This window comes from Rutidosis leptorrhynchoides, chromosome 4 (assembly GCF_046630445.1).
Source record: "Rutidosis leptorrhynchoides isolate AG116_Rl617_1_P2 chromosome 4, CSIRO_AGI_Rlap_v1, whole genome shotgun sequence".
Classification (NCBI taxonomy): Eukaryota; Viridiplantae; Streptophyta; class Magnoliopsida; order Asterales; family Asteraceae; genus Rutidosis; species Rutidosis leptorrhynchoides.
Window position 1 is genome coordinate 560,365,111 of NC_092336.1, and position 72,089 is coordinate 560,437,199.

The 72,089-nt window shown below is 34.6% G+C and overlaps 4 protein-coding genes across 4 annotated transcripts; all 4 read left to right on the forward strand.

Moving 5' to 3' along the window:
- The first annotated feature begins 1,409 nt into the window (after positions 1–1,409).
- LOC139845292 (KH domain-containing protein HEN4-like) lies at positions 1,410–6,211 on the forward strand. Its single transcript, XM_071835551.1, has 7 exons — positions 1,410–2,090; positions 2,802–3,176; positions 3,317–3,562; positions 3,914–4,144; positions 4,233–4,312; positions 5,489–5,600; positions 5,727–6,211. Exons 1-7 carry the CDS (start codon positions 1,482–1,484, stop codon positions 5,862–5,864), a joined length of 1,791 nt encoding a protein of 596 aa, XP_071691652.1. The 5' UTR covers positions 1,410–1,481; the 3' UTR covers positions 5,865–6,211.
- Positions 6,212–7,650: 1,439 nt separating this feature from the next.
- LOC139845293 (GATA transcription factor 28-like) lies at positions 7,651–11,652 on the forward strand. Its single transcript, XM_071835552.1, has 7 exons — positions 7,651–8,347; positions 8,424–8,507; positions 8,600–8,733; positions 8,868–8,966; positions 9,242–9,347; positions 11,161–11,232; positions 11,310–11,652. Exons 1-7 carry the CDS (start codon positions 7,805–7,807, stop codon positions 11,388–11,390), a joined length of 1,119 nt encoding a protein of 372 aa, XP_071691653.1. The 5' UTR covers positions 7,651–7,804; the 3' UTR covers positions 11,391–11,652.
- A 3,197-nt stretch (positions 11,653–14,849) lies between these two features.
- On the forward strand, positions 14,850–46,935 carry LOC139842725 (uncharacterized). Its single transcript, XM_071832836.1, has 4 exons — positions 14,850–15,177; positions 44,095–44,695; positions 44,981–45,560; positions 46,912–46,935. The coding sequence occupies exons 1-4, from the start codon at positions 14,850–14,852 to the stop codon at positions 46,933–46,935; spliced, it is 1,533 nt and encodes a 510-aa protein (XP_071688937.1).
- A 1,626-nt stretch (positions 46,936–48,561) lies between these two features.
- LOC139845294 (uncharacterized) lies at positions 48,562–51,424 on the forward strand. The gene is made up of 5 exons (XM_071835553.1): positions 48,562–48,659; positions 50,016–50,069; positions 50,201–50,284; positions 50,401–50,567; positions 51,165–51,424. Exons 1-5 carry the CDS (start codon positions 48,638–48,640, stop codon positions 51,255–51,257), a joined length of 420 nt encoding a protein of 139 aa, XP_071691654.1. The 5' UTR covers positions 48,562–48,637; the 3' UTR covers positions 51,258–51,424.
- The last annotated feature ends 20,665 nt before the right edge of the window (positions 51,425–72,089 follow it).

A 72,089-nucleotide genomic window follows, 5' to 3' on the forward strand; every position in this document is an offset into this window, starting at 1 on the left:
AACTATGTTAACGTCTAAGCACCTTTAAACTAATCTTCAAACACATAGATATATAAGTGTATGTAATGTACAAGTCGTGTTAAGGAAGGATTTTCTCCTAATTGGGACTTGATGACCGTTCTTAAAATGTCCAAGTATATTTTAAGATTGTGAAAGTCATCAAACACTTATGTGTGTTTTGTGATATATGGTTGACTAGTGTGATAATTATGTTCAATTATGAAAGTAGTTGAACCTAATTAATTATCATTTGAAAACTCGTGTAATATGCATTAGATGAAGTTTCACCCATTAATAATGTCAAACCTTAGCTGATCATTGGATTTCAAAGTTGTAGTTCGATCAATCAAGACTATGATCGATCTGCGGCATGGTCGTGATGTCAACCGCATGTTTACAAAGCATAAATGGTATGTTCAATAGTCCAACCGTGATGTCTATCGTATGTATGATTTGATAAAGTTAATAAAGCATGTCTAGCAACATCATACATCCTTCTGTGGTTAAGTTGGAAATGGAGGAACAAGTTGATACATAGTCCGGAAGAAAAAAAGAGCTATATTCTAAATGAAGACGTAACATCAAGCCTTCGTGTATTATCCCATTTATGGCTTTCGAACTGCAGCCATTCAATCTATGGCGATATAGAAGAGCGGAGATCTAATCTTGCTAGTATTGTGGTGTAGTTCTAATTGGGCTAAAGTGCCCCATAAATCATTTTGTGGTGCTAGTATTGTGTTGTTGTTGTAATTGGGTTGAATCGTCCGTTTGAGGTTCATGTAATCGTTGTAAGTTGTACGCCCCCTGTATGCTTTGCTTTTAATATATCTTACACCTTTTAAAAAAGGGGGATGATTCTCACACACTATTTTTTGATCCTCACACACCCTTTTACCCTATTATTAGGGAGGAGTTCAAGTAAATTGGTGTGTGAGGATTAAAAAACAATGTGTGAGAATCATCCCCTTTTAAAAAAATTTCTTCGCAATATATTAATGAAAAAATCATGATCCGGTAATAAAATAATCCATAATTTATCATGGATATTTTATAGAATATACTCCATAATTTATTAATGAATATTTTATATTTTATAGAGTACAAGTATCGAATATTTTTAAATTACGAATATTTTATAGTTTTTTTTCTATGTTTAAACGTATAATATATGACTTAAGTAAGGAAATTTATAGTAAAAATAAATAAATATTTATATTAATTTAACCGAACTTTATAACTTAAAAAACATTAAATATAATTAAATAAATATAAATGTTAAATATATATCTAAAAAATAGCATCAATAAAATAAAGAAGAAAATAAATTAAATGTTTCAAGAAATAGGAAAAAGAAATTTATACAAGGCACTAATAAACACTAGATTTTGTATCATACTTTCTAAAAAAGATTTTTTATGGAGATAATAATAAATAATAACTAGACCGTAGTCACCGCCTGAAATCAAACCACCAGCACCACAATGTTCGAACCAGCCGCTAGTAACACCGCCGTCAACGGTGGTCCAAAACGTTACAAACCTAAACAACCACAACCACCGCTCACCGTCCCCATCGGCTGCACCTGCTTCCGTCTCCTCTGCCACGCTTCTCGCATTGGCGGCGTCATTGGTAAGTCCGGTGTAATAATCAAACAATTACAACACGAAACCCTAGCTAAAATCCGGGTCGAAGACCCCATACCCGGATCCGACGACCGTGTTATCACCGTCATCGCCAATTCGTCACTTAACAGAACGCTGTTGATGAATCAAAATAACAATAATTATTATTCTAATACTAATAAAGAAAACGGTGAAGAAGTAATTGAAGTATCAGCTGCACAAGAAGCATTAATTAGGGTTTTTGAGAGGATTTTAACGGTTGCTGCTGAAACTGACGGTCAAGGTCAATTTGGTCAACAGGGGTTGGTTTCATGTAGGTTGTTGACTGATAAAAGTCTTATAGGGTCAGTGATCGGAAAAGGAGGGAAGGTGATTGAGAAGTTAAGGAAGGATTTTGGGTGTAAAATTAGGGTTTTGGTTGAAGATAAATTGCCCTCTTGTGCATTGCCTAATGATGAAATGGTTGAGGTTAGGAGGGTCTTTTTTTTTCTTTCTGTTTATGATTTTTCAGAAATTGTTTGATTGAATTCGTCTCTGATTTAGTAGTAAGTTGTTGATGATGATTGAAGATGTTAAAAGAAACAATATAATCTGCAAAAAGTGATGTGACTGATGTCTTAACTTGCTTTATATTAGCAAAAAGTATTGATCTATATTAGCAATTATGGGAACTTTTTTATGTATTTGACAGAAAAAGAATGATTTTATGCAAAAAGAGAATGCAAGTTACTATCTTTTATGGTATTTGCATATGTAGCATTGTCCATAACTGGACTATTTCAAGGCCCAATGGTTTTATTTTCCACTTTTGTGAGCTTGTTTGCTTGATAGGTGAAGTGATCCTTTTTGGTGAAGTTAGTTACTGTGCTAGATATAATTTTTGTCTTGCTTTTTAGTGGCTATATTGGTTTTATGAACATACCCGTTTTTGATGAAGTATGATATACTGTATATGTTTATTAGGGTGAAGGCACTTTTCGTCTGTAGACATTAGTACAATGTGACTTTAATTCTAAATGTGCGCATGGCGAAATATTGGGTTCTCAAATATATTTTGTGCCTGTTTTTTGGATTATTTATCATAGGACGTGTTATGTTGTAGTAAATGTAAGTCTATCTTTGTGATAAATACGGTTTACATCATGAGTGTAAATATGTAATCCATATACTTTGTTGCAGATTGAGGGCGATGTTTTGGCCATTAAAAAGGCACTTGTAGCTGTTGCTCGTTGCCTTCAAGATTGCCCCCATGCTAATAAGACAAAGATGGTTATAGGTGGACCCCACCCCGGTCCTCTTGAGAACATACCTAACGGGCACATGGATTTCCCATCTGTATCTTCAGATGTTGACACCTGTCCTCCCATAAATTCTCAAGTTCCTCAACACGAAATAGTTTTCAGGATGCTTTGTCCCAATGACAGGGTCGGTAATCTGATAGGCAAGTCCGGAACTATCATTCAAGCTATTAAGAATGAATCTGGTGCTAATATAACCATTGGAGCTCCAGTTTCTGATTGTGACGAACGGTTAATCACTATTTCTGCTATGGAGGTTTGCTATACAAGTTTTATACAAAAAGTTCCTTATCTTATAATAGATCCTTCTAAATTGTAGTTTGCTAAACGAGTTGTATACAAAAAAATTCCTTACTTTATTATGGATCCTTCTAAATTGTCTTTGTTTTATTGTAGACGCTAGAGTCACGGAATTCACCTGCACAAAATGCAGTGATTCTCGTTTTCAATAGGACAGTGGATTCGTCAATGGGGACGCCAGTTTCTGCAAGAATCTTGATTTCACCCAACCAAGTTGGGTGTCTATTGGGTAAAGGTGGGTCTATAATTGCAGATATGAGAAAGGTGACTGGTGCTTATATGAAGATAGTTGGTGACAATGAAGTCCCAATGTGTGCTCTCGAGAGTGATCAAGTAATGCTGGTGAGCTTTACATACCTTCATTAAGTTGTGATGATTATACATATTTCGGAAAACAGATTGGTTAACGGGTCAAAACGTGTTGACTGAGTGGGCAATCTGCAAAGACTTATTTATCATTTTTTTTTTTTTTTCAAGTACTTTATGTTATAATTCTAAACATTGTTAAAAATAAACCAACTTATTTAGTCAAGTGAAAGGTTTCTATGCATTTTGATATATCTTTGACCTATATGACCTGTTACCGATGACATAAAACTAGAGTCAACTCATTTTTACCGTTTACAATAGTTTAAATGTCCATTATCTGTGCACCTGCTTGCTTCTATAATAATGGACCGTCATTTTATGAAGATGACAGGAGAGTTTGTAAATGTACGGGATGCTTTATACAGCATTACTGGCAGGCTACGAAACAACTTCTTTTCAAGTAAAATGTCAAATGGCCCTGGAATCAGGAACAAAAATGCTCGAGGGAACGGTAATTATTCTAATGGGCATACAAATATAATTCATGGTGTGGATAATCTCAAGTTGTCTAGTAGTGTAGATCGTCCTCCAGCATCTGCACAATGGCAATCTACGGTAAAGTTCTTTTTTTATTTTTTTATTTAATATTATAATTATATATTCGCATTTCAAGCTGTCTTCAATTGGTGTGCATTAATTGCAGATGGGAGCAAGTAATCCAGGAAATGGACGGGATGTTGGCACAAGATCTACTTCAGTTAAAGGCGGTGTTGAGCTAGGCAGGTTTGCATCAATACCACTTTTGCATTTGTTTACTTTATTTGAAAATTTGAAAATGTAATCCCAGTGATTATATTTAGTCTTAACTGAATAATGTCGAGTTTGACCGAGTTTGACCAAGTAATCCGAGTTATTGGACCGAGTAATCGGCAGACCATCCTTGCCGAGTACCCCTCGATTACTCCTGAGTCCTGCAACATTGCCTGGTGGTTAGTATGGGTAACAGTTCAAATCTGAACGGCAGGGTCGGGTGAGCACCCACGCCTTTTATCGAAAGATAATTTAAGTAGGGGTAAGTGATCACATAAAAGTATCCAACTTTTCCAAATTTCTTATTTCAGGCAATCACCTTTTTTTTTTTCTGGATCATTTTAAGAATATAAAACTATTTACCACTGCCAAGGATTGTTTTTAATCTTCTAAAGCATAATGACACGAAAAAGATGTTTTTTGGATGTTTGCGGGACTACCTTTTTTGACCTTCAAATTGGGACTTGTTTACCTGTTTTGAAGCAGGTCTGCACCAAAAAATCCTTTTTAACATCCACAAAATCGTAAGTACGATCAAATTGGTTCCATATTTGTGGGTAAACAAACGTTTCACAATACCTTAGTTGTCGATGGCAACAAAATTCGAGTACTCAAGATGAGGATTTTGATAATATTTGGTATTTTGCTCTATCTGCTTTTAATGTTACGATACATACATGCATTAAAGTATAATTTTAGAAACTGTATTGTTGCAATAATAAAGTACTTTTCAAACGATTTAGAAAGTTTTGAACTTTTATGAATATTTTAGACTGGTTCTGATCTCTTTATCTCTTCAGCCCATTTGACTCATTTTTAGCTTTCTACTCCACACATTTAACCGATTATTAATAACTTACAACCCTAATGAGGGTTTAGTTTATGTATGTGAAACAACTTCTAGAGTTCATATTTGTTGAGTTTATTCAACAAATGCAATTATAATTAACGTTACCTAAGAGAGCCTTATGTATTGATATAGCATTTCCCAAATTCTGTTACATGTATACTAACCAGTAGATATACACCACGTGGTCACTTTGGTGCCTTGACTGGGGTCAATGTCACCTTCTGCACAAAGTCTAACTTGAAATTATAAGTAAATTTTCTTGTCACCAGTTACCTGACTCTTGTTGATGATGTTTGCAGTGGAAGTAGATCTGCTATGGTGACTAATGTGAGTGTCGAAATCACGGTACCCCAAAATGTCATTGGTTCGGTTTATGGGGAGAATGGAAGTAACCTAACTCGCCTAAGACAGGTAACTACCAGTTACATGAGTACTTAGGTTATTTTAATGATGCACAAAAGTTTGCACTTACTTACCTTGTCTAATCTCGTACAATTGACTTATTGATTCTTCCGATTTTGTTTCGTGTGTAACCAGATATCTGGTGCAAAGGTTGTAGTGCATGAACCATGTTCAGGGACAACCGACCATGTTGTCATTATATCCGGTACTCCTGATGAAACTCAGTCCGCTCAGAGCCTACTTCAAGCATTCATACTTGCTGATAGTTCGTGACAAAGAATTGAACAAAACTTTACAAACGTAGCTCAAAATTCTTGATAGATCTGGTCAAGAATAACAGGATTTTTGGGTGATAGAGATATTAATTTCATTAACTTGCTAAATAGTTTGGTGCCATTTTTAATTAAGCCCTGGTGAATTCAACATAAGCGTGAAAGCATCAAACATGCAATGTACAAACACCTAGCGGTTAATAACATATTGTTACGTAAACACATACTAGAAAGTAACATGGTTTAACGCTAAATAATTAGATCTGTGTACCTGGTTATGGTTCATTATTCTGCTTATGGGGTTGATTTGATTATAATTTTAACATCCCTTTTTATATACATCTTGTAGCAGTCGTTCGCCATCATAATATCAGTGCTTCGAAAATGTTTGCTCACCTGTGATTACTGAACAAGACACAGGATGTCACCTTCATAATAACAATTAGGATTATATGTATATCAATATGATATCTTTTGGAATTGACAACGTTTTGATGATTTAATTTTTAGTTTACCGTCAAATATCAAATTGCTACAGGTTTGAATATACGGTTAGACAATCAAAATGACTGCTACAGGTTTGTATATATGGTCAGGCAATCAAAATGATATCTTTTAGGATCTTCGACTCGACCCGTGATCCATTAAAGGGGTCAAACTCATTTAGACTTGAACCATATTTTGAACCCAACCCGATTCAAACTAAATCCAACCTAACTCAATAGTGAGCATAGTAATTATGTACTTTACATGAATACGATAAAAAGGGGCGAGTAATCTGACCCATGCTCTACTGTAAGCAGCCCATACTCCCTGATTGTTCTAACTCTTCTCTGGCCACCCCAAGATTCGAACCCGATACCTCTTGCAAGGATGTCAGGTCCAATCACTGGGTTATATTGGGATGGTTTATTTTCAAATTCTTGATGTATTTTTATTATACACAAAAGCCAACTATATACGTAACGTTTTAATCATTAGTTTTGTTCTATTTTTATGTGTTTCGTGTTATTAGATATATACATGTAGGAAAGTTGGATGATTTACATGTAAAGTATGCTTATAAATTGGGCTTTGTTGTATCAGGAGCAATGTATTTTTACACAGATGTATGGTTCTTAATCGAGTTGTTTTGCGACCGTTTCTGATAGCTTTTTCAGGCACCATAAGATATTACGTCAACCTAATTTTCGAGGAATGTGTAATTGTTTCCCATGCTTTTCATGATATCTGCATCGATTACCTTTTCTAATTATTCCATGATTACTCTGGTCACTCCAAGTATACTACATCAGTACATCGATCTAATCATCAGTTTTATAATCGGTCTAATCGAATTATATGTGATTATTTATCACCTTTTTTTTTAACTATTTTTCTAACCACCTTATAATATGTCGTTAGTGAAAATTGAACTTGTAAGATCAAAACTTAAACTATCTTGAGATGGTTGTTAGATTTTAAATCTCAATCTTATAAACACAAAAGCCAAAATAAGAATAGCTAAAATCTACACGTTAAATACTCGGCTTTTTAACAAAAAAAAAAAAAAAAAAAAAAATTGAATTTTTCTAACAACAGCCTCTAGAATTGTCATTGGTATTTGGTGCTTAAAAAAACTTCACCATAATTTAACGACAACATTCCTTATAAAATTTAAAAAAAAAAAAATTATCAAGGTAAGTTGTGATAACAATGAAACGTAACACAAGGAATGCTACAGGTACAAGTCATTAAGCTTATTCTCATCCATATACTCGTAATCCCCATTCCTTCATCCCCAATATAATTAGGGCTCCAGATATCTACTACTATTTCCCCCTTTCTTACATCCTTTTGTAATTATCGTAATTAAATAATTAATTACTCTGTTTCGATTCATGTTATTATTAATCCAATACTTGCATCCTGTTTCTAGAGTTTAATTATCGCAATTTCAGAATGTCGGAAGCTGATATCAATAATCAACATCATCTTCATCATCATCATCCTAATCATCAACCATCGATTTACGAATCCGTTAGTTTACAACCAGTCAATTTGCATCATCAACAACAACAACAAGCAATGAATATAAATAATAACAATATTAATCAGCCACAGCAACTGCATCAGCATCAGCATCAGCATCAGCATCATATGGTTGTACAGGAAGATGATGATGAAGGTGATAATGAAGATGATGATGATGTTGCTGGTGGTGAAGAAGAATCAATTGATAACCCTAGCCATAACCAGATCCGTTATCATCATCATCAAAATCATAACAATTTACAGAATACTAGTGGTGGTTTAGAAACTGGAATGGAAGAAATGAGTGTTGTTCAGCAGCATGCTCTGTATGTACCTGAAACTGATATTCAACCTCTTAATGGTACTGGTGGTGCTGCTGTTGGTGGTGGTGGTGGTGGTAGTAGTGCTGATCAGCTTACTTTGTCGTTTCAAGGCGAAGTTTATGTCTTTGATGCCGTTTCACCTGAAAAGGTTTTGCATTTATATATATATATATATATTGTAATGTAATTGTATGTTTATAAGATATAGCCTAATGATTGTATAGGTGCAAGCTGTGTTATTGTTATTGGGTGGATATGAAGTACCAACTGGTGCTCCTGCTATGGGGATTCCACCTCAAAATCAAAGGGTATGATTACAAGATATTGTTTTGTGAAAGCTTTGTATTTCATGTATTTTTGTTTGTTTTGCTTTATTGTGGTTTTTGTGTTAAATGTGTAGAGTTTGACTGAATTTCTTGGAAGATCGAGTCAACCACAGAGGGCTGCTTCATTGAATCGATTTAGGGAGAAGAGAAAAGAAAGATGCTTTGATAAAAAAATTCGTTATAGCGTTCGGAAGGAAGTTGCTCTTAGGTATTTGAGTTAGTAGAGTCTAATTGTAGCGATCAGGGTGAATTAACGAAAACATTGTATAACCAGCAAACTAAATGAACAAACGGATGAATAAAGTTAAGTATCAATTATTTAATATCTGTCTATACTCCCAGAATGCAGCGTAAAAAAGGTCAATTCACATCATCCAAAATCTCGGATGAAACAGCTAAATCGGATTGGAATGGTAGTTCTAGCCAGGATGAAGAAACAATGTGAGTGACCCTTTTTCATAATTGTTTTGGTGCTTCTCTTGTCTATTTTATCAGCCTTTTCCTTATTTTTCGAGCCTGCTATGGCACATATAGAGGTGGCAAGATGGGGTAAAAGGTTAAGACGGGTTCTTTTTTTGCCTTTATGGTACAGGTCATGTTGGATTGACTTGATTTTTCCACCTGCAGTTGCTTTGAGCTGTAATATTGTCAAATGTTTACCTTTTTTGTGAAGCTGCAGCTCAACTCACTTTGCTTGTTTCTATTACTTTTTGCAGATGTCGACACTGTGGGATCAGCTCAAAGTCCACTCCAATGATGCGTCGTGGCCCTTCTGGCCCAAGAACCTTGTGCAATGCATGTGGACTCAAATGGGCCAACAAGGTTTGTAATCTTCCATTTTTTTTTAATGACATGTTGCGTTAATCTTTCATGGACATGATATTTTGACTTGGAAACATGACATCTACGTCTGAAGAGTTGTATGTATAGACTTTTATTTTATTCTCTTGATTTGTATCATGTCACCTCCTTTAATCTTTTCATACGTGTTTGGGACTGTGGTTCCAACATATTGAACGAGTTTGATCGGTGGTTCTTACTGGGTGCTTGGATGTGTGTGTTTAACATTAACCGTTAGTGGCAAGTCTGATCTTCATGGGAATAATATATAAAAAATGACCTAAAAGGAAGCTTTGTGAAAAGAAAATATTCCTTTTAAAATAATAAAATGGGAGTATAATTAGCCCAAACTATTGTAAGTAAATGGGTGAACATGTGATTTGGGCTTATCCCAGCTGGAATGAAATTGATTAATTAACCTCTAAATGATGAGGTGACCATTAATAGCTAAGGGGGTGTTTCTTTATGGATTAATGAGATTAATTGATGCAAAAATAATCATTAAGAAAAACTGTATAGTTGACTTTCTGGGTCACCCTTTTAGCTACCCTTTATTTTTCCTTTTTTTGTCTCTTCTATCCTTTTCTTTTCTTTTCTTTTCTCATCTTCTATGTTAGAATGGAAAATTTGAAAAGCAAACTAACAACTAACCCAAGTGTAAGATTTCTGGATCTGAGCAAAAACAAGTTGTAAGGTCACTTCAACAGTTTTAAGTGAGAGATACTTTTGTTATATGCTGACAAACATACACGGGCGACATGGCCGGAATCGATTGGTTGCGGGAAGACACTTTCTCTTTCCTTTCCAACTCGATTGACTTGACCGGAACATTGAAATTGAATTTAAGAACTATAGTGTTTTGGAAAGATGAAAGTTGAATGCTGAAGATGTGTTTGTATGGCTGAAGTTTTTGAAAGATGAAAGTTACTAGTATTGGCCCACGAATTGGAAAGTAAAGGTTACTCGTTTTTTCTGAAAGACGAACCAAAAGCTATGTTATAAAATTAAATTTTAATTTGATATATGATATATAACATAAATATAATCATTAATCATATTAGTCATAGATGTAAAGTCGTGTAATTGTTGTAGTAATAGGCTGTATCGTATAACTTTCATGGACGGATAGTGTAATTACATGATTAAATATAATGATAATTATGGATAAGTTTATTTAAAAAATAATTTTAGGTGAGGGGTAAACTAGTCAATTTTATCATTCAGATATTCGATTCAGTAAATAAAGTTAACATGTATTTTTCATTTGTAGATTACTGCATATAGTCATTTATATCCATATTGCCATCCTTATCCATATTATGACTTAAAGAGAAAAAAGTAAACAACGCCTTAGTGTTGCATGTTCAAGACTTGGATACTCAGTTTCAAAATGCGACTATGAACACTGTCCTGTGTGATTTCTATTGCTGTGCACAGCATATGAGTATGGACTCCTTGTCCTCGTATGGAGAAATAAATCAATTAGTTATGCGGTTCATTTTTCTTAATCTTTTAGCTGGTGTACCTTTTAGATGCCTTTTTTCTTACTGCATAATTACTATATTTCGCATGGAACAATCACAAGCTGTGTATTCTAAGGATGTAATTTTTGTGGTTTCTTGCATCTTATATACGGAGTAATTGATTAGTTAAGACTTAACCTAAGTAATAAGATGCACCAAGAAAATGCTCATGGCATGCCATGGATTATTTTGTCAAACTGTTAATCTCAACTCTTTTATTGTCTTTATGATGTGATGGTTGACTTTCTCATTCTGGGCATTGACTTGTGCAGGGAGTTCTGCGAGACCTTAACAAGGTATCAGCATCAGGGGCTCCAGACCTGACTGGAAAGACCATTGAGCAGGTACATACTCCTTTTAATTTCAAATTTCCATATTTCCTCGTCCCATTAATCTTGATGCAACTTGAGTTTCTTTACAGAGTAATCGGGAAGCAAATGATGCCGATGCTGTAATGGTCCCTAATAGAGGGGACAATATAGCTGAAACAATTGAAAGGTGAGGAGTCTCCCAAATTTTCATTGCAGCCAATTCAGATATTTAAACAACAGTGTCAAATAAGAGAACGTGTTGCATTGATAAACTCAAGAGTAGTTGTTACAAAGATTGTAGATATTTATTCACGACTTGAGGTGCATGAGGTTGCATTCTTATAGTATTTTTTAGGCGTTTTTTTACATTTGGGATGTAATTTCTGAATTGGCAATTTGTATTTTTAGTGCTCACTTCATTGAACATGATACATTCGGTTCTTTGTTTTGTCTTCAACTTTTACCATCTTTTCTTCCTGTCTTCTACCTATATGTGTTTCGGAGACAAATGGTGATTGACCTGTTACACTATTGTTTTAAATTGCGTTGTTATGGATGCTATTTGAACAGTGGGATGCAAGCTCAGTTGACATGGGCAAATGAGCAATGTGGAGAGGTTATTCTACAAGGCCATGCATAAATTACTGCAAGGGTTAATGGAAGATGGTTGTTGAAATCAATAAGCAATGGCACACAAAAATAACGATAACTTCTAATGGTTCTTCTATCATATGAAAGATGATGTCGGAAGCCCGTGAAAGAAGGAACGTCGTGGTATTCTATGTGTCAAAGTTTGACAATACTACAAAAGTGCACATCCACCATACGTCAAATGGCGTATGGAACTACTCCGGATTTGTTTGACGAATACATACAAATTGTGAGAAAACATCCGCTAACTGTCTAGATAATTTTGGCAAATGCGCATTTCATTTATTTGCTAGAGAGTATTTGTGAAAACCAAATGCAGAAGGTATTGCTCGTCTTTATAATTTCATGCACAAAAACATGGTTTACTGGGTATGCTTGGTAGTATTGTCTGTATGCATTGGGAGTGGAAGAATTGTCCTATTGCGTGGCAAGAATAATATACTAGGGGTGATAAGAAAGGTCTATCAATTATGCTTGAAGTAGTCACCTCTCAAGATATGTGGATATGGCATGCATTCTTTAGTATGACAGGTGCAAACAACGACATTAATGTTTTAAATTAATCACCTTTGTTCAACACTAATAAAGATGGCACTACTCCACCTTCACCATTTGATGTAAACGGGCGTCACTGCGAGAGAGAGTATTACCTAGATGATGGCATATACCCACATTGGGCCACGTTGGTCAAATCGCGTAAAACTCCAACTGACGAGCCACATAGAAAATATAAACGTTTCCATGAAAGTGCAAGGAAAGATATTGAGCGTGCATTTCGGAGTACACATGGTAGATTTGCAATGTTAAAACTCTGGCGAGATCTTCGGACTTCGACCATATGTATGCTTGTATTGTATTACGCAACATTATTCAAGAAGATAACGGTTTTTGATTGGACGCACAAAAGAAAAAATGATTGCTAACCCAATTAACCGACCACATCGGTTAGAAAGGAATTTGAGGGATCGAGATGCAAGGATTAATGCAATAAGAGATAGGAATGTTCATAATCAGTTGGAGGCAGATTAAACCGAGCACGTTTGACTGATCTAAAAAAAAAAAACTCACATCACAAACCCACGTCCGTCTCATTACAAAAAGTCTTAAGATAACTTGATGCAACAATAAACAAGCCTTTCACAACAAATATGATACTCTACTGATTCATGGAGGCCGAAGAATTGAAAAGGAGGATCAAAACATGTTTGAGTCAAAACGGGTTATATATATGCGTTTTACGACCATGAGAAATTTTATAGCAAAAAAAGAAAGAAAAAGAAATGGTTATAAATAGGGCGAAATAAAAAGTTTAAGCTTCATGTGTTATGATTATGGATATGAAAGTATGAATAATGAATACGTAGTAATATGATTGTTATAGAATAATACATTGTACAAAAGGGACCTTGACATTTTTCTATATTATGTTATTTGGGTGAAAATTTCGATAATTATATAACAGGACACCCCGTGATAAGCCATTTAACTTGGAAAATTAACATTTGTTTTGTTGAACGACTTTTTGTGATGAGTTTTTAAACCAAATAGACTATCTTGGATTGGAAAAAAGCACATACACTATTCTTGATTTTCAAGACAAACCTCAAGGATTAGTTTTGATGGTTTGTCTATCTGTTTAGTTAAATGTAAAAATTAGATTTAAACTAGTTATTGAACTCTCGCTTCGCGCCGAGGGTTCGATTTTTAATGTATTTTATTTCGTTTAGTAAAGTTATTTTGTGGCTAACGATGATATCGTTGAAGTGCAACTCGAGTCGAACTAAAAGGTATAACCCGTGAAAGATTTAAATGTTATTTTAAATTAACAATATATGTGCATCTCCGAGTTTCGCTATAGAATTGTCGACTTTTAAAAATTTAACGCAAAATCAACGTGTATGAAAAGTACCCCAAATATTTAGCGTTTTTTAAAAAGCGTCCGTTTTGCGTATAGCTAGTGACATTGTGTTCCTAAAATTATTTCGAGTTTAACAATGGTGTCAGAAAAATTTAACTAGTTGCGAGCGAGAAGATATGACCCGTTGAATATTTGGGTGGAGTTTATTTAAGATTTTTTATGAAAATGGTTATTTGACACTTTACCCCCCTGTTTGGGGGGTCGATTTGAATTTTTTTAAAAAATGTTGGGGCCTTTGTTAGTAAAATGGAATTTAGTTAAAATTAAAATAAAAAAAAAAGTGAAAAGTCGTAAATGACTCTGGTACTATTCATAACTTTTGTCTATTAGTTAATATGTAAATGTAAATGTAAATTATGAATTAGACATTAAATTAAATAATTTCAACAAAAATAGAATAATAACATAATAAAAATTGAAATATATAATATAATATCTATTTTAATATTAATACGAGTATAATATTATAGTATTATTATAGTATTTAACTAGTTTTCGAACCCTCGTTTCGCGCCGGAGGTTCGGTTTTCAATGTATTTTATTGCTTTTAGTTTGTAAAATTATTTCGTGGCTAACGATGATGTCGTTGAAGCACAACTCGAGTCGAACTAAAAGGTATAATCTGTGAAAGATTTAAATGTTATTTTAAATTAACAATATATGTGCATCTCCGCGTTTCGCTATGAAATTGTCGACTTTTAAAAACCTAACGCAAAATCAACGTGTATGAAAAGTACCTCAAATATTTAACTTTTTTTAAAAAGCGTCCGTTTTGCGCATAGTTAGTGACATAGTGTTCCTAAAATTATTTTGAGTTTAACGATGCTGTCGAAAAAATTTAGTTCGTTGCGAGTGAGAAGATATGACCCGTTGAATATTTGGGTGGAGTTTATTTAAGGTTTTTTTATGAAAATGGGTATTTGACACTTTACCCCCTGTTTGGGGGATCAATTTTAATTTTTAACCAGAGTGTGGGGGCCTTTTTGGGAAAAAAAGATGAAAGGATGAAAATGCCCTTAGTTACTATTCATATTTTTGTCATGGTAATATTATACTATATACTAAATACTAATTGTTGTAAATGACATCCAATGAGGAACCGCCACGTATCCCAAATTCACTGTTATATTATGGCATTTACTGTAGAGCCCTGACTACCTGGACCTGTTCCACCCAACACCGATTATTGGTCATGGACTTGGTTGTGCAGAGGCGGGTTACTAGGAGAGTGAGACCCGTCCAACCTAGGATCCTTTGGAAGAAGCTGAATGAAGTGAATGCCGAAACTTTTAAAGCGTCAGTTTTGGAAAGAGTAGAGGCAGGAATGGATACGGTTACTCAAGTGAACGCAGATCAGATGTGGAATAGTTTGGCAACAACTATTAGAGATGTTGCCAAGGAAACATTATGTAGTGACCCTAACTTTTTCATGTTTATATATATTAATTGAGATTGATATTTACATGATTAAATGTTTCCAACATGTTAAGCAATCAAACTTGTTAAGACTTGATTAATTGAAATATGTTTCATATAGACAATTGACCACCCAAGTTGACCGGCGATTCACGAACGTTAAAACTTGTAAAAACGACATGACGATATATATATGGATATACATATAGTTAACATGAGATTATGATAAGTAAGTATCTCCATAAGTATATTAACAATGAGTTATATACATATAAACAAGACTACTAACTTAAGGATTTCGAAACGAGACATATATGTAACGATTATCGTTGTAACGACATTTAAATGTATATATATCATATTAAGATATATTAATATATCATAATATCATGATAATATAATAATTTAACATCTCATTAGATATAATAAACAATGGGTTAACAACATTAATTGAGATCGTTAACTTAAAGGTTTCAAAACAACACTTACATGTAACGACTAACGATGACTTAACGACTCAGTTAAAATGTATATACATGTAGTGTATTTAGATGTATTAAAATACTTTTGGAAGACTTCAAGACATATATCAAAACACTCATACTTAACGAAAATGGTTACAGTTACTTTTCCATTCTTTTCTTTCATCGAGAATTCTAGTCGTATTCTTACCCGTATTATACACAGCTTCAAAACGTACTTACTATGAGTATATACCAATAGGAACTAGCATGGGATTCCACTCTTGATTATGTCATGTATGACTAATCAATTTTAACTTCTACCATGAGCTAGTCAACTAACTAGAACTCCTTTTAACCCCACTCACCACTCACCAATTACCACTCATCATTCACTCCATTTCACTTCCAATTCTCTTTCTAATTCTCTCTCAACACACACACACTATTATGAACGTATTTTTCCAGTAGTTAATCATCATCTTCATCAAAAATCACTTCAAGAATCAAGCTATAATCATCATAGGAAGAACACTTCAAGAACACTTCAAAAATCCCTTCAAGTTTACTAATTTACTTCCATGCTTTCTAATCCATTCCAAGTAATCATCTAAGATCAAGAAACCTTTGTTATATACAGTAGGTTATCTTTCTTATTCAAGGTAATATTCATATTCAAACTTTGATTCAATTTCTATAACTATAAACTATCTTAATTCGAGTAAAAATCGTATTTGAACTTGTTTTTGTGTCATGATCCTACTTCAAGAACTTTCAAGCCATCTGAAATGTCCCGTTCTTATTGATTAAAAACGTTACATATTAATTGATTTCGTTGCGAGGTTTTGACCTCTATATGAGACGTTTTTCAAAGACTGTATTCATTTTTAAAACAAACCATAACCTTTATTTCATAAATAAAGGTTTAAAAAGCTTTACGTAGATTATCAAATAATGATAATCTAAAATATCCTGTTTACACACGACCATTACATAATGGTTTACAATACAAATATGTTACATCGAAATCAGTTTCTTGAATGCAGTTTTTACACAATATCATACAAACATGGACTCCAAATCTTGTCCTTATTTTAGTATGCAACAGCGGAAGCTCTTAGTATTCACCTGAGAATAAACATGCTTTAAACGTCAACAAAAATGTTGGTGAGTTATAGGTTTAACCTATATATATCAAATCGTAACAATAGACCACAAGATTTCATATTTCAATACACATCCCATACATAGAGATAAAAATCATTCATATGGTGAACACCTGGTAACCGACATTAACAAGGTGCATAAATATAAGAATATCCCCATCATTCCGGGACACCCTTCGGATATGATATAAATTTCGAAGTACTAAAGCATCCGGTACTTTGGATGGGGTTTGTTAGGCCCAATAGATCTATCTTTAGGATTCGCGTCAATTAGGGTGTCTGTTCCCTAATTCTTAGATTACCAGACTTAATAAAAAGGGGCATATTCGATTTCGATAATTCAACCATAGAATGTAGTTTCACGTACTTGTGTCTATTTTGTAAATCATTTATAAAACCTGCATGTATTCTCATCCCAAAAATATTAGATTTTAAAAGTGGGACTATAACTCACTTTCACAGATTTTTACTTCGTCGGGAAGTAAGACTTGGCCACTGGTTGATTCACGAACCTATAACAATATATACATATATATCAAAGTATGTTTAAAATATATTTACAACACTTTTAATATATTTTGATGTTTTAAGTTTATTAAGTCAGCTGTCCTCGTTAGTAACCTACAACTAGTTGTCCACAGTTAGATGTACAGAAATAAATCGATAAATATTATCTTGAATCAATCCACGACCCAGTGTATACGTATCTCAGTATTGATCACAACTCAAACTATATATATTTTGAAATCAACCTCAACCCTGTATAGCTAACTCCAACATTCACATATAGAGTGTCTATGGTTGTTCCGAAATATATATAGATGTGTCGACATGATAGGTCGAAACATTGTATACGTGTCTATGGTATCTCAAGATTACATAATATACAATACAAGTTGATTAAGTTATGGTTGGAATAGATTTGTTACCAATTTTCACGTAGCTAAAATGAGAAAAATTATCCAATCTTGTTTTACCCATAACTTCTTCATTTTAAATCCGTTTTGAGTGAATCAAATTACTATGGTTTCATATTGAACTCTATTTTATGAATATAAACAGAAAAGTATAGGTTTATAGTAGGAAAAATAAGTTACAAGTCGTTTTTGTAAAGGTAGTCATTTCAGTCGAAAGAACGACGTCTAGATGACCATTTTAGAAAACATACTTCCACTTTGAGTTTAACCATAATTTTTGGATATAGTTTCATGTTCATAATAAAAATCATTTTCTCAGAATAACAACTTTTAAATCAATGTTTATCATAGTTTTTAATTAACTAACCTAAAACAGCCCGCGGTGTTACTACGACGGCGTAAATCCGGTTTTACGGTGTTTTTCGTGTTTCCAGGTTTTAAATCATTAAGTTAGCATATCATATAGATATAGAACATGTGTGTAGTTAATTTTAAAAGTCAAGTTAGAAGGATTAACTTTTGTTTGCGAACAAGTTTAGAATTAACTAAACTATGTTCTAGTGATTACGAGTTTAAACCTTCGAATAAGATAGTTTTATATATATGAATCGAATGATGTTATGAACATCATTACTACCTCAAGTTTAGTAGGTAAACCTACTGGAAGTGACACGAAATGATCTAGCTTCAAAGGATCTTGGATGGCTTGAAAGTTCTTGAAGTAGGATCATGACACAAAAACAAGTTCAAGTAAGATTTTTACTCGAATTAAGATAGTTTATAGTTACAGAAATTGAATCAAAGTTTGAATATGAATATTACCTTGAATAAGAAAGATAACCTACTGTATATAACAAAGGTTTCTTGATCTTAGATGATTACTTGGAATGGATTAGAAAGCTTGGAAGTAAATTAGTAAACTTGAAGGGATTTTTGAAGTGTTCTTGAAGTGTTCTTCCTATGATGATTATAGATTGATTCTTGAAGTGATTTTTGATGAAGATGATGATTAACTACTGGAAAAATACGTTCATAATAGTGTGTGTGTTGAGAGAGAATTAGAAAGAGAATTGGAAGTGAAATGGAGTGAATGATGAGTGGTAATTGGTGAGTGGGGTTAAAAGGAGTTCTAGTTAGTTGACTAGCTCATGGTAGAAGTTAAAATTGATTAGTCATACATGACATAATCAAGAGTGGAATCCCATGCTAGTTCCTATTGGTATATTCTCATAGTAAGTACGTTTTGAAGCTGTGTATAATACGGGTAAGAATACGACTAGAATTCTTGATGAAAGAAAAGAATGGAAAAGTAACTGTAACCATTTTCGTTAAGTATGAGTGTTTTGATATATGTCTTGAAGTCTTCCAAAAGTATTTTAATACATATAAATACACTACATGTATATACATTTTAACTGAGTCGTTAAGTCATCGTTAGTCGTTACATGTAAGTGTTGTTTTGAAACCTTTAAGTTAACGATCTCAATTAATGTTGTTAACCCATTGTTTATTATATCTAATGAGATGTTAAATTATTATATTATCATGATATTATGATATATTAATATATCTTAATATGATATATATATATATATATACATTTAAATGTCGTTACAATGATAATCGTTACATATATGTCTCGTTTCGAAATCCTTAAGTTAGTAGTCTTGTTTATATGTATATAACTCATTGTTAATATACTTATGGAGATACTTAATTATCATAATCTCATGTTAACCATATGTATATCCATATATATATCGTCATGTTGTTTTTATAAGTTTTAACGTTCGTGAATCGCCGGTCAACTTGGGTGGTCAATTGTCTATATGAAACATATTTCAATTAATCAAGTCTTAACAAGTTTGATTGCTTAAAATGTTGGAAACATTTAATCATGTAAATATCAATCTCAATTAATATATATAAACATGGAAAAGTTCGGGTCACTACAGTACCTACCCGTTAAATAAATTTCGTCCCGAAATTTTAAGCTGTTGAAGGTGTTGACGAATCTTCTGGAAATAGATGCGGGTATTTCTTCTTCATCTGATCTTCACGCTCCCAGGTGAACTTGGGTCCTCTACGAGCATTCCATCGAACCTTAACAATTGGTATCTTGTTTTGCTTAAGTCTTTTAACCTCACGAACCATTATTTCGACGGGTTCTTCGATGAATTGGAGTTTTTCGTTGATTTGGATTTCATCTAACGGAATAGTGAGATCTTCTTTAGCAAAATATTTCTTCAAATTCGAGACGTGGAAAGTGTTATGTACAGCCGTGAGTTGTTGAGGTAACTCAAGTCGGTAAGCTACTGGTCCGACACGATCAATAATCTTGAATGGTCCAATATACCTTGGATTTAATTTCCCTCGTTTACCAAATCGAACAACGCCTTTCCAAGGTGCAACTTTAAGCATGACCATCTCTCCAATTTCAAATTCTATATCTTTTCTTTTAATGTCAGCGTAGCTCTTTTGTCGACTTTGGGCGGTTTTCAACCGTTGTTGAATTTGGATGATCTTCTCGGTAGTTTCTTGTATAATCTCCGGAACCGTAATCTGTCTATCCCCTACTTCACTCCAACAAATCAGAGACCTGCACTTTCTACCATAAAGTGCTTCAAACGGCACCATCTCAATGCTTGAATGGTAGTTGTTGTTGTAGGAAAATTCTGCTAATGGTAGATGTCGATCCCAACTGTTTCCGAAATCAATAACACATGCTCGTAGCATGTCTTCAAGCGTTTGTATCATCCTTTCGCTCTGCCCATCAGTTTGTGGATGATAGGCAGTACTCATGTCTAGACGAGTTCCTAATGCTTGCTGTAATGTCTGCCAGAATCTTGAAATAAATCTGCCATCCCTATCAGAGATAATAGAGATTGTTATTCCATGTCTGGAGACGACTTTCTTCAAATACAGTCGTGCTAACTTCTCCATCTTGTCATCTTCTCTTATTGGCAGGAAATGTGCTGATTTGGTGAGACGATCAACTATTACCCAAATAGTATCAAAACCACTTGCAGTCCTTGGCAATTTAGTGATGAAATCCATGGTAATGTTTTCCCATTTCCATTCCGGGATTTCGGGTTGTTGAAGTAGACCTGATGGTTTCTGATGCTCAGCTTTGACCTTAGAACACGTCAAACATTCTCCTACGTATTTAGCAACATCGGCTTTCATACCCGGCCACCAAAAATATTTCCTGAGATCCTTGTACATCTTCCCCGTTCCAGGATGTATTGAGTATCTGGTTTTATGAGCTTCTCTAAGTACCATTTCTCTCATATCTCCAAATTTTGGTACCCAAATCCTTTCAGCCCTATACCGGGTTCCGTCTTCCCGAATATTAAGATGTTTCTCCGATCCTTTGGGTATTTCATCCTTTAAATTTCCCTCTTTTAAAACTCCTTGTTGCGCCTCCTTTATTTGAGTAGTAAGGTTATTATGAATCATTATATTCATAGATTTTACTCGAATGGGTTCTCTGTCCTTCCTGCTCAAGGCATCGGCTACCACATTTGCCTTCCCCGGGTGGTAACGAATCTCAAAGTCGTAATCATTCAATAATTCAATCCACCTACGCTGCCTCATATTCAGTTGTTTCTGATTAAATATGTGTTGAAGACTTTTGTGGTCAGTATATATAATACTTTTGACCCCATATAAGTAGTGCCTCCAAGTCTTTAATGCAAAAACAACCGCGCCTAATTTCAAATCATGCGTCGTATAATTTTGTTCGTGAATCTTCAATTGTCTAGACGCATAAGCAATCACCTTCGTTCGTTGCATTAATACACAACCGAGACCTTGCTTTGATGCGTCACAATAAATCACAAAATCATCATTCCCTTCAGGCAATGACAATATAGGTGTCGTAGTTAGCTTTTTCTTCAATAACTGAAACGCTTTCTCTTGTTCATCATTCCATTCAAATTTCTTCCCTTTATGCGTTAATGCAGTCAAGGGTTTTGCTATTCTGGAAAAGTCTTAGATGAACCTTCTGTAGTAACCAGCTAGTCCTAAAAACTGGCGTATGTGTTTCGGAGTTTTCGGGGTTTCCCACTTTTCAACAGTTTCTATCTTTGCCGGATCCACCTTAATACCTTCTTTGTTCACTATGTGACCGAGGAATTGAACTTCTTCCAACCAAAATGCACACTTTGAAAACTTAGCGTACAATTCTTCCTTCCTCAATACTTCTAACACCTTTCTCAAATGTTCACCGTGTTCTTGGTCATTCTTTGAGTAAATAAGTATGTCATCAATGAAAACAATGACAAACTTGTCAAGGTATGGTCCACACACTCGGTTCATAAGGTCCATGAACACAGCTGGTGCATTAGTTAAACCAAACGGCATGACCATAAACTCGTAATGACCGTAACGTGTTCTGAAAGCAGTCTTTGGAATATCATCTTCTTTCACCCGCATTTGATGATACCCGGAACGTAAGTCAATCTTTGAATAAACAGACGAGCCTTGTAGTTGATCAAATAAGTCGTCGATTCTCGGTAGTGGGTAGCGGTTCTTGATGGTAAGTTTGTTCAACTCTCGGTAGTCGATACACAACCTGAATGTACCATCTTTCTTCTTGACAAACAAAACAGGAGCTCCCCACGGTGATGTGCTTGGTCGAATGAAACCACGCTCTAAAAGTTCTTGTAATTAGCTTTGCAGTTCTTTCATCTCGCTGGGTGCGAGTCTGTAAGGAGCACGAGCTATTGGTGCAGCTCCTGGTACAAGATCTATTTGAAATTCAACGGATCGCTGTGGGGGTAATCCCGGTAATTCTTTCGGAAATACATCGGGAAATTCTTTTGCAATGGGAACATCATTGATGCTCTTTTCTTCAGTTTGTACTTTCTCGACGTGTGCTAGAACAGCATAGCAACCTTTTCTTATTAGTTTTTGTGCCTTCAAATTACTAATAATATGTAGCTTCGTGTTGCCCTTTTCTCCGTACACCATTAAGGGTTTTCCTTTTTCTCGTATAATGCGAATTGCATTTTTGTAACAAACGATCTCTGCTTTCACTTCTTTCAACCAGTCCATACCGATTATCACACCAAAACTCCCTAACTCTACTGGTATCAAATCAATCTTAAATGTTTCGCTAACCAGTTTAATTTCTCGATTCCGACATATATTATCTGCTGAAATTAATTTACCATTTGCTAATTCGAGTAAAAATTTACTATCCAAAGGCGTCAATGGACAACTTAATTTAGCACAAAAATCTCTACTCATATAGCTTCTATCCGCACCCGAATCAAATAAAACGTAAGCAGATTTATTGTCAATAAGAAACGTACCCGTAACAAGCTCCGGGTCTTCCTGTGCCTCTGCCGCATTAATATTGAAAACTCTTCATCGGCCTTGTCCATTCGTGTTCTCCTGGTTCGGGCAATTTCTAATAATGTGGCCCGGTTTTCCACATTTATAACAAACTACATTGGCATAACTTGCTCCGACACTACTTGCTCCGCCATTACTCGTTCCGACACCATTTGTTCCTTTCGTTCTATTAACCCCTGGTCCGTAGACCTCACACTTCGCCGCGCTATGACCATTTCTTTTACACTTGTTGCAAAATTTGGTGCAGAACCCCGAGTGATACTTTTCACACCTTTGGCATAGCTGCTTCTGATTGTCGTTGTTGTTGCGGTTATTATTGTTGTTGGGATGATTGTTGTAGTTGCTGTTGTTGTTGTTGTTGTTGTTGTTGCTGTTGTTGCTGGGCCGTTTGTTGTAGTTGCAATTGATGTTGCGATTGTTGGGATAATTGTTGCGATTATTGTTGTAATTGCTGTTGTTGTTGTATTGGTGATTCTTATCACCGTTTTTCTCCCACTTTCTTTTGACTTGCTTCACATTGGCCTCTTCAGTAGTCTGTTCTTTAATTCTTTCTTCAATCTGGTTCACTAGTTTGTGAGCCATTCTACATGCCTGTTGTATGGAGGCGGGATCGTGTGAACTTATATCTTCTTGTATTCTTTCCGGTAATCCTTTCACAAACGCGTCGATCTTCTCTTCCTCATCTTCGAATGCTCCCGGACACAATAGGCACAATTCTGTGAATCGTCTTTCGTACGTAGTAATATCAAATCCTTGGGTTCGTAACCCTCTAAGTTCTGTCTTGAGCTTATTGACCTCGGTTCTGGGACAGTACTTCTCGTTCATCAAGTACTTGAATGCTGACCACGGTAGTGCGTACGCATCATCTTGTCCCAATTGCTCTAGATAGGTATTCCACCATGTTAACGCAGAACCTGTGAAGGTATGCGTAGCGTACTTCACTTTGTCCTCTTCAGTACACTTACTTATGGCAAACACCGATTCGACCTTCTCGGTCCACCGTTTCAATCCGATCGGTCCTTCGGTTCCATCAAATTCCAAAGGTTTGCAGGCAGTGAATTCTTTGTAGGTGCATCCTACACGATTTCCTGTACTGTCAGATCCAAGGTTATTGTTGGTATGTAGCGCAGCCTGTACTGCGGCTATGTTTGAAGCTAGAAAAGTACGGAATTCCTCTTCATTCATATTCACGGTGTGTCGAGTAGTCGGTGCCATTTCCTTCAAAATAGTCAAATGGAACAAGTTAATCATACAGAATATTAAGAGTAGTTAATAGTATTTCGTAGCATAATATGAACTCATTTATAAAAGCTTTTTCTTCATATTAGCGTTTTATAAGTTTAAATTCGGGTAGTACCTACCCGTTAAGTTCATACTTAGTAGCTAATATACAATTCAACTACTACAATTCTATATGAAAAACTGATTGTAATAATATTTCGCGTTCAAACTTTTATACAATATTTTACAAACTTACAATACCGCTTATTTTACATAAAGCATGAAATATAGCACACAATAACTTTGATACAAGATAGTTGTGAAGATAATTCTAGCTAGTACACAAGTCGTTCAGCAAAGGCAATAAAGACACGTAATTCATACGTCCAGAAACAAGTCATGCATTCTGGTTTTACTAGGACTACTTCCCATACTTGGTCTTGTGGAACATAACCGTTATGGCCGTTGATAAGACAGCGTGTTGTAACGTCGTCAAAGGGACGAGGGTTACGTAATGACCAACAGTCTCGTAATAACCTAAAAACCTCATTTCTTACCCCAATTACCGACTCCGTCACTTGTGGGAACGTTTTGTTTAATAGTTGTAGCCCGATGTTCTTGTTCTCACTTTGGTGAGAAGCGAACATTACTAACCCGTAAGCATAACATGCTTCTTTATGTTGCATGTTAGCCGCTTTTTCTAAATCACGAAGTCCTATATTCGGATATACTGAGTCAAAATAATTTCTTAACCAATTGCGTAAAATAGCATTTGGGTTCCCTGCAATATATGCGTCAAAGTAAACACATCGTAACTTATGGATTTTCCAATGTGATATCCCTCATCTTTCGAATGAAAGCCTTTTATAAACCAAGGCATTCTTGGAACGTTCTTCGAATGTCTTACAAACTGATCTCACCTTAAATAGTTGTGCCGAGGAATTCTGACCGACTCTAGACAAGATTTCATCAATCATGTCTCCGGGTAGGTCTCTTAAAATATTGGGTTGTCTATCCATTTTGTGTTTTTATACTGTAAAATAGACAAGAGTTAGATTCATAAAAAAAAAAATACTTATTAATACAAGCAATTTTTACATATATCATAAAGCATAAGCACACTATATTACATATATTACACCACACGAATACAACTATCTTATTCCGACTCGCTCGTTTCTTCTTGTTCAGTTTTGGTTCGTTTTGCCAAGTTTCTAGGGATATATGATGTTCCCCTAATACGAGCCGTCGTTGTCCACATTGGTTTAGAAAAACCTGGTGGTTTAGAGGTTCCCGGGTCATTGTTACAACTTAAGGACTTCGGGAGTTGACGATACATATAAAGTTCATCGGGGTTGGAATTAGATTTCTCTATTTTTATGCCCTTTCCCTTATTATTTTCTTTTGCCTTTTTAAATTCAGTTGGGGTAATTTCTATAACATCATCAGAATTCTCGTCGGAATCCGATTCATCGGAGAATTAGTAATCCTCCCAATATTTTGCTTCCTTGGCGGAAACACCATTGACCATAATTAACTTTGGTCAGTTGGTTGAGGATTCTCTTTTACTTAACCGTTTTATTATTTCCCCAACCGGTTCTATTTCTTCTTCCGGTTCCGATTCTTCTTCCGGTTTCGATTCTTCTTCCGGTTCCGACTCTTCTTCCGGTTCCTCTTCGGGAACTTGTGAATCAGTCCACGAATCATTCCAATTTACATTTGACTCTTCATTATTATTAGGTGAGTCAATGGGACTTGTTCTAGAGGTAGACATCTACCACATAATATCAAACACGTTAAGAGATTAATATATCACATAATATTCATATGTTAAAAATATATAGTTTCCAACAAAAATGTTAAGCAATCATTTTTAAAGAAAACACGGTCGAAGTCCAGACTCACTAATGCATCCTAACAAACTCGATAGGACACACTAATGCAAATTTTCTAGTTCTCTAAGACCAACGCTCTGATACCAACTGAAATGTCCCGTTCTTATTGATTAAAAATGTTCCATATTAATTGATTTCGTTGCGAGGTTTTGACCTCTATATGAGACGTTTTTCAAAGACTGCATTCATTTTTAAAACAAACCATAACCTTTATTTCATAAATAAAGGTTTAAAAAGCTTTACGTAGATTATCAAATAATGATAATCTAAAATATCCTGTTTACACATGACCATTACATAATGGTTTACAATACAAATATGTTACATCGAAATCAGTTTCTTGAATGCAGTTTTTACACAATATCATACAAACATGGACTCCAAATCTTGTCCTTATTTTAGTATGCAACAGTGGAAGCTCTTAGTATTCACCTGAGAATAAACATGCTTTAAACGTCCACAAAAATGTTGGTGAGTTATAGTTTTAACCTATATGTATCAAATCGTAACAATAGACCACAAGATTTCATATTTCAATACACATCCCATACATAGAGATAAAAATCATTCATATGGTGAACACCTGGTAACCGACATTAACAAGATGCATATATATAAGAATATCCCCATCATTCCGGGACACCCTTCGGATATGATATAAATTTCGAAGTACTAAAGCATCCGGTACTTTGGATGGGGTTTGTTAGGCCCAATAGATCTATCTTTAGGATTCGCGTCAATTAGGGTGTCTGTTCCCTAATTCTTAGATTACCAGACTTAATAAAAAGGGGCATATTCGATTTCGATAATTCAACCATAGAATGTAGTTTCACGTACTTGTGTCTTTTTTGTAAATCATTTATAAAACCTGCATGTATTCTCATCCCAAAAATATTAGATTTTAAAAGTGGGACTATAACTCACTTTCACAGATTTTTACTTCGTCGGGAAGTAAGACTTGGCCACTGGTTGATTCACGAACCTATAACAATATATACATATATATCAAAGTATGTTTAAAATATATTTACAACACTTTTAATATATTTTGATGTTTTAAGTTTATTAAGTCAGCTGTCCTCGTTAGTAACCTACAACTAGTTGTCCACAGTTAGATGTACAGAAATAAATCGATAAATATTATCTTGAATCAATCCACGACCCAGTGTATACGTATCTCAGTATTGATCACAACTCAAACTATATATATTTTGGAATCAACCTCAACCCTGTATAGCTAACTCCAACATTCACATATAGAGTGTCTATGGTTGTTCCGAAATATATATAGATGTGTCGACATGATAGGTCGAAACATTGTATACGTGTCTATGGTATCTCAAGATTACATAATATACAATACAAGTTGATTAAGTTATGGTTGGAATAGATTTGTTACCAATTTTCACGTAGCTAAAATGAGAAAAATTATCCAATCTTGTTTTACCCATAACTTCTTCATTTTAAATCCGTTTTGAGTGAATCAAATTACTATGGTTTCATATTGAACTCTATTTTATGAATCTAAACAGAAAAGTATAGGTTTATAGTCGGAAAAATAAGTTACAAGTCATTTTTGTAAATGTAGTCATTTCAGTCGAAAGAACGACGTCTAGATGACCATTTTAGAAAACATACTTCCACTTTGAGTTTAACCATAATTTTTGGATATAGTTTCATGTTCATAATAAAAATCATTTTCTCAGAATAACAACTTTTAAATCAATGTTTATCATAGTTTTTAATTAACTAACCCAAAACAGCCCGCGGTGTTTCTACGACGGCGTAAATCCGGTTTTACGGTGTTTTTCGTGTTTCCAGGTTTTAAATCATTAAGTTAGCATATCATATAGATATAGAACATGTGTGTAGTTAATTTTAAAAGTCAAGTTAGAAGGATTAACTTTTGTTTGCGAACAGGTTTAGAATTAACTAAACTATGTTCTAGTGATTACGAGTTTAAACCTTCGAATAAGATAGTTTTATATATATGAATCGAATGATGTTATGAACATCATTACTACCTCAAGTTTAGTAGGTAAACCTACTGGAAGTGACACGAAATGATCTAGCTTCAAAGGATCTTGGATGGCTTGAAAGTTCTTAAAGTAGGATCATGACACAAAAACAAGTTCAAGTAAGATTTTTACTCGAATTAAGATAGTTTATAGTTATAGAAATTGAATCAAAGTTTGAATATGAATATTATCTTGAATAAGAAAGATAACCTACTGTATATAACAAAGGTTTCTTGATCTTAGATGATTACTTGGAATGGATTAGAAAGCTTGGAAGTAAATTAGTAAACTTGAAGGGATTTTTGAAGTGTTCTTGAAGTGTTCTTCCTATGATGATTATAGCTTGATTCTTGAAGTGATTTTTGATGAAGATGATGATTAACTACTAGAAAAATACGTTCATAATAGTGTGTGTGTGTTGAGAGAGAATTAGAAAGAGAATTGGAAGTGAAATGGAGTGAATGATGAGTGGTAATTGGTGAGTGGTGAGTGGGGTTAAAAGGAGTTCTAGTTAGTTGACTAGCTCATGGTAGAAGTTAAAATTGATTAGTCATACATGACATAATCAAGAGTGGAATCCCATGCTAGTTCCTATTGGTATATACTCATAGTAAGTACGTTTTGAAGCTGTGTATAATACGGGTAAGAATACGACTAGAATTCTTGATGAAAGAAAAGAATGGAAAAGTAACTGTAACCCTTTTCGTTAAGTATGAGTGTTTTGATATATGTCTTGAAGTCTTCCAAAAGTATTTTAATACATCTAAATACACTACATGTATATACATTTTAACTGAGTCGTTAAGTCATCGTTAGTCGTTACATGTAAGTGTTGTTTTGAAACCTTTAAGTTAACGATCTCAATTAATGTTGTTAACCCATTGTTTATTATATCTAATGAGATGTTAAATTATTATATTATCATGATATTATGATATATTAATATATCTTAATATGATATATATACATTTAAATGTCGTTACAATGATAATCGTTACATATATGTCTCGTTTCGAAATCCTTAAGTTAGTAGTCTTGTTTATATGTATATAACTCATTGTTAATATACTTATGGAGATACTTACTTATCATAATCTCATGTTAACCATATGTATATCCATATATATATCGTCATATTGTTTTTACAAGTTTTAACGTTCGTGAATCGCCGGTCAACTTGGGTGGTCAATTGTCTATATGAAACATATTTCAATTAATCAAGTCTTAACAAGTTTGATTGCTTAACATGTTGGAAACATTTAATCATGTAAATATCAATCTCAATTAATATATATAAACATGGAAAAGTTCGGGTCACTACAGTACCTACCCGCCTCTGCACAACCAAGTCCATGACCAAAATTTGGGAAGACGGAACCCGGTATAGGGCTGAAAGGATTTGGGTACCAAAATTTGGAGATATGAGAGAAATGGTACTTAGAGAAGCTCATAAAACCAGATACTCAATACATCCTGGAACGGGGAAGATGTACACGGATCTCAGGAAATATTTTTGGTGGCCGGGTATGAAAGCTGATGTTGCTAAATACGTAGGAGAATGTTTGACGTGTTCTAAGGTCAAAGCTGAGCATCAGAAACCATCAGGTCTACTTCAACAACCCGAAATCCCGGAATGGAAATGGTAAAACATTACCATGGATTTCATCACTAAATTGCCAAGGACTGCAAGTGGTTTTGATACTATTTGGGTAATAGTTGATCGTCTCACCAAATCAGCACATTTCCTGCCAATAAGAGAAGATGACAAGATGGAGAAGTTAGCACGACTGTATTTGAAGGAAGTCATCTCCAGACATGGAATACCAATCTCTATTATCTCTGATAGGGATGGCAGATTTATTTCAAGATTCTGGCAGACATTACAGCAAGCATTAGGAACTCGTCTAGACATGAGTACTGCCTATCATCCAAAAACTGATGGGCAGAGCGAAAGGACGATACAAACACTTGAAGACATGCTACGAGCATGTGTTATTGATTTCGGAAACAGTTGGGATTGACATCTACCATTAGCAGAATTTTCCTACAACAACAGCTACCATTCAAGCATTGAGATGGCACCGTTTGAAGCACTTTATGGTAGAAAGTACAGGTCTCCGATTTGTTGGAGTGAAGTGGGGGATAGACAGATTACGGGTCCGGAGATTATGTAAGAAACTACCGAGAACATCATCCAAATTCAACAACGGTTGAAAACCGCCCAAAGTCGACAAAAGAGCTACGCTGACATTAAAAGAAAAGATATAGAATTTGAAATTGGAGAGATGGTCATGCTTAAAGTTGCACCTTGGAAAGGCGTTGTTCGATTTGGTAAACGAGGGAAATTAAATCCAAGGTATATTGGACCATTCAAGATTATTGATCATGTCGGACCAGTAGCTTACCGACTTGAGTTACCTCAACAACTCGCGGCTGTACATAACACTTTCCACGTCTCGAATTTGAAGAAATGTTTTGCTAAAGAAGATCTCACTATTCCGTTAGATGAAATCCAAATCAACGAAAAACTCCAATTCATCGAAGAACCCGTCGAAATAATGGATCGTGAGGTTAAAAGACTTAAGCAAAACAAGATACCAATTGTTAAGGTTCGATGGAATGCTTGTAGAGGACCTGAGTTCACCTGGGAGCGTGAAGATCAGATGAAGAAGAAATACCCACATCTATTTCCAGAAGATTCGTCAACACCTTCAACAGCTTAAAATTTCGGGACGAAATTTATTTAACGGGTAGGTACTGTAGTGACCCGAACTTTTCCATGTTTATATATATTAATTGAGATTGATATTTACATGATTAAATGTTTCCAACATGTTAAGCAATCAAACTTGTTAAGACTTGATTAATTGAAATATGTTTCATATAGACAATTGACCACCCAAGTTGACCGGCAATTCATGAACGTTAAAACTTGTAAAAACGACATGACGATATATATATGGATATACATATGGTTAACATGAGATTATGATAAGTAAGTATCTCCATAAGTATATTAACAATGAGTTATATACATATAAACAAGACTACTAACTTAAGGATTTCGAAACGAGACATATATGTAACGATTATCGTTGTAACGACATTTAAATGTATATATATCATATTAAGATATATTAATATATCATAATATCATGATAATATAATAATTTAACATCTCATTAGATATAATAAACAATGGTTTAACAACATTAATTGAGATCGTTAACTTAAAGGTTTCAAAACAACACTTACATGTAACGACTAACGATGACTTAACGACTCAGTTAAAATGTATATACATGTAGTGTATTTAGATGTATTAAAATACTTTTGGAAGACTTCAAGACATATATCAAAACACTCATACTTAACAAAAATGGTTACAGTTACTTTTCCATTCTTTTCTTTCATCAAGAATTCTAGTCGTATTCTTACCCGTATTATACACAGCTTCAAAACGTACTTACTATGAGTATATACCAATAGGAACTAGCATGGGATTCCACTCTTGATTATGTCATGTATGACTAATCAATTTTAACTTCTACCATGAGCTAGTCAACTAACTAGAACTCCTTTTAACCCCACTCACCACTCACCAATTACCACTCATCATTCACTCCATTTCACTTCTAATTCTCTTTCTAATTCTCTCTCAACACACACACACACTATTATGAACGTATTTTTCCAGTAGTTAATCATCATCTTCATCAAAAATCACTTCAAGAATCAAGCTATAATCATCATAGGAAGAACACTTCAAGAACACTTCAAAAATCCCTTCAAGTTTACTAATTTACTTCCAAGCTTTCTAATCCATTTCAAGTAATCATCTAAGATCAAGAAACCTTTATTATATACAGTAGGTTATCTTTCTTATTCAAGGTAATATTCATATTCAAACTTTGATTCAATTTCTATAACTATAAACTATCTTAATTCGAGTAAAAATCTTATTTGAACTTGTTTTTGTGTCATGATCCTACTTCAAGAACTTTCAAGCCATCCAAGATCCTTTGAAGGTAGATCATTTCTTGTCACTTCCAGTAGGTTTACCTACTAAACTTGAGGTAGTAATGATGTTCATAACATCATTCGATTCATATATATAAAACTATCTTATTCGAAGGTTTAAACTCATAATCACTAGAACATAGTTTAGTTAATTCTAAACTTGTTCGCAAACAAAAGTTAATCCTTCTAACTTGACTTTTAAAATTAACTACACACATGTTCTATATCTATATGATATGCTAACTTAATGATTTAAAACCTGGAAATACGAAAAACACCGTAAAACCGGATTTACGACGTCGTAGTAACACCGCGGGCTGTTTTGGGTTAGTTAATTAAAAACTATGATAAACTTTGATTTAAAAGTTGTTATTCTGAGAAAATGATTTTTATTATGAACATGAAACTATATCCAAAAATTATGGTTAAACTCAAAGTGGAAGTATGTTTTCTAAAATGGTCATCTAGACGTCGTTCTTTCGACTGAAATGACTACCTTTACAAAAACGACTTGTAACTTATTTTTCCGACTATAAACCTATACTTTTCTGTTTAGATTCATAAAATAGAGTTCAATATGAAACCATAGCAATTTTATTCACTCAAAACGGATTTAAAATGAAGAAGTTATGGGTAAAATAAGATTGGATAATTTTTCTCATTTTAGCTACGTGAAAATTGGTAACAAATCTATTCCAACCATAACTTAATCAACTTGTATTGTATATTATGTAATCTTGAGATACCATAGATACGTATACAATGTTTCGACCTATCATGTCGACACATCTATATATATTTCGGAACAACCATAGACACTCTATATGTGAATGTTGGAGTTAGCTATACAGGGTTGAGGTTGATTCCAAAATATATATAGTTTGAGTTGTGATCAATACTGAGATACGTATACACTGGGTCGTGGATTGATTTAAGATAATATTTATCGATTTATTTCTGTACATCTAACTGTGGACAACTAGTTGTAGGTTACTAACGAGGACAGCTGACTTAATAAACTTAAAACATCAAAATATATTAAAAGTGTTGTAAATATATTTTAAACATACTTTGATATATATGTATATATTGTTATAGGTTCGTGAATTAACCAGTGGCCAAGTCTTACTTCCCGACGAAGTAAAAATCTGTGAAAGTGAGTTATAGTCCCACTTTTAAAATCTAATATTTTTGGGATGAGAATACATGCAGGTTTTAAAAATGATTTACAAAATAGACACAAGTACGTGAAACTACATTCTATGGTTGAATTATCGAAATCGAATATGCCCCTTTTTATTAAGTCTGGTAATCTAAGAATTAGGGAACAGACACCCTAATTGACGCGAATCCTAAAGATAGATCTATTGGGCCTAACAAACCCCATCCAAAGTACCGGATGTTTTAGTACTTCGAAATTTATATCATATCCGAAGGGTGTCCCGGAATGATGGGGATATTCTTATATATATGCATCTTGTTAATGTCGGTTACCAGGTGTTCACCATATGAATGATTTTTATCTCTATGTATGGGATGTGTATTGAAATATGAAATCTTGTGGTCTATTGTTACGATTTGATACATATAGGTTAAACCTATAACTCACCAACATTTTTGTTGACGTTTAAAGCATGTTTATTCTCAGGTGAATACTAAGAGCTTCCGTTGTTGCATACTAAAATAAGGACAAGATTTGGAGTCCATGTTTGTATGATATTGTGTAAAAACTGCATTCAAGAAACTGATTTCGATGTAACATATTTGTATTGTAAACCATTATGTAATGGTCGGGTGTAAACAGGATATTTTAGATTATCATTATTTGATAATCTACGTAAAGCTTTTTAAACCTTTATTTATGAAATAAAGGTTATGGTTTGTTTTAAAAATGAATGCAGTCTTTGAAAAATGTCTCATATAGAGGTCAAAACCTCGCAACGAAATCAATTAATATGGAACGTTTTTAATCAATAAGAACGGGACATTTCAGTTGGTATCAGAGCGTTGGTCTTAGAGAACCAGAAAATTTGCATTAGTGTGTCCTATCGAGTTTGTTAGGATGCATTAGTGAGTCTAGACTTCGACCGTGTTTTCTTTAAAAATGATTGCTTAACATTTTTGTTGGAAACTATATATTTTTAACATATGAATATTATGTGATATATTAATCTCTTAACGTGTTTGATATTATGTGGTAGATGTCTACCTCTAGAACAAGTCTCATTGACTCACCTAATAATAATGAAGAGTCAAATGTAAATTGGAATGATTCGTGGACTGATTCACAAGTTCCCGAAGAGGAACCGGAAGAAGAGTCGGAACCGGAAGAAGAATCGAAACCGGAAGAAGAATCGGAACCGGAAGAAGAAATAGAACCGGTGGGGGAAATAATAAAACGGTTAAGTAAAAGAGAATCCTCAACCAACCGACCAAAGTTAATTATGGTCAATGGTGTTTCCGCCAAGGAAGCAAAATATTGGGAGGATTACCAATTCTCCGATGAATCGGATTCCGACGAGAATTCCGATGATGTTATAGAAATTACCCCAACTGAATTTAAAAAGGCAAAAGAAAATAATAAGGGAAAGGGCATAAAAATAGAGAAATCTAATTCCAACCCCGATGAACTTTATATGTATCGTCAACTCCCGAAGTCCTTAAGTTGTAACAATGACCCGGGAACCTCTAAACCACCAGGTTTTTCTAAACCAATGTGGACAACGACGGCTCGTATTAGGGGAACATCATATATCCCTAGAAACTTGGCAAAACGAACCAAAACCGAATAAGAAGAAACGAGCGAGTCGGAATAAGATAGTTGTATTCGTGTAGTGTAATATATGTAATATAGTGTGCTTATGCTTTATGATATATGTAAAAATTGCTTGTATTAATAAGTATTTTTTTTATGAACTAACTCTTGTCTATTTTACAGTATAAAAACACAAAATGGATAGACAACCCAATATTTTAAGAGACCTACCCGGAGACATGATTGATGAAATCTTGTCTAGAGTCGGTCAGAATTCCTCGGCACAACTATTTAAGGCGAGATCAGTTTGTAAGACATTCGAAGAACGTTCCAAGAATGCCTTGGTTTATAAAAGGCTTTCGTTCGAAAGATGGGGGATATCACATTGGGAAATCCATAAGTTACGATGTGTTTACTTTGACGCATATATTGCGGGGAACCCAAATGCTATTTTACGCAACTGGTTAAGAAATTATTTTGACTCAGTATATCCGAATATAGGACTTCGTGATTTAGAAAAAGCGGCTAACATGCAACATAAAGAAGCATGTTATGCTTACGGGTTAGTAATGTTCGCTTCTCACCAAAGTGAGAACAAGAACATCGGGCTACAACTATTAAACAAAACGTTCCCACAAGTGACGAAGTCGGTAATTGGGGTAAGAAATGAGGTTTTTAGGTTATTACGAGACTGTTGGTCATTACGTAACCCTCGTCCCTTTGACGACGTTACAACACGCTATCTTATCAACGGCCATAACGGTTATGTTCCACAAGACCAAGGATGGGAAGTAGTCCTAGTAAAACCAGAATGCATGACTTGTTTCTGGACGTATGAATTACATGTCTTTATTGCCTTTTCTGAACGACTTGTGTACTAGCTAGAATTATCTTCACAACTATCTTGTATCAAAGTTATTGTGTGCTATATTTCATGCTTTATGTAAAATAAGCGGTATTGTAAGTTTGTAAAATATTGTATAAAAGTTTGAACGCGAAATATTATTACAATCAGTTTTTCATATAGAATTGTAGTAGTTGAATTGTATATTAGCTACTAAGTATGAACTTAACGGGTAGGTACTACCCGAATTTAAACTTATAAAACGCTAATATGAAGAAAAAGCTTTTATAAATGAGTTCATATTATGCTACGAAATACTATTAACTACTCTTAATATTCTGTATGATTAACTTGTTCCATTTGACTATTTTGAAGGAAATGGCACCGACTACTCGACACACCGTGAATATGAATGAAGAGGAATTTCGTACCTTTCTAGCTTCAAACATAGCCGCAGTACAGGCTGCGCTACATACCAACAATAACCTTGGATCTGGCAGTACAGGAAATCGTGTAGGATGCACCTACAAAGAATTCACTGCCTGCAAACCTTTGGAATTTGATAGAACCGAAGGACCGATCGAATTGAAACGGTGGACCGAGAAAGTCGAATCGGTGTTTGCCATAAGTAAGTGTACTGAAGAGGACAAAGTGAAGTACACTACGCATACCTTCACAGGTTCTGCGTTAACATGGTGGAATACCTATCTAGAGCAAGTGGGACAAGATGATGCGTACGCACGACCGTGGTCAGCATTCAAGCACTTGATGAACGAGAAGTACCGTCCCAGAACCGAGGTCAATAAGCTCAAGACAGAACTTAGAGGGTTACGAACCCAAGGATTTGATATTACCACGTACGAAAGACGATTCACAGAATTGTGCCTATTGTGTCCGGGAGCATTCGAAGATGAGGAAGAGAAGATCGACGCGTTTGTGAAAGGATTACTGGAAAGAATCCAAGAAGATATAAGTTCACACGAGCCCGCCTCCATACAACAGGCATGTAGAATGGCTCACAAACTAGTGAACCAGATTGAAGAAAGAATTAAAGAACAGACTGCTGAAGAGGCCAATGTGAAGCAAGTCAAAAGAAAGTGGGAGGAAAACGGTGATAAGAATCACCAATACAACAACAACAGCAATTACAACAATAATCGCAACAATTATCCCAACAATCGCAACATCAATCGCAACTACAACAAACGGCCCAACAACAACAACAACAACAACAACAACAGCAGCAACTACAACAATCATCCCAACAACAATAATAACCGCAACAACAACAACAATCAGAAGCAGCTATGCCAAAGGTGCGAAAAGTATCACTCGGGGTTCTGCACCAAATTTTGCAACAAGTGTAAAAGAAATGGTCATAGCGCGGTGAAGTGTGAGGTCTACGGACCAGGGGTTAATAGAACGAAAGGAACAAATGGTGTCGGAACGAGTAATGGCGGAGCAAGTAGTGTCGGAGCAAGTTATGCCAATGTAGTTTGTTATAAATATGGAAAACTGGGCCACATTATTAGAAATTGCCCGAACCAGGAGAACACGAATGGACAAGGCCGCGGAAGAGTTTTCAATATTAATGCGGCAGAGGCACAGGAAGACCCGGAGCTTCTTACGGGTACGTTTCTTATTGACAATAAATCTGCTTACGTTTTATTTGATTCTGGTGCGGATAGAAGCTATATGAGTAGAGATTTTTGTGCTAAATTAAGTTGTCCATTGACGCCTTTGGATAGTAAATTTTTACTCGAATTAGCAAATGGTAAATTAATTTCAGCAGATAATATATGTCGGAATCGAGAAATTAAACTGGTTAGCGAAACATTTAAGATTGATTTGATACCAGTAGAGTTAGGGAGTTTTGATGTGATAATCGGTATGGACTGGTTGAAAGAAGTGAAAGCAGAGATCGTTTGTTACAAAAATGCAATTCGCATTATACGAGAAAAAGGAAAACCCTTAATGGTGTACGGAGAAAAGGGCAACACGAAGCTACATATTATTAGTAATTTGAAGGCACAAAAACTAATAAGAAAAGGTTGCTATGCTGTTCTAGCACACGTCGAGAAAGTACAAACTGAAGAAAAGAGCATCAATGATGTTCCCATTGCAAAAGAATTTCCCGATGTATTTCCGAAAGAATTACCGGGATTACCCCCACAGCGATCCGTTGAATTTCAAATAGATCTTGTACCAGGAGCTGCACCAATAGCTCGTGCTCCTTACAGACTCGCACCCAGCGAGATGAAAGAACTGCAAAGCTAATTACAAGAACTTTTAGAGCGTGGTTTCATTCGACCAAGCACATCACCGTGGGGAGCTCCTGTTTTGTTTGTCAAGAAGAAAGATGGTACATTCAGGTTGTGTATCGACTACCGAGAGTTGAACAAACTTACCATCAAGAACCGCTACCCACTACCGAGAATCGACGACTTATTTGATCAACTACAAGGCTCGTCTGTTTATTCAAAGATTGACTTACGTTCCGGGTATCATCAAATGCGGGTGAAAGAAGATGATATTCCAAAGACTGCTTTCAGAACACGTTACGGTCATTACGAGTTTATGGTCATGCCGTTTGGTTTAACTAATGCACCAGCTGTGTTCATGGACCTTATGAACCGAGTGTGTGGACCATACCTTGACAAGTTTGTCATTGTTTTCATTGATGACATACTTATTTACTCAAAGAATGACCAAGAACACGGTGAACATTTGAGAAAGGTGTTAGAAGTATTGAGGAAGGAAGAATTGTACGCTAAGTTTTCAAAGTGTGCATTTTGGTTGGAAGAAGTTCAATTCCTCGGTCACATAGTGAACAAAGAAGGTATTAAGGTGGATCCGGCAAAGATAGAAACTGTTGAAAAGTGGGAAACCCCGAAAACTCCGAAACACATACGCCAGTTTTTAGGACTAGCTGGTTACTACAGAAGGTTCATCCAAGACTTTTCCAGAATAGCAAAACCCTTGACTGCATTAACGCATAAAGGGAAGAAATTTGAATGGAATGATGAACAAGAGAAAGCGTTTCAGTTATTGAAGAAAAAGCTAACTACGGCACCTATATTGTCATTACCTGAAGGGAATGATGATTTTGTGATTTATTGTGACGCATCAAAGCAAGGTCTCGGTTGTGTATTAATGCAACGAACGAAGGTGATTGCTTATGCGTCTAGACAATTGAAGATTCACGAACAAAATTATACGACGCATGATTTGGAATTAGGCGCGGTTGTTTTTGCATTAAAGACTTGGAGGCACTACTTATATGGGGTCAAAAGTATTATATATACCGACCACAAAAGTCTTCAACACATATTTAATCAGAAACAATTGAATATGAGGCAGCGTAGGTGGATTGAATTATTGAATGATTACGACTTTGAGATTCGTTACCACCCGGGGAAGGCAAATGTGGTAGCCGATGCCTTGAGCAGGAAGGACAGAGAACCCATTCGAGTAAAATCAATGAATATAATGATTCATAATAACCTTACTACTCAAATAAAGGAGGCGCAACAAGGAGTTTTAAAAGAGGGAAATTTAAAGGATGAAATACCCAAAGGATCGGAGAAACATCTTAATATTTGGGAAGACGGAACCCGGTATAGGGCTGAAAGGATTTGGGTACCAAAATTTGGAGATATGAGAGAAATGGTACTTAGAGAAGCTCATAAAACCAGATACTCAATACATCCTGGAACGGGGAAGATGTACACGGATCTCAGGAAATATTTTTGGTGGCCGGGTATGAAAGCTGATGTTGCTAAATACGTAGGAGAATGTTTGACGTGTTCTAAGGTCAAAGCTGAGCATCAGAAACCATCAAGTCTACTTCAACAACCCGAAATCCCGGAATGGAAATGGGAAAACATTACCATGGATTTCGTCACTAAATTGCCAAGGACTGCAAGTGGTTTTGATACTATTTGGGTAATAGTTGATCGTCTCACCAAATCAGCACATTTCCTGCCAATAAGAGAAGATGACAAGATGGAGAAGTTAGCACGACTGTATTTGAAGGAAGTCGTCTCCAGACATGGAATACCAATCTCTATTATCTCTGATAGGGATGGCAGATTTATTTCAAGATTCTGGCAGACATTACAGCAAGCATTAGGAACTCGTCTAGACATGAGTACTGCCTATCATCCAAAAACTGATGGGCAGAGCGAAAGGACGATACAAACGCTTGAAGACATGCTACGAGCATATGTTATTGATTTCGGAAACAGTTGGGATCGACATCTACCATTAGCAGAATTTTCCTACAACAACAGCTACCATTCAAGCATTGAGATGGCACCGTTTGAAGCACTTTATGGTAGAAAGTGCAGGTCTCCGATTTGTTGGAGTGAAGTGGGGGATAGACAGATTACGGGTCCGGAGATTATATAAGAAACTACCGAGAAGATCATCCAAATTCAACAACGGTTGAAAACCGCCCAAAGTCGACAAAAGAGCTACGCTGACATTAAAAGAAAAGATATAGAATTTGAAATTGGAGAGATGGTCATGCTTAAAGTTGCACCTTGGAAAGGCGTTGTTCGATTTGGTAAACGAGGGAAATTAAATCCAAGGTATATTGGACCATTCAAGATTATTGATCGTGTCGGACCAGTAGCTTACCGACTTGAGTTACCTCAACAACTCGCGGCTGTACATAACACTTTCCACGTCTCGAATTTGAAGAAATGTTTTGCTAAAGAAGATCTCACTATTCCGTTAGATGAAATCCAAATCAACGAAAAACTCCAATTCATCGAAGAACCCGTCGAAATAATGGATCGTGAGGTTAAAAGACTTAAGCAAAACAAGATACCAATTGTTAAGGTTCAATGGAATGCTCGTAGAGGACCCGAGTTCACCTGAGAGCGTGAAGATCAGATGAAGAAGAAATACCAGCATCTATTTCCAGAAGATTCATCAACACCTTCAACAGCTTAAAATTTCGGGACGAAATTTATTTAACGGGTAGGTACTGTAGTGACCCGAACTTTTCCATGTTTATATATATTAATTGAGATTGATATTTACATGATTAAATATTTCCAACATGTTAAGCAATCAAACTTGTTAAGACTTGATTAATTGAAATATGTTTCATATAGACAATTGACCACCCAAGTTGACCGGCGATTCACGAACGTTAAAACTTGTAAAAACGACATGACGATATATATATGGATATACATATGGTTAACATGAGATTATGATAAGTAAGTATCTCCATAAGTATATTAACAATGAGTTATATACATATAAACAAGACTACTAACTTAAGGATTTCGAAACGAGACATATATGTAACGATTATCGTTGTAACGACATTTAAATGTATATATATCATATTAAGATATATTAATATATCATAATATCATGATAATATAATAATTTAACATCTCATTAGATATAATAAACAATGGGTTAACAACATTAATTGAGATCGTTAACTTAAAGGTTTCAAAACAACACTTACATGTAACGACTAACGATGACTTAACGACTCAGTTAAAATGTATATACATGTAGTGTATTTAGATGTATTAAAATACTTTTGGAAGACTTCAAGACATATATCAAAACACTCATACTTAACGAAAATGGTTACAGTTACTTTTCCATTCTTTTCTTTCATCAAGAATTCTAGTCGTATTCTTACCCGTATTATACACAGCTTCAAAACGTACTTACTATGAGTATATATCAATAGGAACTAGCATGGGATTCCACTATTGATTATGTCATGTATGACTAATCAATTTTAACTTCTACCATGAGCTAGTCAACTAACTAGAACTCCTTTTAACCCCACTCACCACTCACCAATTACCACTCATCATTCACTCCATTTCACTTCCAATTCTCTTTCTAATTCTCTCTCAACACACACACACTATTATGAATGTATTTTTCCAGTAGTTAATCATCATCTTCATCAAAAATCACTTCAAGAATCAAGCTATAATCATCATAGGAAGAACACTTCAAGAACACTTCAAAAATCCCTTCAAGTTTACTAATTTACTTCCAAGCTTTCTAATCCATTCCAAGTAATCATCTAAGATCAAGAAACCTTTGTTATATACAGTAGGTTATCTTTCTTATTCAAGGTAATATTCATATTCAAACTTTGATTCAATTTCTATAACTATAAACTATCTTAATTCGAGTAAAAATCTTATTTGAACTTGTTTTTGTGTCATGATCCTACTTCAAGAACTTTCAAGCCATCCAAGATCCTTTGAAGCTAGATCATTTCTTGTCACTTCCAGTAGGTTTACCTACTAAACTTGAGGTAGTAATGATGTTCATAACATCATTCGATTCATATATATAAAACTATCTTATTCGAAGGTTTAAACTCGTAATCACTAGAACATAGTTTAGTTAATTCTAAACTTGTTCGCAAAAAAAAGTTAATCCTTCTAACTTGACTTTTAAAATTAACTACACACATGTTCTATATCTATATGATATGCTAACTTAATGATTTAAAACCTGGAAACACGAAAAACACCGTAAAACCGGATTTACGCCGTCGTAGTAACACCGCGGGCTGTTTTGGGTTAGTTAATTAAAAACTATGATAAACTTTGATTTAAAAGTTGTTATTCTGAGAAAATGATTTTTATTATGAACATGAAACTATATCCAAAAATTATGGTTAAACTCAAAGTGGAAGTATGTTTTCTAAAATGGTCATCTAGACGTCGTTCTTTCGACTGAAATGACTACCTTTACAAAAACGACTTGTAACTTATTTTTCCGACTATAAACCTATACTTTTCTGTTTAGATTCATAAAATAGAGTTCAATATGAAACCATAGCAATTTCATTCACTCAAAACGGATTTAAAATGAAGAAGTTATGGGTAAAACAAGATTGGATAATTTTTCTCATTTTAGCTACGTGAAAATTGGTAACAAATCTATTCCAACCATAACTTAATCAACTTGTATTGTATATTATGTAATCTTGAGATACCATAGACACGTATACAATGTTTCGACCTATCATGTCGACACATCTATATATATTTCGGAACAACCATAGACACTCTATATGTGAATGTTGGAGTTAGCTATACAGGGTTGAGGTTGATTCCAAAATATATATAGTTTGAGTTGTGATCAATACTGAGATACGTATACACTGGGTCGTGGATTGATTCAAGATAATATTTATCGATTTATTTCTGTACATCTAACTGTGGACAACTAGTTGTAGGTTACTAACGAGGACAGCTGACTTAATAAACTTAAAACATCAAAATATATTAAAAGTGTTGTAAATATATTTTAAACATACTTTGATATATATGTATATATTGTTATAGGTTCGTGAATCAACCAGTGGCCAAGTCTTACTTCCCGACGAAGTAAAAATCTGTGAAAGTGAGTTATAGTCCCACTTTTAAAATCTAATATTTTTGGGATGAGAATACATGCAGGTTTTAAAAATGATTTACAAAATAGACACAAGTACGTGAAACTACATTCTATGGTTGAATTATCGAAATCGAATATGCCCCTTTTTATTAAGTCTGGTAATCTAAGAATTAGGGAACAGACACCCTAATTGACGCGAATCCTAAAGATAGATCTATTGGGCCTAACAAACCCCATCCAAAGTACCGGATGCTTTAGTACTTCGAAATTTATATCATATCCGAAGGGTGTCCCGGAATGATGGGGATATTCTTATATATATGCATCTTGTTAATGTCGGTTACCAGGTGTTCACCATATGAATGATTTTTATCTCTATGTATGGGATGTGTATTGAAATATGAAATCTTGTGGTCTATTGTTACGATTTGATACATATAGGTTAAACCTATAACTCACCAACATTTTTGTTGACGTTTAAAGCATGTTTATTCTCAGGTGAATACTAAGAGCTTCCGCTGTTGCATACTAAAATAAGGACAAGATTTGGAGTCCATGTTTGTATGATATTGTGTAAAAACTGCATTCAAGAAACTGATTTCGATGTAACATATTTATATTGTAAACCATTATGTAATGGTCGTGTGTAAACAGGATATTTTAGATTATCATTATTTGATAATCTACGTAAAGCTTTTTAAACCTTTATTTATGAAATAAAGGTTATGGTTTGTTTTAAAAATGAATGCAGTCTTTGAAAAACGTCTCATATAGAGGTCAAAACCTCGCAACGAAATCAATTAATATGGAACGTTTTTAATCAATAAGAACGGGACATTTCACATTAGGTGTGGCAGTAGGGACATCGAGAGGACATAAGTCTAGTAGAGAATCATGGTGGATTAGTGATGAGGTTCAAACCAAAGTTGCGCTTAAGCAACTGAGGTTTAGGGAGCTCATTAGATGCCGGGACGGGACACGTGATGATAGAACTAGGGCAGATGAGAGGTATAAAGAAGCCAATAGAGAAGCTAAGAAGGCCGTTGCCCGTGCAAAAGATAAAGCGTATGAAGATTTGTATAGAAAACTAGACTCTAAAGAAGGAGCAAATGATATTTACAGGATTGCAAAAGCGAGGGAGCGTAGGAGGAGGGATATAGATATCACCAAGTTTATCAAGGATGAAGCCGGTCAAACCATAGTGAAGGAAGAAGAAATTAGGAAAAGATGGAAAGGGTATTTCTCATCTCTTTTCGTGGGTGAAGGACTCGGGCGCCAAGAGGATCCACAGGACTTGGGAATAGGACAATTCCGGAACAACAACTTCTGTAGGAGAATCAGTCAGGGAGAAGTAAGATCGGCACTACGAAAAATGGGTAGAAACAAAGCTGTAGGACCGGACCAAATTCCAATAGAGGCGTGGCGGTGCCTTGGCGACGATGGTGTCAGGTGGTTGACGTGTCTTTTCAATAAGATTCTTAGAAGTTATAAAATGCCTACGGAATGGAGACTCAGTGAGATTATCCCCATCTACAAAAATAAAGGGGATGCCCAAATATGCGGTAATTATAGAGGCATAAAATTACTTAGTCATACTATGAAGCTTTGGGAGAGAGTGATTGAGACTAGACTTCGACGCGAAACTACGGTTTCAGAAAACCAATTTGGTTTCATGCCAGGGCGCTCTTCGATGGAGGCAATTCATATTTTAAGAAGCGTTATGGAGAAGTATAGGGAGAAACAAAAGGGTCTAGAGATGGTCTTCTTAGACTTAGAAAAGGCCTATGATAGCGTACCGCGAAAGCTGATTTGGAAGACCCTTAATGTTAGGGGTATCCCAAGTAAGTATATTAGAGTTATTATAGATATGTACGATGGGGCGAAGTCCTGTGTTAGGACGCCTGTGGGAAACACAGAGTATTTCTCGATAGAAGTAGGCTTGCATCAGGGATCAGCCCTTAGTCCTTTCCTTTTCGCTTTGATCCTCGACGAACTGTCTCAAGGAATACAAGAGAACATCCCTTGGTGTCTGATTTTTGCCGATGATATCGTGCTTGTATCGGAACAAAAGGATGAACTTAATAGAAGACTAGAACGATGGAGGGAGGCCTTAGAACAAAATGGGCTACGGATCAGTAGACAAAAGACGGAATATCTAAGGTGCGAATTCAGTAGGACTGAGGATGAACTAAATGTTGGAGGGAATATCAGCATTGGGGACCAGATCTTGCAACCACAAGAGTCGTTTAGATATCTAGGTTCGGTCCTCCACAAATCAGGGAGGATAGACGAGGGCGTGACTCATTGTATTAAGGTAGGTTGGATGAAGTGGAGAGCAGCGAAAGGGGTCTTGTGCGACAAGAAGATACCGTTCAAATTGAAAGGGAAATTCTTCAAGGTGGCAATTAGACCTGCCATGTTGTACGGATCGGAATGTTGGCCAATGACGAAGGCCCAAGAGAGAAGGATGGAAGTGGCAGAAATGAGGATGCTTAGGTGGACGTGCGGTAAAACCATGTTAGATATGATCCCAAATGGGGTGTTTAGGGAAGACCTTGGGGTCGGTAGCATCATCGACAAGCTAAGAGAAGAACGACTTCGATGGTTTGGGCATGTGATGAGGCGACCAAGTATTGCATCGGTTAGGAGAGCCGAGGCACTCACGGTCATTGGCGTTAGGAGAAGGGGTAGACCTACTCGTAGGTGGATGGATAGACTAAGGCTCGACATGAGGGAGCTTTCGTTGACCGAGGACATGACTTCTGATAGGGGTGCGTGGAGGGCTAGAATTAGAATAGTCGAGTAGGGTTACTTTTCTTTTATTATTATTATTATTATTATTATTTTTTTTTTACTAGTTTTATTATTAGGATTATTATTATTATTATTAGTATTAATATTAATATTATTATTTTTATTATTACTATTATTATTATTATTTTTACTATTACTATTTGTATTATTATTATCACTACTACTCTGTACTATTCCTATACTTTTACTAATATTACTATTATTATTATTATTATTATTATTATTATTATTATTATTATTAGTATTATTATTATTATTATGTTTATTATTATTATTATTATTATTACTATTAGTATTATTATTATTTGTACTACTACTATACTCTTAGCAATACTATTACTGTACTTTTACTAAAACTATTATTATTATTATTATTATTATTATTATTACTATTATTATTATTAGTATTATTATTATTATTTGTATTATTAATTTGTATTATAATTATTACTATTATTATTATGTTTATTACTATTACTATTAACTATTATTTTACTACTACTTGTACTTGTATTATTATTATAATTATTACTATTATTACTAATATCATTATCATTACCTTTTTTTATTATTTACATCTACTAGTACTAGTAGACGAGTAGGTTTTTGTTTTTTGGTGTTTGTATGCACGTTTGTTCGTTGATATGTATGCATGGTTTGTACGTTTGTTTTTGGGAGGTATGTATGTAAGTTTTGTAGTGTAGGTTTTTTATGTCTATGTTTGTAGGTTTTCTGTTTTTTGAAGAATTGTAGGTTTTGATTATGTATTTTTGCTAGGTTGTTTTTTTTTTTTTTCTTCCAGGTTTGTATGTATGTTTTTGCTTGTTTTGTTGGTGTTTGTATGTACGTAGGTACGTGTTCTTGCAGGTATGTAGGTATGTTTATGTACGGTTGTATGCTGGTTTGTATATAGGTTTATGTTTTATTGGGGGGGGGGGGGGGTGGGTGTGTGTGTATGGGGGTGTGTATAGATGGGTGCGTGTGTGTGGTGGGTGTGTGGGTGTGTGTGTGTCTCGTATCGTTTGGTACATCCTGGGGTCATTATGGCTGAGGACGACCTTCTTTGCTCATGAGCTTGAGTGGTTTTATTTTAGTTGTGTGGCTTCGGGGATGTCTACCGTAAAGGTGCATGAGTGGTGCTTTGGTTTGTTACGGGTGGTTGGCTCTTTGCTTGTGCAACAACTTCCACCAGGCATACCTTTCGTGTTCTGTTTACAAGGTCTCTTGGCTTTATTTATTGAGGCAACACCAAACGTCGATTAAGTGGCGTCTTGACTGCCGCTTAGAGCCTATATTGATTTTCAGGCAGGCTTTTAAACCCATGAAAATTTGATTCTACCATTTTCATGGCGTCTCATTTTTTATGTATTTATTTATTTATTTATTATTTTATTTTACTATTTTTTTTTTAAAGGCCGGATGTCCACTCGGAAGCAATCTCTTTATCCGCCGAATAAAGAGAGGGATGACTTTCTCTACTTTTCTGGGTGGAGAAATGACTTGTTTTTATTCTCGGATAAAGGAAGGATTGTCTACATCTCACCTCCCCCATACACCACTCAAGTGGTATTGGGTACTGTTGTTGTTGTTGTTGTGTTATTATTATTATTATTATTATTTTTTTGCAAATACATATTTTTTTTCCCAACAAATACATAAAAATCTAATTCCAATTTTCTAATACAATCTATCGTAGGTGTTTATTTAATGAGTTTTCTAGCAACAAATAGAAGTCTAAAAAATATAGGTAAAAGGGGTTATAATTTTATTTTTCATTACCTTTTTCAATATACTGTATATTATTTGATTTTTTATCTTTTAAAAAACCTACTAAAATTATATGGACCATAAGGTTTCGCCGAATAAGAAATTTGTTTAGAATTCTCATAACTTAATTTGTTTTGATTTATTTTGTTATTAAATTAAGCATTGCAACCCAGACTGTAACATATATCCAGTTGTTTACGTATTTTTCATTTATATATTAGAGTATTACCATAACACATTGCGTAAATGGTCTGGAAAGGGTGGACAACATTTTGATGACTTTCAGGCCGAAATATGTCTAACGATATAGTAGCGTTAAAATGACACTAATCCGCTGCGAAGCGCGGACCACAAATCTAGTTATTAACTAGATGGAGGTTCGGAGTGGCCCACTCCATTGGGCTAGATAATCTGGATGAGAAACGTCAAAAAAAAAAAGAAGGAAAAAAAAGACGAAATAGGTGACATCATGATGACATAAGCCAAGTACTATTCTTTGTTGTTGGCTAATATACTTAATGTTAATGTTAATGTTAATGTTAATGTTAATATTAATATTAATTTAATATTATTATTATTATTATTATTATTAATACTCCATATGAATTAATTAATATGTAAAAAAGAGGCATCTGGAAGATCTTGCAATTTCGTGTTCCGCAAACCACAAGGTGCAACTTAATAAGCACAATGTACAACTCCAGTGTGAGACTTTCCTTTATATAAACCCATACCATACGTACGAGGGTTACTCGTAATCTCAAATTTCCTCTTTAATCTCTTCAGTTTATTTTCTTTCTAAAAATCAACATGGCTCGCAGAAGCTCCGGTGGTAAGTGTCTTCGAACAATTAGCATACTACATTTATATAATTAATTCATGATTTAATTGTTTCATCATATGACGATTCGATTATTTTCGATTTATTTGTGATATATTAATTTGTAAATCACCAATGTACATGACGTTACCATTTCTATTTCTAGGGTTTATTTGTTGTTTTTGCTGTTGATGGAAGTGTGTTTATTTTTGTCACAAAATGACATATTTGTTCGAGATTTAGCGTTAACCTAGCTTTCCATGCATAATTATTCCGTAATCAATTTTATTGAAACCTGAGGAACTTTTAGGGTTTCGTTTCTAGATATGGCCCTCCTTTATCTATAACTACATGTATATATGTATTTGTGTATGTTGCCAGTTATTTATAGTATTTGAATTGATGTTTAGGGCCAAACGCTTGACTGTAGGGAAGAGGATTCAATTTGTGTGTGACCTTTATCAGAAATAATAAGCCCTTACTTGCGTATCATAAACACCTTTTTGTTTTAAATAAGCAGTAATTAAGGTCAAGGTGGCATAGGCGAAAATTTCAATCGAAAGGTGGATTTGTAATTTTTAGTGCAAAATTTTTAGATTTTTTGAATTTGCCGAGTGGATTTTTTCCCCAAAAGTCTTCATATTATGCCCCAAAAGCCTCTATATTTTGCCCAAAACCTCCATATTTTGTTAAAAAAAATTCCTAAATTGTCGCCCCAGTGAAAAAAAAAGGTGTTTGAATTGGTACATTTTCCATGCTTTATTCTTATTAACCAAAGAAGCTAGAAAATGGAAGCTTATTTTCACCCTCCTCTAAAACTAAGCTAATTAGCTCCACTAAAGGGGCTTATAGGAACACTACAAGGTTAGCTTATTAGGTTTAGAATTAGCAAATAAAATAAGCCCGCCTAAACACTTACTTGATATCTTATGTGCCTGCAAGTTGCTAGAACAGCAATAAAGATTTATTGGCACTGTACTAGAATTTTTACTTTGCTAATTCAAACTAAAATGTGTACAAAGTGATGTGGACAGATTATATGAAATGAGAATTGAAAGCACAGGTTTATCTACAAATTTAGTTATGATTTTTATTTGAGTGCAACATCTCTGGTATATATATTGGCATATAGAACTAAACAGCAGTTGGGTTCGAACCTTATCCTCTTGCTCCACATATGATTAGGTTGGTTTTTTCGTTGGCATGGCTTGTGCATTTACTCATGCATCTCTTTTATTGGTCACTCATGACATGATAGATCTCACATGTGGCCTTTAAAGTTTAATAGACATTGTATTCTGTTTGTGAAGTGCTTATTTTAACATAATCATGTATGTGAGTGTCTTGTGCTAACATTCTAATTTGCAGGAAGATCATCTCGTGCACCTGCCCGTGCTCCAGCACCCAAATCCCCAGCACCAGGTAAATGTTCAAATACTTTGTATTTGTTATTGCCATTGTTATTCGTCATGATCAGACAACCAGTGTACATGTTTCGACTGCATGTTCATCTACCTGTCTCCCAGCTAACCTTTGAAGCTTTACATTTGCAGTCAAAGGTGCACCTGCTCCAGCCCCTGTGCAGGGTAACAGTGGCGGATCAATTCTTGGAAGCATTGGTTCAACCATAGCTGATGGTATATCAAACTAGTACATATTAACAGTTTATACACTTGTTAGCATTATTTGGATTAAAGATCTGCGCCCCTTTCCTTTATTTCTTCTTATTATTAAGTCTACGTGTTGTTGGTAGGTTTGGCGTGGGGTACTGGAAATGCTGTTGCTCACAGGGCTGTGGATGCTGTGATGGGTCCACGTACAATCAAACACGAAACTGTCACTGCTACTGTCCCAGAAGCCACTGCAGCAAACAATTCTTACTCTGATGCTTGTGGCATGCACACCAAGGCATTCCAAGATGTAAGTCTCTCTCTCTCTCTCTCTCTCTCTCTAACTTCAATAGGCTACTTCCAACATTTGTGTATGAAGTTAGTGAATTTGGGAAGTGCGGGTTGTAACAAAGGCTGTTTTTATCGTGTAACATTGTAACTCGTAGTAAAATTGAGAGTCTTCTACGTCGGAAGTTTGTTAAAATGTCAACTTGACTGATTATAGTTGTGAGGAATGTTTCAAACATGAGATAGATAAATAACACATGTTTTGTAAAAGTTTAAGACGTTGAGCTTTCGGGTACGGCAGGTACGCCTTTGTAAAACCTGCAAGGGTGCCTGGTATAAATTGTAAAATGATAATTTTGCTGGCACATATAGTGATCAATTGTCATGATAGTTGGCTGGTATTATATATTGTTATTTTCACATTATAATCCTTTCATTGTCAACAGTGTAATCCTTTTAACTTTGAAATCAATTAAACTTCGATTTGACCCCAGGCAAAGGTTGATAAAACCGAAAGAAATGACTAAAAAGCTCGTCTCTGAAAATGTCCTACTTTGATTGAGTTCACAATTTGATAGTGGGAAAACAGGTTATTGATGTAAATTTGTTACACATGCAGTGCCTTAACAGCTCTGGAAGTGACATCAGCAAGTGTCAATTTTACATGGATATGCTAGCTGAGTGCAGGAAGGGCTCGGGTCTCTCGGCTTGAGTTGACTGTTCTCACCGCTTTTCAACATTCCTAAAACTCTACTGATCGAATTTTGTTGGGTATTAGTGGGTTGTTACTTGGTGCTCACTTTCAGTGCCTATGTTCTTATTATGATCTGGCAGACATGAACTGAAATATTTTGATTATTAATAAATAAATGACTTGGATGTTGGTGAATATCGTCGTCTCTGTTTGTTGTTCGATCGATGCTTTTGGTGGAGTATGATTATACTGGTTAATTACTTAATTTGCCTGCAAAAATAATTGTTATCGTTTCATGACCATCTTCTAAATCTTGACCCATGGAGATGTGAAACCTAATGAACTAATAACTTGTTGCCTACAGCCTAAAATTTTTACTAGATTCTGTAAATTATCTTATGGCTAGTAGTTATATTTGATATGCTGTTACTAAAATGATCTAAGGGCCGACCACAATGATTTTAAAACGCTTATTTTAGGCAATACATGTTTACTGCTAATCAAACGCAGTGATTTACGATCTGCATTGGCTCTCTCTTCATACTCATGATTCTTGATTCTTGCAAGTTCGTGAAAACAAAATAAAATTTGTAAAGGAAGAATGCACTCATTTTTTGGTTAAACAAACAAGACCTAGTATGTAAATCATTCATAAGCTATAAGTCTATAACACATGAATCGGATTAATGTGTTGTTTGGTGTATTTCGGGTGAAATTGAACAGCCATTATGTGATCACCTAAACTAAACATTTCCACATTTCCACTTGTTTTTTTGGCCACACTCCACCTTGGATGAGGAGTCATACCCCATCCTGAAGTTGAACAGCCAAAAAACTCCCAATGCATGGGCGTGACGGGCTAGGAGCGATCGAGCCATGGATTATTTTGTTGTACATGTTTAAGACTTGAGAGTATATGAATGAAAATGTAGGACCCTTCTTTAACTTTTTATTCAGACAAAAAAACATGGGGCCAGTCGAAATAACCAAGTCATACACTGTTAATTCCAGCCCAACAGTTCCTATCGGTGAACCAACAAAGACTCATTTAACCCCAGCCCATGTACCTCCCCAGCCCAATACCGTAGACACCAACCCAACTGACCAACTCAGCGACAATATTGTTACAGGCACGCCTACACCGTCGTCTTACCAGACAGATTCTGTCCCGGAATCAATCCCTCTCGACAACACAACCGACACCCCTTATAATACACCATTAAATCCCAAACCTAACTCTCCATTAAACTTTATGCCCGCCCCGAACAAAATACAACAAACTAATTCCGATCCCTTCAACCTTGAACCTTTACTTGTTACGGGTAACAAAATCACTAAGAAAAGAAAAATCTCAAGCACCGTTGCCAAACCTATTCCTAAACCAAAAGTTTCCGAGCTAAAAAGACCTAGATCCAACATGCTTTACATCAAACATCTAGCTAGAAGTGGTCAAAAGCTTAGAATCTCACAACTGGCTAAACGTTGTAAGTCATCGTCTAATGGTGGTGGTAGCACATCTTATTATTCGAAGGGATCTCACACCGACACGTTGCATAACAACAAGAATAATAAGTCAGGATCCTTCTCTAGCAAAAGTATGGACACGTTTGAATTCGGGAAAAGCATCGGGATTCGTCGCAACAAACAGTGAATCCACTTCCGTCACATCGATATCTGTAAGTTTTTCTCATGTGTACTATTTCTTTAAATATTCGGGGTATTGGGCAAACGGGTAAACTAAGTTGGATTAAGCGAATTTGCAATATAGAAAAACCAACGATTCTAGGTCTTCAAGAAACCAAATGCGGTCAAACACGTGATAACACCATTGAATCTTTCTGGGGAAATTCTGACTTTAAATTCGCCCAAAAGGACTCGGTTGGTGCTTCCGGAGGTATCTTAACTATTTGGGATACTAATATTTTCTCATTCAATTATGCTATTGAAGGCGAATTCTTTTTAGCGATATGTGGTACGTGGGCGGGTTTCGATTCTGAAATTGCCTTCATCAATGTATATGGTCCTCATTCTCACTCGAAAAAAATTAGACTATGGAACGAACTTTCATCCCTCATTAACTCTCTTAATATTCCACACATTGTTTTTGGCGATTTCAACGAAGTAAGAAACAAGACAGAACGTATGAATACTGAATATAATCAACATTGGGCAGATAATTTTAATAATTTTATAAATAACTCCGGGTTAATAGATCTTCCTTTAGGCGGAAAAAGGTTTACAAGGATATGTGAAAAAACAATGAAATTTAGTAAACTAGATCGATTTCTCATCTCCGATGGAATCTTCACTTTCTGGCCAAACATATCCTCCAAAACTCTCGATCGGGACCTCTCTGATCACTGCCCCATCATTCTAAGGAATAACCTCCTTGACTCTGGCCCTAAGCCTATACGTGTCTTTGACACATGGCTTGATCTTAAAGATGCCGACACCGTCATAAAAAGGGCTTGGTTGACCCCCACTAGTGGGAATAGGCCAGACTGCACTTTCCGTAATAAATTAAAAAATGTTAAATTGGAACTTAAAAAACATAGTAACCAACTTGATAACATAGACTCTCAAATACGTGACCACATAACTGAATGTAATAATTGGGAACAAACCGCCGAAATCAGACCACTTTCCGAAACAGAAAAACAAAAATGGATCGGTGAAAAAATGCAACACATCGACAAAGAAAAAAAGAAAATTAATATGCTTAAACAAAAATCTAGGATTAAATGGGCGCTTGAGGGTGATGAAAATTCAAAATATTTTCATAACTATATTAAAAGAAGAACAAGTAAAAACAATATCCACGGTCTATCCATTAATGGTACATGGTCTGAAGATCCTAATCTAATAAAACAAGAAGCATACTCTTATTTTAACAATACCTTCCAATCCAAACACTTACGTGATGAATGCCCTTTCGACAATGTCTCTCACCTCGAATACATTACCTCCTTGGACAATCAACTCTTAGAAGCTAAATTTAGCGAAAACGAAATATGGGAAGCCATATGTAATTTCGATAGCTCTAAAGCTCCTGGGCCGGACGGTTTCAATATGAAATTCTTTAAAAAACACTGGGAATTGATAAAAACCGACCTCATTAAATCTCTAGATTGGTTCTGGGACAACTCTGAAATTTCCAAAGGCTGTAATGCTTCCTTCTTCACTTTAATCCCTAAAAAGCCTAATCCAATTGGATTAAATGAATATCGCCCAATCTGCCTAATAGGTAGCTACTATAAAATCCTCACTAAAATACTCTCCAATCGCCTTGCCAAGGTTATTCATAAAGTCATCGGAACTGAACAAACCGCTTTCCTTAAAGGTCGAAATATCCTCGATAGCGTCCTAATTGCAAATGAAATAATTGATGAATTAAAACGTAAAAAGCAAAAAGGTTTAATCTTTAAAGTTGACTTTGAAAAGGCATTCGACTGCATCGAGTGGGACTTTCTATTTAAAACCATGCAATTCATGGGTTTTGGTTCAAAATGGATTGGATTCATTCGAGCATGCCTTTGCTCATCGTCTATTTCTGTTCTAATCAACGGCTCTCCCACCAAAGAATTCTTCCCCGAAAGAGGAATTCGACAAGGCGATCCCATTTCGCCGTTCCTGTTCATCATTGTTGCCGAAGGTCTTAACATTCTGGTCAAAAGAGCATTAACCAATGGTCATTTGCATGGGTTAAAGATCGGACATGACAACCTTATCATTACACATCTACAATATGCTGATGACACAATCTTTTTCGGTGAATGGAATAAAAGAAATGCCAAATATATCTCTAAACTCCTAAAATGTTTTGAAAATATCTCGGGTCTAAAAGTTAACTTCCGCAAAAGCAAGCTTTACGGTATTGGTACTTCTATGACCGAAACCGAGCAAATGGCCTACTACATGAATTGTTCTGCGGGATCTACCCCTTTCACCTATCTTGGTCTTCCTATCGGTGTTCCCACTTCTCACGCTTCCTCTTGGCAACCAATCGTTGAAAAATTCGACAAAAGGCTTTCGGATTGGGCTGCCAAATCTATCTCCTTCGGAGGTCGACTTACGATCATCAAATCTATTCTTAGTAGCATCCCATTATACTACTTCTCTCTATTTCATGCACCTTCCGCTATCCTTAGGGTACTTGAATCTAAAAGACGAAAATTCTTCTGGGGAGGTTCTTCAAACGATAATAAAATTAATTGGATTAAATGGGATCAAATTATTTTACCATACGATTGTGGGGGTTTAAATGTGGGGTCCCTCTTTGCCAAAAACATATCATTATTATGCAAGTGGTGGTGGCGTTTTAAAAACGAAGACAACGCGTTATGGGTAAAAATTATCAAAAGCATTTATGGGCCGGGGGGGGGGGGGGGGGGGGTTGGATACTAACTTTTTATGCAGGAACATTTCAGGTCGCACCATATGGAAAGAGATTATTAAAGCCGGAAAGGTTGCTGACAATATTGGCACATCCTTCACATCATCGATTACAAAGCTCATAGGAAATGGAACATCAATAAGTTTCTGGCATGATATATGGGTCGGTTCTGAGTGCTTAAAATCTACGTTCCATAGATTATTCATGTTGGAATCCCGTAAAGACGTAACTGTTGCTGAAAGAATTCTGAACGTTAACTCCACATCGATTGGTAATTGGGACTGGTCCCGCCCCCCAAGTGGTCGCGCAATAGATGAACTCACGGAGCTCAACAACTTATTAATCTCCGTTAATATTTCAGATCGTCCTGATTCATGGAAATTTTCCCTTGACGCATCCGGCATCTATACTACATCAACAATGTCAAATCTGATCAACAAGCTTAAATACGGCACAAACTCTAGAAACTTATCATTACCTAAAAACAAATACATCCCACAAAAGATCTACATTTTCTCATGGAGGGTCATTCAACAAAAAATTCCGGTCAGAAGCGAACTAGATAAAAAAGGAATTGACCTTCATACCATCTTATGTCCCTTATGCGAGCATCATATTGAAACCATTGAACATGCGTTGGTAAATTGTCAAAAAATAACTTCAATTTGGACACAATTACTTGATTGGTGGAATCAAAACAACATAAGAATCTCTAACATCAATGAAGCCATCATCTCCAATCAAGGTTTCACACATAACCCCATCGGATCTTCCATATGGCAAGCCACTAAATGGATTGCGTGTTACATTATTTGGAAGCATAGAAACTTAAAGATTTTTTCCGGAAAAATATGGAACCCCGCAGCGATAATCTCCGAGATTCAATCTCAAAGCTTTAGCTGGATCTCAAACCGATCACAAAAGAAAACACCTATCGAGTGGCACCAATGGCTTCTCAATCCGTCATTCTACGCGTCTCCAAACCGCATGGGAATCGGCTAATAAGGCTTATTTAAATCGGACATTGTTCGTTATGCTATTTAGCCTATGTGGGTTAGATTAAATGGGTTGGTTGTGTGTCAACTTTGTCGCCGCTTGATCGGTACTGTTGCCCCCTGCTTCCCTGCTTGTGTTTTCTTACTCAAGTTCGTCCCTCACAGTGTTATCTAGTATACGTCTCTTCCGATTTTATAGTTTAATTAATTCCTTATATCTTTCCTGTCGGTTCCGTTTGTTTATAGCATTGTATAGTAGCATATAGGGACTTGTATTGTTATATTTTAAATAATAAAATAAATCTTTTTTGCTTTTCAAAAAAAAAAAAAAAATAACCAAGTCATATTACATTATGACTCATAACTACTATGCAAACTGGAGTAATATATTATTTTGTTAATTAATTTAGTATTTAGTAATTATATAATAATAATAATCTCTACTACACTCATAATAAAAATACAAAATGAGTGATAAGTCGAGTAAAAAGAACATCTTAGCCATCCATTTATTTTTAATCACGTCGTTTCATCCATCCATTTTAAAATCTTAGCCTAATCACGTGATATGTACGGTCTAAGGGGATCCCCTCATTAGACAAAATAACACGGGAAGGTTAAGGTAAATTAGGGGGTTCTTTTCATCACTAACATTTACATTTTCTTGCACAATTGTTCAACATCCCAAAATTCTCTCTTCATTCTTGAATCGATCCCTCCTACATTCACAAAATTTGCAGATTCAATTTAATGGGTTGTTATTGTGCAATAAGAACAATACCATATCAATCGTAAAGTCGTGTACCAACTCAATTTCACTCTCGATTGTGCAGACATAAAAAAAACCCTACAATTTCTCCCAAAACACAAATTGTATCTAACACTATCCCGATACCTGAACAAGCATAAAAACTAAAATCATCCTCATACGCGGCCCTAGACAGTATACAACAAGATAATGAAAGGCTCAAAACTAAATAACGAAAATCTAACTGCTATCTACAACAGAACCTACCATAAAAAAAACACATCACAACCAACTGAATCAAACACTAAATTAAACTAAACTAACAACTAGATCGCCACAAATGCAAGAGAGCAAAGACTACAATAAATTCAACATAATGAACCTCCTTGATAATTGAAATCTGTAACGATTACATAAATTATAAAATTTCTAAAACGAACTTCGCTTTCAACACTGTCGTAATCGTAATTACATTCAGGACTTTCGTCAATAAATAAAAGATACAACTCTATTCTTCGCGAGCCTATAGTAGTTTTCCTTGGTATTTCATACCATTCTTTATCATGCACAAAAAACTGAAATTTTTTCATTGTTTTTTCGAAAAACAAAATGTCCAAAAAGACTCGAGGTATTTCTTCTTTAGGAAAGTCACACAACTTCGGTATATCGGGCCCACGAAGTTCAACGATTTCGAATGATGTTTTCATCCCATTTTCCTATGACACAAAGTCATGCTCAATTTTACCACCGTAAAATACATCAACTGAAACAACTTTGGTATGTGAATTTTGTTGAGTTGATACATTTTTTGTGTAGAGGATGGATGAACTTGAAGATTGTAAAGAATATATAAAGATTGTGTGTGTTTTGGATGAATTATAATGAGTATACGTGTATGTGTAGGTAAAGTTAGCTTTTTTTTTTAAAAAAATTTAAACGGATATTTTGACTATCCTTAAACGGATAGTATATTCCCCCATCAGGCCATCACCATCGAACACGTCACCATGGTTAATTCAAATCACAACGTTTGAAAACGCATCGAGGTAGGTTGTAGCACAAGTATTGCCTTATCTATAATCTAAATCTCGTCCTGGTTGGCTCTCACTTCAAACTCATGATACCTACAAAATAATGAAAGTTAGTACATGCGCAATGCGCTCATTTCCACTTAAAATCGAACCGCTACATTTAGATCATTCATAAGTCATGACACCTCAAAATTATTTCACTGAATAATTAAAATAAGTGAAATACATGATGTTGTAGAAAAAAATTTGGGTTTTTTAACTAGTGATATCAGTTGATAATATAAATTTTTTAAGTGACACAATTAAAATAAGTCATAATAGAATTTTTTATTTTTATTTTACCAGTGACAATAGTGACTATTATTCTAATATTCGCCTGTATTCAGCAAGGTTGTAAAAGTCGTGAGTCGGGAACGCATCGGTCGAGAACTAAAAATGACACGTCGGTCGAGTCGGGGACGCGTCGGGGACGCATCGGTCGTTGACCAACGTTGACTTTATTAATAATTTCTTAAATATATATTTATATATGTATAAAATAGTTGATTCTGTACCATAAATTTCTTAAATAAGAACTTGAATTTAAATACAATCAAACTTCAAACTCAATTAATGTTACCGAGTACATAATCAGTAAGGACACAGAGAAAAGAGCGGCCCAAAAAATGAAAACAGACCCTAATTTTAAAACATATCACATCTTGACGAAAATTTGACTGATTTTGACTGTTTTTGACCAACTTTGACCGTCTTTGACAGACTTTGACCGAACTTTTAGCTTTGACCGTCTTTTGAGTCGTTTTCAGAAAAAACGGGACGGAGAACCCAAAAAACGACGCATGGGCCGGCGCGTCGGCCAAGTCGGCCGACTTTTACAACACTGGTATTCAGTGAGGTGTATCAGAACATTTTTGGTCCCGAACTGGAACATTTCTTTTTGAGTTTTATTTAACCACGCAAACACCTCCATCTTGGATTGGAGCTCATGAACCGTAGGCAATTAATGAGATAATTATTCATTTAAAAAAAAAAAAAATGATAATGAGATCATTATCATTAGTTCCTAAATTATTACCTCGTCTGTTCCTAATTAATTGTCGAGTATTTTATGTTTAGATATTTCAAATTAATTGTCAATTCTATAAATAGATAAGAAAAATAAGTAAAAATTTCTTTATACTCTTACTTTATATTAAACTCTGTGTTTTTGTCTAGTAATAATTAATATGAAACGGAAAGAGTACTTGATAATGAGGAGACTCAATATGACGTACCTCATCACGACGGCGTTCAAATTTCAAAGAGTGCATCTTGCATTTTTAAATCATCAAAGATCTCCATGCAAAAGAAATACGTTAATAATTTTGAGCAGCTTTTCATGAACTTCAAATTTTTAGATAACTATTTGATGTCATAAAAAAGTCACCGTCAGGTTAGTTACATCTGATCATTTATTAGTAAATGTTCAAGGAATAGGTTTTCTGACGTTTTATTGAAGAAAAAATTATAAATTTATTAAGTTAAAATGGTAAAATTTTACAATTAAAAGAAATTTTTGTTAAAAATAGTCCTAAGTGAAGGATGATCGGGCTTCATGAAGATTTCCAGCCTACAATCTAGAAGCCCACCTTCTAGATATTCAAAGTAGGCAACCTTGACAACTCATATGGAAGTAGCAAAGTTGATGACGATGACGGCCGCCAACCTTCTCCGTTCACACCATTCCACCGCCATAGAATTTTTCCTATAAATAGAGGTGCAAACCTCAGTTGTAAATTATCCTAAATCACTCAGAGAAGTGTAATCACAACCTAGAGAGTGTGTGAGTTTGAGAGTTTTTTTGTAAGAGTTTTGTAATACTCTGTAAATCTATTCTTGTGAGTAATAGAGTTATTTTTCTCTCAAATTTATATCTCCCAACGTCCAGGCGATCTCCTCTTCCAAACAAGTGGTATCAAGAGCTTGGTTAGAGACGTTGGTTGAGTTTTTGGGTCTTCTGAAGTTTTCTCAAAATTCAATTTTTGGGTCTTCTGTAGCAATTCACTGTAGCAGCTGGCGGCACTGTAGCAGTACTGTAGCGGTAATGTAGCGGTACTGTAACAATTCTGAAATTTTACAATTTGATCCCTGAAATTTTCAGAATTTCATTTTTGGTCCCTGAAGTTTATAAAAATTATAATTTTGCCCCGTAAGTGAAATTTAAGCCGCGAAGTGTCTTTTCCACCATTTTCAACCGTTCCGGACGTAACGGTGATCTCTGTTTTCTACAATTCAACCCCGTTTGTGTTAAAAAATTATTTGTAAGGTGATAATGTCCACAGAAGAGTCAACATCATCTTCCGGAGCTATGATTATGCTCACAGCCACAAACTACACGCTGTGGAAACCTCGGATGGAAGATCTCCTCAGCTGTAAGGATTTGTTCGATCCTATTGAATTGAAGGGTATAAACCCTGATTCTGCCAAAGAGAAAGAGTGGAAGAAATCAAACCGAAAAATTATTGGTCAGATCCGTCAATGGATTGATCATAGTGTCTTCCACCATGTTGCACAAGAGACAGACGCATATGTCCTTTGGAAAAAGTTGGAGGACATGTATCAGGCCAAGATTGCTCGGTATAAAGCCCTGCTGATGAGGCGTTTAGTCAACATGAAGCTCAAAAGTGAAACTTCAGTTGCCGAGCATACCAGAGACTTCCAGAGCTTGGTCAACCAGTTATCTTCTGTAGAGATGCCGCTTGGCGATGAAGTTCAGGCGCTACTGCTACTTAGTTCCCTTCCCGATAGTTGGGAAACGCTGGTAGTAACACTCAGCAACTCAGCCCCGAATGGCAAACTTACCATGTCAATGGTCAAGGATGCCCTATTCAGTGAAGAGGCAAGGAGAAAGGACATGGGCACAGATCAGACCCATGCCTTTGTCACAGAGAATCGGGGGAGACAGCGAATGAGTAGCAAAAATAAATGTAGAGACAGAAGCAAGAGCAGGGGCAGGTCAGCTGATGGCAGAAAATCAACATATAAATGCCATCATTGTGGATTAGAGGGACATATGAAGAAGAACTGCTATAGATTGAAAGAGGAACAAGGTCAAAGCAGTTCACAGCCGAAGAATAAGGGTGAAGAAACATTAGTGACTATCTCTGGTGATGTAGCTTATTGTTCAACCCATGATGAGACATGCCTTCACATCTCACGAGAAGAAACAGAATGGGTGGTAGATACTGCAGCTTCCTACCACGTGACTCCATACAAGGAATACTTCACAACATACAAAGCTGGTGACTTTGGAGTTGTGAAGATGGGAAATTCCAGTTCCGCTGAGATTGTCGGAATTGGAGATGTCAGGATAAAGACAAGTTCCGGGAGCACAATCACTCTGAAGGATGTCCGATATGTGCCAGATCTTCGGCTGAATTTACTTTCTGGAATAGCTCTCGACAAACAGGGTTATGATAGTCATTTCAGTAAAGGCATATTGAAATTGTCAAGAGGCGCTATGATAGTCGCTCGAGGACACATTTGTGGCACATTGTACAAGACTCATGTGAAGATCTGCACAGACAGTATTAATGTTGCAGAAAAGGAGGCTTCACAAAATTTATGGCACCAGATACTCGGTCACATGAGTGAGAAAGGGTTGTCTACCCTAATAAAGAAGGAGCTTATCAATGTAGACAAGGATGCTGCATTAGATCCTTGCAATCATTGTCTGTTTGGTAAGCAGCATAGAGTCTCGTTTAATTCCTCTTCAATGAAAAAATCAGAGTTACTCAGTCTGGTACACTCTGATGTTTGCGATCCCTTGGAGGTTGAATCAATTGGCGGCAATCGATACTTTTTGACATTTATCGATGATACTTCTCGAAAGGTGTGGGTATATTTCTTACGGACGAAGGACCAGGTGTTCGATTACTTCAAACAGTTTCATGTCATGGTAGAACGTGAGACAGGAAAGAAGTTAAAGTGTCTTCGATCCGACAACGGCGGTGAATACTCATCCAGGTAGTTCGATACCTATTGCAGATCATATGGCATCCGACATGAGAAGACGGTCCCACGTACCCCTCAACATAATGGTATAGCAGAAAGAATGAACCGAACAATCATGGAACGTGTTCGGAGCATGCTCAGTATGGCTAAGCTGCCAAAGCCATTCTGGGGAGAAGCAGTCAGAGCCGCTTGTTATTTGATCAACCGATCTCCATCAGTACCACTGAATTTTGAAGTTCCGGAGAAACTTTGGTCTGGAAAGGATCCATCATACTCTCACTTAAGAGTATTTGGATATTTGGCGTACGCACATGTATCCAAGGAGCTCAGACAGAAGCTGGATGCAAGGACCACTCCATGCATATTCATAGGCTATGGAGATGAAGAATTTGGATACAGATTATGGGATCCAAAGGAGAAAAAGGTGATCAGAAGTAGGGACGTGGTGTTCCATGAAAGCCAGACAATAGAAGATATTGAAAAGCCCACAATATCTTAGAAGTCAAATGTTGCTGCTCAGGCGTCAGAGGCAACAACGGTGAAATGACCCGTCCTAATCCATCCGGACGAAGTCCATATCGATTATAAATGATTCACAACAGTTGATTACATCGCGAGGTACTTGACCTCTATATGATATATTTTACAAACATTGCATTCGTTTTTAAAAAGTCAATCTTTCATTACATCGAAAGTTGACAACATGCATACCATTTTGTAATATATCTTACTCTAATTGACTTAATAATAATCTTGATGAACTCAATGACTCGAATGCAACTTCTTTTTGAAATATTTCATAAATGACGCCAAGTAATATCTCTAAGATGAGCAAATGCACAGCGGAAGATTTCTTTCGTACCTAAGAATAAACATGCTTTCAAGTGTCAACCAAAAGGTTGGTGAGTTCATTAGTTTAACATAAATAATCATTTCATAATTTTAATAGACCACAAGATTTCCAGTTCTCATAAATATACGTCCCATACATAGAGACAAAAATATCATTCATATGGATTGAACACCTGGTAACCGACATTCACAATATACATATAAGAATATCCCCATCATTCCGAGATCCTCCTTCGGACATGATATAAATTTCGAAGTACTAAAGCATCCGATACTTTGGATGGGGCTTGTTGGGCCCGATAGATCTATCTTTAGAGTTCGCGTCAATTAGGGTGTCTGTTCCCTAATTCTTAGATTACCAGACTTAATAGAAATGGGCATATTCGATTTCGATCATTCACCCATATAATGTAGTTTCAATTACTTGTGTCTATCTCGTAAAACAATTTTAAAAACAGCGCATGTATTCTCAGTCCCAAAAATATATATTGCGAAAGCATTTAAAAAGGGAATAATGAAACTCACGCATATATTGTAAAACAGTTAATAAAGCATTTGCATGTATTCTCAGCCCAAAAATGTAAACAGTAAAAGGGCAAATGAAACTCACCTAATGTATTTTGTAGTAAAAATACATATGACAATATTGAACAATGCAGGGTTGGCCTCGGATTCACGAACCTATATCATTTGTGTATTTATTAATATACATAGTTGTAATCGAACAATATACATATAACTTTATTAGTTATAATATTTTTATATTAATAACATATATATATATATATATATATATATATATATATATATATATATATATATATATATATATATATATATATATATATATATATATATATATACATATAGGTTTCATATATTCATTTTATATACAAAAATATAAATTTTTGTGATGTCATATGAATTAAATACCTTTTTATTTATATAAATTTGTTTATCAAAACCATGATTATATTTATACTAAGTTAATACTAGTAATTATACAAATATTGATAGTAATATTCCTAATATACATATATTACTAATAATGATTCTAAAAATGATAATAATGTTGATATTTACGAAAATACTAATAATTTATAATAATATTTCTGATAATATTAAAAATAATACTACTTAATGATAACCTTAATAGTGATATTTATATAAACTATTTTAATGATACCAATTTTTAATAACCATGTTAATAATAATAATAATGTTAGAAATATTGAATATTATCATAATACTTAATCAATAATGATAATAATGATAACAATAATACTAATTAATAATAATAATTGATATTGATAATGTTGTTAGTAATAACAATATCAATGATAAGTGTAATTACTAAAATTGTAATAATAATCATTACAATAACAATATTCGTAATTATAATCCTAATAATAATAATAATAAGTTTTAATTACTAATACTAATAATTATAACACTAATAATAATAAAAATAATTAAATTTATGATAATAATACTAATGATAAGAAATATAACAATAACAATAATAACAATAATAATAATAATAATAAATGGAAGATAACTACCTCATAAGCTTATTAAAAAAGTATACTTTAATAAATCAAAATATTATTTTTTTCTAATGTTTATATTAATATAATATATACATATTTATTTACCAAATTGTTCGTGAATCGTCGAGAATATTCAGAGTCAAATGCATCTATGTAAAATAGTTCCAACATTTTGAGACTCAGTTTAATAGACTTTGCTTATCGTATCGAAATCAAATAAGATTCAGGCTTAAATTTGGTCGGAAATTCTCGGGTCATCACAGTACCTACCCGTTAAAGAAATTTCGTCCCGAAATTTGAGTGAGGTTGTCATAATTAACAATAAACATGTTTTTATGACGAATATAAGTTGATGAATAGAGTTTATTACCCTTGAATAATAAAGATAAAATAATTCGATTATTCGAAGAGTACGAATGAAGCTATCACAAAAGTGTGAAATGAAGAAATAGAGATTCGTTTTATCTTTTGACGTTGTCTTGGTTAAAAATAAGGTGCGTCTTAACTTTTGACGTAGGGGGTTGAATTCCGGAATTCAAGGAATTTGAATAAAATTTTCGAAATCTAAAAGATTTGATTCTTCGGTGAGTAAGGAAATTAAGATCTCTATAATTAATGCGGAAATCTGCCTTGATTTCTTTGTCTGGTATTTTCACTATAAATGTACTTCTTTCGTTCCATTACTTTCACCATCCTATACTTTCTTACTCTATTCCTACTTCTAAAATATTGTGGAAATGCTCCATCCAGTTCTGACTCTTGATATTTTTCCTATCTGTGTACCTGTCATCCTTCTTTTCAATCTTCCACCAAAAAATCTGTTTACTTCTACTATTGCCTTGGGGGGATACTATTCTTAATTATACCGTGTCTTTATATTGCTATTCGTATTAATATCCACGGTTTGTAACTTCTGTGTTGTTATTGGGTCTTATATCTTCCCTTATATTTCAATGTCACTGCTTCTGTCTCCTATAATTATTGTCATCCACAGTTAATGCGCTCTCTTATTTGCTGCGATTTATACCCCCTTTCTATTTCGGAGCTTCATGCTTTTGTTTACTTTTCGCAAGTAACGGTCCAGAATTCATAGGTATGGAGTTTCGAATTATCATAATATACAAGGTAGAAAGGAAAAATAGTAGCACGATATGTTTTGTCAAATTACCTGAATCACTGAGAATAGAACTATCAAGAATATATTTTCTTGATATGTTCAGAAGTTAAGCAGAATGAAAGAGTTATGTAACATGGCACATGATGATGTTATAATCTGTGAATCATCATGTTCCATTTAGAAACTCAGCATGACTTACTGTAATATAATCACGTTGATCAAGTGTCATTATATTATACTAACTCATGCATCAGTTCCCAACATTACTTCAATAACATTCATATTTTAAGCTCGAAATTTTACAGAATATAGAAACTAACAGTTTCTATATGATGTAACACTGATATTAGGAAGAGATTAATGATTTTTAGATAAGAATAGTTATGAAAATATCTTCAGAAATATGGAGGATATTTATAATGAAAGATACGATGATATCTTAGAATTTCTAATATCGATTGATGATGAAGAAGATTTATCCGTAAGGGTTTAGATTCGGAAGCAAGGTATTCGCTAAAGATTTCATCAGAAACAGAATCATTTGGATTCTTTGAAGTCAAACTTATTCTTTGTGATTTGTCCACGACTTCCTTCATAGTTTCGCATAATCCGCTTTTCGGTACTAAATTTTTCTATTGAGTGTTTCCAATACTCCATTCTTTATCATTAAACTTTTGACAGTTAAGGTCGTGTACAGTTTGTGCTGTTGTATTCAGTTTTTTTTCTTCAGAATTTGTGGTATTGATTTGTAGACTGGGTGTTGTTCAAAATTTCAGAATTGAAGATCATGATTTTAAGAGGTACATGTTATATATATATATATATATATATATATATATATATATATATATATATATATATATATATATATATATATATATATATATATACATATAACTGTTGTTGTAAAATTGTTGCGAGATTCAAAATAATGATTGCTGATTCCCGGTATTTAGTATGGCAATACTCGTTACAAGATGCGGATGAGTATATGATAGGGTTTCAATGAATATAATGATTTTTGAAAAATCAAAGATCAACGGAGTTGCTGGTACATCTTCTGATAATGTCGTGGAATATAAAAGGTTCCTCGGTAACAATAAAAGAGTACACATATATGTCAAGTTTATAATAAAGTTGTTTTGAACGAAAAGTCGAAGTTGACTTGCTAGAGCTGTGATAAAATTTGCTACTTTGAAAGGGGTTAACAAGTTATTTTGGGTAATAATAATGCTAAAGGAGCTAACACAGATACAAGTTAAACGTTTTACTCAGGTTCCGAGTGTTTTCAGGTGCATAACTATATGCGTCAATATCTTCTTCCGTAGATGAAGTGCGGTTGGTTCATACTCTCGATTGAGGTGTTTTCAAGAATTACGAAAAGTTTGAACGCAGATTGTAATTGTCAAGATACAAATGAGGTTTAAAATGAGATCAAGTGGCAAACTTGAAGAAATGTTTAGTTTCATACGTTATAGTCAATATTTTAATTCATTTTAATTGTCCAATACAGTTTATAGTCCACAGTTAGCAATTCAATAATTCATGTATAGTTTAATATATAATATTCGAATTAATTAATACGTAACGTGACCCGTATTCGTCTCAGACTCGATCACAACTCAAAGTATATATATTATTATAGAATCAACCTCAACCCTGTATAGCTAACTCCCGCATTACTGCATATAGAGTGTCTATGGTTATTCCAAATAATATATATAGATGCGTCGATATGATATGTCAAAACCTTGTATATATGTCCCGATATTTAAAGTGTGTATAATAAATACAGAAATTAAATGACGATAAATTAAATGCGTAAGGTAAATAACAGAAATTTAATGACGATAAATAAAATTGCGAGAATGTAAATTGCGATAAAATAAATTGCGATAAACAAAATGTAATCAGTTAGCTAGGAACAGTTAGCTAGGATTTTGTTAGCGTGGATTCTTAACAAAATTTCTCAAGGTTAATTTGTTTGTTTCTAACAAATTTTATTTTGTCAAATGTTTTCTTCATTATGCCACTTGTTGGATTCTGATAAATCAAAATTCAAATATGAAATTGGATGAATATGGTTATTCTGTGGTGAACGGATTTGTATATCGGTGGATGTAAGTAGGATAGTATATGACTGTTGAAACAGATTCGAAGAACGTACAATGTAACTTATTAATGTGAAATTTAAATATTCCTCGGGTATTACCTACCCGTTAAAATATTTTCACCATTAACAGTTTGTGCAAGAGATTTTTTTTTTACAATCTTTATGAAAACATATATACATATATATTTCCTTCAGATGTATTCATGGATTTAATGAGTTAATATGATATTAAACTCATTTGCTTTTCGGTTGGAACTAGAATAAATAATCTCTAAAACTTTAGAGATTACATATTCGCTATGTCGAACGAAGATAAATGAGGTAGAATGATACGTAGAACGAAGATCATACTCAAAGTACAGATGATGATATTGAAGCATGGATTGTTGATGGTACTGGTGCTGTTATTGATGGTACTGTTGGTGCCGGTGATGTTGCTGAAGCTGGTACATTTTGCACCATTTTCTCCAAATTGATTATTCGAGCGCAAAGTTTGCTAACTTTTTCTATTATCCTGGGATGATCGTCGGTAGGAATGAGCGAATGAATACGGTTTAGAATTATGGATAAAATATAATCGTGGCGAGGTACTCTGGAAATGAGAGAGAAAATGGTGTTACGAACAGGTTCGCCGGTAAGTGCTTCAGGTTCTTCACCAAGAGTGCAGGTTGGTGAGTGGAAAGGATCGCCTTCTTCTCGTCTCCATTGATTTAGTCGACTACGAAACCATCAGATGAATTAGGGATGGTTGGTTGGTTGATTCATTCCGATGACACTGCTTTCGGAGCTTGAGTGAAACTCTATGTCAGAATAGTTGTCGAAATAACTATCGGAATAGCTATCGTAATCTAAGGGGCTCGAACTGGTTGAGGGATTCATCTCATACGATCAGATGAAGGATTTTCGATAAGAAATAGATTATAGGATGTAGATTAGTACCCTGCAATACATAAATTACATATGCATATATAATACTAAAATCCCATAAGTTACGGAGGAATCTACGGAAGCTGTCAGGCAAAGGTAACCATAACAGATACGCTAAGATATGAATTAGTAGATACGCTAGATACGAATTTTTGTCTATACACTATTCATGCAATCATTGCAGTAAGATGTGTCTAAACTAAGAATAATAAGCAGGTGATTTACTAAGGATGATAAGCAGGTGATTTCCAACAAAAATGATAAGCAAAACTTTTTGACATGCAGACGCGGTCGAAGTCCAGACTTACTAATGCATCCTAACGACTTATCAGTTAGACACACTAATGCAGACCTGGTTCACTAAGACCTCCGCTCTGATACCAACTGAAATGACCCGTCCTAATCCATCCGGACGAAGTCCATATCGATTATAAACGATTCACAACAGTTGATTACATCGCGAGGTACTTGACCTCTATATGATACATTTTACAAACATTGCATTCATTTTTGAAAAGTCAATCTTTCATTACATCGAAAGTTGACAACATGCATACCATTTTGTAATATATCTTACTATAATTGACTTAATAATAATCTTGATGAACTCAATGACTCGAATGCAACTTCTTTTTGAAATATTTCATAAATGACTCCAAGTAATATCTCTAAGATGAGCAAATGCACAGCGGAAGATTTCTTTCGTACCTGAGAATAAACATGCTTTCAAGTGTCAACCAAAAGGTTGGTGAGTTCATTAGTTTAACATAAATAATCATTTCATAATTTTAATAGACCACAAGATTTCCAGTTCTCATAAATATACGTTCCATACATAGAGACAAAAATATCATTCATATGGATTGAACACCTGGTAACCGACATTCACAATATACATATAAGAATATCCTCATCATTCCGGGATTCTCCTTCGGACATGATATAAATTTCGAAGTACTAAAGCATCCGGTACTTTGGATGGGGCTTGTTGGGCCCGATAGATCTATCTTTAGAGTTCACGTCAATTAGGGTGTCTGTTCCCTAATTCTTAGATTACCAGACTTAATAGAAATGGGCATATTCGATTTCGATCATTCACCCATATAATGTAATTTCAATTACTTGTGTCTATCTCATAAAACAGTTATAAAAATAGCGCATGTATTCTCAGTCCCAAAAATATATATTGCGAAAGCATTTAAAAAGGGAATAATGAAACTCACGCATATAAATATTGTAAAACATTTAATAAAGCATTTGCATGTATTCTCAGCCCAAAAATGTAAAGAGTAAAAGGGCAAATGAAACTCACCTAATGTATTTTGTAGTAAAAATACATATGACAATATTGAACAATGCAGGGTTGGCCTCAGATTCACGAACCTATATATATATATATATATATATATATATATATATATATATATATATATATATATATATATATATATATATATATATATACATATAGGTTTCATATATTCATTTTATATACAAAAATATAAATTTTTGTGATGTCATATGAATTAAATACCTTTTTATTTATATAAATTTGTTTATCAAAACCGTGATTATATTTATACTAAGTTAATACTAGTAATTATACAAATATTGATAGTAATATTCCTAATATACATATATTACTAATAATGATTCTAAAAATGATAATAATGTTGATATTTACGAAAATACTAATAATTTATAATAATATTTCTGATAATATTAAAAATAATACTACTTAATGATAACCTTAATAGTGATATTTATATAAACTATTTTAATGATACCAATTTTTAATAACCATGTTAATAATAATAATGTTGGAAATATTGAATATTATCATAATACTTAATCAATAATGATAATAATGATAACAATAATACTAATTAATAATAATAATTGATATTGATAATGTTGTTAGTAATAACAATATCAATGATAAGTGTAATTACTAAAATTGTAATAATAATCATTACAATAACAATATTCGTAATTATAATCCTAATAATAATAATAATAATAAGTTTTAATTACTAATACTAATAATTATAACACTAATAATAATAAAAATAATTAAATTTATGATAATAATACTAATGATAAGAAATATAACAATAACAATAATAACAATAATAATAATAATAAATGGAAGATAACTACCTCATAAGCTTATTAAAAAAAATGCACCCTGCAGGGATTGAACCCAAGACCACTCGAAACCCGGCACCACTCCTCAACCATTCGACCAAATCTATTTATCTGTTATAATTAGCCCCCCAAATTTATATAAACCATTTTAATGTTCCTTCTTCTTCATCTTAATCTCATACGAAAAATCAAAACCCGATTTGACTGTAACAGCAAGGATTTGTAATCTGTAACAGATTTACAATTAATAATACTCATATATCTGTAGTGAAAATAAAAAAAAAAATATAGAAAAAAAAACTGTGATGAACACCTGCTGTTCCGACGCAGGTTTTGAAGAAAAAAAAAGAATTTTAATTTTCGATTTTGCATGCGTAATAGACTATGGTCATAACTTGAAATAGTTTGGTAATCGTGTATAGAAACTAATGGAATCGTTAATTAACTCGAAATCTCCAAAAACATACTCGAATTTGATCCTAGAAGATTCGTTGACTTTTTAAATTAAAAATTTGACTCGAACAATTCGAATTAGTTTTGACGAATTGGAATCTGAAAATTTGAGGAAACGATCTCGACATGATTTAGAACACACCTGTATTTTTAGATTTTCAAAACTGATTCGATTCTGAGTTGTTGCTTTGAACAATAATGAACTGGGGACACTTCAGGGTATTCTTCATTTTTTTCTGATTTAATTCGACTGTTATGGTGTTAGTGAGTGCAGAGAACATGAAGATGATTGAATGAGGTCTTGTATGGAAGAGGAGATCGACCGAAGTCACAAGCAGTACAGTTTTAATAAAAAATAATAATATAAAACTGATAAAGGAGAAGTCACAGGCTGTACAGTTAAAAAAAAATAACTGATAAAGGTATAATTACGCGTGAAATATCCTTCTGTTTCCATATATTTAATGTTTTAATTTTACTAATTAATAATTTATTAATAATAATAATAAATATGATATTATTATTAATAA

Bases quoted from the DNA above. Each gene is read 5' to 3' on its own strand.
- LOC139845292 (XM_071835551.1), top strand. From the start codon at position 1,482: ATGTTCGAACCAGCCGCTAGTAACACCGCCGTCAACGGTGGTCCAAAA. The intron at 4,145-4,232 runs GTAAAGTTCTTT...CATTAATTGCAG, and splicing joins CTGCACAATGGCAATCTACG to ATGGGAGCAAGTAATCCAGG. The intron at 5,601-5,726 runs GTAACTACCAGT...GTGTGTAACCAG, and splicing joins ACCTAACTCGCCTAAGACAG to ATATCTGGTGCAAAGGTTGT.
- LOC139845293 (XM_071835552.1), top strand. From the start codon at position 7,805: ATGTCGGAAGCTGATATCAATAATCAACATCATCTTCATCATCATCAT. The intron at 8,348-8,423 runs GTTTTGCATTTA...ATGATTGTATAG, and splicing joins ATGCCGTTTCACCTGAAAAG to GTGCAAGCTGTGTTATTGTT. The intron at 8,734-8,867 runs GTATTTGAGTTA...CTATACTCCCAG, and splicing joins CGGAAGGAAGTTGCTCTTAG to AATGCAGCGTAAAAAAGGTC.
- LOC139842725 (XM_071832836.1), top strand. From the start codon at position 14,850: ATGACATCCAATGAGGAACCGCCACGTATCCCAAATTCACTGTTATAT. The intron at 44,696-44,980 runs GTGGTTGACGTG...GGAGAAGTATAG, and splicing joins CTTGGCGACGATGGTGTCAG to GGAGAAACAAAAGGGTCTAG. The intron at 45,561-46,911 runs GTAGGTTGGATG...GTATGTACGTAG, and splicing joins GCGTGACTCATTGTATTAAG to GTACGTGTTCTTGCAGGTAT.
- LOC139845294 (XM_071835553.1), top strand. From the start codon at position 48,638: ATGGCTCGCAGAAGCTCCGGTG. The intron at 50,070-50,200 runs GTAAATGTTCAA...TTACATTTGCAG, and splicing joins ACCCAAATCCCCAGCACCAG to TCAAAGGTGCACCTGCTCCA. The intron at 50,285-50,400 runs GTATATCAAACT...TGTTGTTGGTAG, and splicing joins TGGTTCAACCATAGCTGATG to GTTTGGCGTGGGGTACTGGA.